At 44.4% G+C, this 72,089-nt stretch overlaps 1 long non-coding RNA gene and 1 pseudogene across 2 annotated transcripts; one reads left to right on the forward strand and one right to left on the reverse strand.

Annotated features, from left to right (window-relative positions):
• Positions 1-16,994: 16,994 nt before the first annotated feature.
• Positions 16,995-56,527, reverse strand: LOC141573176 (uncharacterized). 2 transcript variants are annotated; one of them, XR_012498836.1, is made up of 5 exons: positions 56,264-56,527; positions 31,506-31,586; positions 22,954-23,058; positions 21,818-21,865; positions 16,995-18,351 (listed from the first exon to the last, which is right to left on the reverse strand). It is a non-coding gene; the product is annotated as an uncharacterized LOC141573176 (long non-coding RNA). The 2 variants fall into 2 exon arrangements; XR_012498837.1 differs by lacking the exon at positions 56,264-56,527 and adding an exon at positions 55,090-55,279.
• On the forward strand, positions 18,643-19,823 carry LOC109438610 (glyceraldehyde-3-phosphate dehydrogenase; annotated as a pseudogene).
• Positions 56,528-72,089: the final 15,562 nt, after the last annotated feature.

Raw genomic sequence — 72,089 nt, forward strand, 5'->3', positions numbered from 1 at the left:
GCATCCCCACATGGATGTGGCCCCCTATGACCCAAGTGAACTGTTAGCCCGCCTTCCACAGAACTCCCTCATTGTGTGAGAAGCTGGAATAGTGCAGGAAAAACATAACACTACCGTGTGAAAAGGGAAAAAATGCTGCAGTCAGAGAGAAAATAAAACATTCTACCAAAAAGTAATGGAAAACAAAAGAAAGACCTCTTCCTATCAACCTGTTGCAGAAGCAACTCCTGTAGATGTCCAGGAAGATAAATAATAAATCACTCATTGCCATGAATAACCAAGGCAACAAGACAGTTCAGAAAGAAACTGAAAAGTCTACAGAAAAGGAAATAAAAGATATGCAAATATGTGACTTAAATGACAGAGACTTCAAGATTGTAGTTCTGAAAAAACTCAATGAGATGAAAGAAAACAAGAAAGGCAGTTTAACGAACTCAGACACACAATCAAAGAACAGCATGAGCATTTTACGAAAGAGATTGACATTTTTAAAAAGAACCAAATAAAATTCCTGGAGATTAAGAACTCAATAGAAGAAATTAAGAATGAAATAGCAGGCTAAGGTAGTAGAATTGACCAAATGGAGGAAAGAATCCGTGACATTGAATATAGGAACCTGGAAATTACACAGATGGAAGAAGAAAGAGACTTGAGACTTAAAAGAAATGAAAGAACTCTACAAGAACTTTCTGACTCCATCAGAAAGAGCAATATAAGAATAATGGGCATACCAGAAGGAGAAGAAAGAGAGAAGGGAACAGAGAATATATTCAAACAAATTGTCGATGAGAACTTCCCAAATTTGTGGACAGAACTGGATCCTCGAATCCAAGAAGCAAATAGAACACCTAATTACCTCAATCCCAACAGGCCTTCTCCAAGGCACATTGTATTGAAGCTGTCTAAAATCAACGACAAAGAAAGAATCCTCAAGGCAGCCAGGGAAAAGAAGACGGGAACTTACAAAGGAAAGCCCATTAGATTATCATCAGATTTTTCAGCAGAAACTCTACAACCGAGGAGGGAGTGGAACCAATTATTCAAACTATTGAAAGACAGAACTCATGAGCCAAGAATAATATATCCAGCAAAGATATCCTTTAGATATGAAGGAGGAATAGAGACCTTTCCAGACATACAGAAGCTGAGGGAATTTTCTAATACACGACCTGCACTACAAGAAATACTAAAGGAGGCTATTCGACCACCATCAACAGGGACAATTTGTGGCAACCAAAACTCAAAAAGGGGGAGAGTAAAGGCCTGAACCGGAATATGCAAATGGAGAAAGTAAGCGTGCTGAAGAAAATGGAATACTCTAAATATCAAACTTCCTTTTACATAAACTTAAGGGTAACCATCAAAAAAATCCAGAACTGAAATATATACTATAATAAAAGAAGAAACAGAGGGAAACACCATAGAATACCACCACACAGAAATAATAGACAACAACAAAAAGGCAAAAAAACAATGGAGACACAGGTTTAACAGAAAACTAAAGATAGAATGACAGGAAATCCTCACATATCAATAATCACCCTAAATGTAAATGGACTGAACTCACCAATAAAAAGGCACAGAGTAGCAGATTGGACCAAAAAATTAAACCCAACCATATGCTGTCTCCAAGAGACACATCTCAGCTACAAGGACAAGCATAGACTCAAAGTGAAAGGGTGGAAATTGACACTCTAAGCAAATGGTACCCAGAGAAAATCAGGTGTAGCCATACTGATATCAGAAGAGACAGACTTCAGGGTGTAAAAGATAACAAGAGACAAAGATGGACATTTCATAATGGTAAAGGGGACTATACAACAAGAAGACATAACAGTCATCAATATTTGTGCCCCCAATCAGGGAGCACCGAAATACACCAAGCAACTACTAACAGAACTAAAGGGACAAATTGACCAAAACACAAATATACTAGGGGACTTAAGTACATCATTGACAGCTATGGATAAATCATCCAAACAGAAAATAAATAATGAAATAGCAGCCCAAAATGACACATTAGATGAAATTGACATAATTGACATATATAGAGCACTTCATCCTAAAACATCAGACTATACAGTCTTTTCTAGTGTACATGGAACATTCTCAAGGACAGACCATATATTGGGACATAAAATCAGCCTCAGCAAATTTAAGAAGATTGAAATCATACCAAGCGTATTCTCTGATCACAAGGCTTTGAAATTGGACATCAACTGCAAAAAGAAAGCGGGAAAAAACACAAATACATAGAGATTAAACAACATACTTCTAAAGAACGACTGGGTAAAAGAAGAAATTACAGGAGAGATAAAAAGATACATAGAAAGAAATGACAATGAAAATACATCCTACCAAAATTTGGGGGATACAGCGAAAACAGTTTTAAGAGGGAAGTTTATATCATTACAGGCCTATCTCAAGAAACAAGAAAAATCCCAAATAAATAACCTCACGTTACACCTTAAAGAACCAGAAAAAGAAGAACAAGTGAAACCCAAGGTCAGCAGAAGAAAGGGAATAACAAAAATCAGAGCAGAACTAAATGAAATAGAGAACAAAAAGACAATAGAAAACATTAATGTGACAAAGAGCTGATTCTTTCAAAAGATTAACAAAATTGACAAACCCTTGCCTAGACTCACTAAAATGAAAAGAGAGAAGACGCTGATTGATAAAATCAGAAATGAACAGGAGAAGTTATCACGGGCGCCACAGAAATACAAAGGATTATCCAAGAATACTATGAAGGACTATATTCCACCAAATTCAATAACCTAGAAGAAATGGACAAATTCTTAGAAACATATAGCCTTCCAAGCCTGGCCCATGAAGAACTGGAAAATCTAAACAGATCGATCACCAGTAAGGAAATTGAATTAGTCATCCAAAACCTTCCCAAAAGCAAATTTTGGGTCCAGATGGCTTCACTAGTGAATTCTACCAAACCTTCAAAGAGGATCTAATACCAATCCTGCTCAAACTCTTCCAAAAAATTGAAGAAGAGACAGTACTCGCTAATTCATTTTATGAGGCCAACATTACCCTGAACCCAAAACCTGGTAAGGACAACACAAAAAAAGAAAACTACAGACCAATATCTCTGATAAATACAGATGCAAACATCCTAAACAAAATTCTAGCAAATCGAATACAACAATGCAATAAAGAGATTATTCATCACAACCAAGTAGGGTTCATCCCGGGGCACAAGGATGCTTCAACATCCACAAATCCATCAATGTGATACACACATAAACAAAATAAAGGACAAAAATCATATGATTATATCAATTGATGCAGAAAAAGCATTTGACAAGAGACAACATCCATTTATGATTAAAACACTTAATAAAATAGGTATAGAAGGAAAATACCTTAACATAATAAAGGCCATATATGACAAGCCCTCAGCTAATCGCATAATTAATTGTGAAAAACTGAAGCCCTTGCTCTACGTTCAAGAACACGACAGGGCTGTCCTCTATCACCTCGGCTGTTCAACATAGTGGTGGAAGTCCTTGCCAGAGCAATCAGGCAAGAGAAAGAAATAAAAGGCATCCAAATTGGGAATGAAGAAGTTAAATTATCACTCTTTGCAGATGACATGATGCTATATATAGAAAACCCTAAAGATGCTATTAAAAAGCTATTAGAAACAATCAACGAATACAGCAAAGTTGCTGGCTACAAAATCAATGTACAAAAGTCCTTTGCATTCCTATATACTAACAATGAAATCTCAGAAAAAGAAATACAAAAACAACTCCTTTTGCAGTTGCAACAAAAAGAATAAAATACCCAGGAATAAACTTAACGAAGGATGTGAAAGACCTATATGCTGAAAACTATAAGACATTTTTGAAAGAAATTGAAGAAGACACAAAGAAATGGAAAGGCATTCCATGCTCATGGATTGGAAGAATCAACATAGTTAAAATGGTCATATTACCCAAAGCAATATACAGATTCAATGCAATCCCCATCAAAATCCCAAAGGCAGTTTTTGAAAGAAATAGAACAAAAAATCATCAGATTTGTTTGGAACCTCAAAAGACCCGAATAGCCAATGCAATCTTAAGAAAAAAGAACAATAATGGAGATATCACATTTCCTGACTTTAACTTGTACTACAGGGCTACAATAATCAAAACAGCATGGTATTGGCAGAAAAGCAGACACATAGACCAATGGAATAGAATTGAGAACCCAGAAATAAAACCACATAAATATGGACAGAAAATTTTTGACAAAGAAGCTAAAAACATATAATGGAGGAAAGACAGCATCTTCAATAAACGGTGCTGGGAGAATAGGATAGCCACATGCAAAAGAATGAACCCGGACTGCTATCTGTCACCATGTATCAAAATTAACTCAAAATGGATCAAAGACCAAGCATAAGACTTGAAACAATAAACTGCATAGAAGAAAACATAGGTACTAAACTTATGGTTCTTGGGTTCAAAGAGCATTTTATGAATTTGACTCCAAAGGCAAGGGAAGTAAAAGCTAAAATAAACCAATGGGACTATATGAAACTTAAAAGCTTCTGCACAGGAAAAGAAACCATCGACAAAATAAAGAGGCCACCAACTGAATGGGAGAAGATTTGCAAACATTGCCTCTGATAAGGGGCTAATATCCAAAATATACAAGGAAGTAATGAAACTCAACAACAAAAAAAACAAACAACCCAATTGAAAAATGGGCAGAGGACCTGAAGAGACATTTCTCTAAAGAGAACATACAAATGGCAAATAGACATATGAAAAAATGCTCAACATCACTAATCATCAGAGAAATGCAAAGAAAAACCACAATGAGATATCACCTCACCCCAGTTAGAATGGCTATCATCAACAAGACAAATAGTAACAAGTGTTGGAGAGGCTGTGGAGAAAAAGGAACCCTCATACACTGTTGGTGGGAATGCAGACTGGTGCAGCCGTTATGGAAGGCAGTGTGGAGGTTCCTCAAAAAATTATGAATAGAATTACCATATGACCCAGCAATCCCTCTCCTGGGTATCTACCCAAAAACTCTGAAAACATTTATACATAAAAACACGTGTGCTCCAATGTTCTTTGCAGCTTTGTTTACATTGCACCTTCCAAGACATGGAAACAACCAAAATGTCCTTCGATAGATGAATGGATAAAGAAGTTGTGGTATATATACACAATGGAATATTATTCGGCGGTAAGAAACGATGATATAGGAACATTTGTGACAACATGGATGGATCTTGAGAGTGTAATGCTGAGCGAAACAAGTCAGACAGAAAAAGCAGAGAACCATGTGATTTCACTGATATGTGGTATATAAACCAAAAACAACAATAGAACAAGACAAACAAATGAGAAATAAAAACTCATAGACACAGACAATAGTTTAGTGGTTACCAGAGGGTAAGGGGGGTGTGGGGTGGGTGGTAGGAGATGAGGGTAAGGGGGATCGAATATATGGTGATGGAAGGAGAACTGACTCTGGGTAGTAAACACACAATGGGATTTATAGATGATGTAATACAGAATTGTACTCCTGAAATCTATGTAATATCACTAAAATTGTCACACCAATAAATTTAAAAAAAAAAGAAAGTTGGAGGACTTGCACTACTTTTTTCAATACTTATGATAAAGCTACCATCATCAAAGAAGTGTGCTATTGGAGAAAGGAAAGACACATAGATCAATGGATCAGAACAGAAAATCCAGAAATACACCCACATATTTATAGTTAATTGGTATTGGACAAAGGTGCTAAAGCAATTCTATGAAGAAAAGATACTCTTTTCAGCAAATGGGGCTGAAACAATTATATATCACATACAAAAAGAAAAAAAGAAGAATGACAACTTCAATCCATATCTTGAACCATATAAAAAAATTAACTCAAAATGGAACATACACCAACATGCAAACTGTTAAACAATAAAACTTCTAAAAGAAAACATAGAAGGCATACAATATTATTCTACTTCAGCTTCAGTTGTACAGCTCATCTTTCAGGCATCTACACAGTCTATGATTGATGTGATCCCCCTGATAAGTCCAGTGCCCATCTGGCACCTTACATAATCTTTACAACATTGTTGATTATCGTCCCCATACTGTATTTCATATCCCCATGACTATATTGTGTCCACTAATTTGCTCTTTCTAATCCCTTCACCTTCTCCATACACACACACACACACACACACACACACGCACGCACGCACGCACGCACACACACACACACACACACATTCATGGAAGGTGGAGTATAGCATAAGGAAGATAGTCAATGGTATTATAACAGTCATGTTACAGTTGTAATAATGGTATTGTAAGATGTCAGAGGGGTAGTACCTTGGTGGGGGAGACAGATTATCACTTTGTGAGGGGTGTAAATGTCTAACTATTATCTTGTTTTGTGCACCCGAAGCTACAAAAGAAAGAAAACATAGAAGACAACTTTGTGACCTTCAGTTAAGCAGAGTCCTTAGATTAAATAACAAAATCACAATTCATTTCACAAAAGATAAACTGATAGATTGGATTTGATCAAAATTAAGACCATATACTCTTTAAAAGATACTATTAAGAGAAGGCAAAGACTGAAAGAAAATATGTGCAAATCATGTATCTGATAAAGAGCCTATGCCCAGAATATGTAAAGAACTCTCAAAACTCAATAATTAGGGGAAAAACAATTTCAAAATGGGCACAAGATTTGAACAGATAGTTGATCAAAAAACAGATAGATGGCAAATAAAAGATGTTCAGGATCATTTGTCATTACAGAAATGTAAATTAAAATCACAATGATAAGCCACTATCCGGCTATTTCTAGTAGGCTAAAAAAAAGAAGAAAAGAAAAGAAAAGAAAGGAAAGGAAAAGAAAAGAAGAAAATAAAAAGAAACTCACAATACCAAGTGCTCACAAGGATGTGGAGCAACTGAACTCTGTACATTGCTGGGGACATGCAAACTAGAACAGCCACTTTGGAAAACAGTTTGGCAGCTTTTTATAAAATTAAGCATACACTTACCATATGACCCAGGAATCCCACTCCCAGGTATTTACCTGAGTTGACTGGAACATATGTCCACACAAACTCTACAGGAATATTTATGGAAGTTTTATTCCTAATCACCAAAAACTGGTGACAACCAAATGTCCCTTAACTAGGAAATGAATGACAAGCTCTGGTACATCCATACAATGGTATACCATTTGGCAATAGAAAGGAAGAACTACTGATATATAGAGCAATGTGGCTGAATCTCAAATTCCAAGTGAAAGAAGCCAGACTCACAAAGCTACATACTGTCAGATTTCATTTATACATCTTTCAGAAAAAAGGCAAAAATCTATAGGGAAAGAAGTCAGCTCAGTGGCTGCTAGGTGCAGACAGGAATAGTGAGGATGGAGGGCACAGGGAAGTCTGGTGATGGCTGGTCCATAGCTGAACTGCAATGGTGGTTCATGGTTGGGTGAACTTGCCAGTACGCACTGACCTATCCACTAGAAATGGTGATTTTCCTTTGTGTAAGTTATACAGTAGTAAATGAGAGAAAGAAAAATAAGAACAATACAACCTTCCCAAGAGCAGCCTTTCATCTCCTTGACTGGGCTTGGGTCTCCTTCAGGTTCTAAAGCAATCAGTGGGAGGGAATAGGATCATGGGGATTGGTTTAGACCCATCAGGACTTACTGAGAGTGGGAGCATGCAAGAAGATGGGCACTTGTTAGGAAAAAAGGAGATGGGAAAACCCATGTTAAGCAAGCTACTACATGGAAGGAAACAGACAACAGAGGATTGGTAAAGAGAACTGCTCAGGGCAGGGTGTGCACTGCAGAAGGAAACGAGTGCACAGAGAGATGGGGATTGGCTGGTGGCAGGAGAGGGGAGGTAGGGCCTCTCTGAGGAGGTAACCTTGGAGCCCAGACCCACATGAAAGAATGAGTCAAAGCACAGCAAATGCTGAAGAGAAGTGCTTCAGGCAGAATGAGTAGCAAAGCAGAGGCGGGAGTAAGGAGAAAGGACCCACTGCAATGGAAGAACCGAGGGCCAAAGAGGCAAGTGCCAGAAACGCGGCGGAGGAGCAAGCAGCAGGAAATGCCGGCCTAGATTTTGCCCTAAGTGCCACAAAAGCCATTAAAGGCTTTGTGCTCAGGATGATATGATCCCAGTTATATTTTAAGAGGATCACAGCTGTGTAGAAAATGGACTGGAGGACAGCAAAATGAAACTTGAGATGACTATGGTGTCCCAGGCATGAGGTGTCATGAAAAGAAAGATACTGGGTACTGCAGGCCGGGTCTTGGACTTGGGGGCTGGCTGGATGTGGGAGAAGGTGAGAGGAAAAGAGGAGTCCCAGAACGACCCCTGGGGCTCCAGTCTGCTAATCTGGTGCGGGGACAGCTGTTTAGTGCCATCCACAGCAGCGATCACCTTGATGTGGTAGGACCAGGGCTGTACATCAGGAAGTCTGCTCAGGGAGGCCTTGAGACTTCCACCTGGAGGTGTCAGGTAGGCAGTTCACTAATCTGTAGAAAGGGAAAGGGAGCAGTTGACTTATGGGCAAATGGTAAAAGCACTCTCTAGATGGCTTGGACATGCAAATGAGGAATACTAACCTCCTTTCATGACTACCTGCTTCGCGCCTTGCAACTTTGAGAGCCTCACATGAATGACTTTCATAGCCTCCATACAAGGTTATTGGTTTCATTTTATAGATGTGGAAACTGAGTCTCAGAGAGGTTGCATCATTTTCCCAAGGTCACTTGGAGGGTAAATGATGGCACCTGCACCAGAATGAAACCTATGTCTGCAGACCTGAAGAGTTGGGCCCTTCTCTGGGCTGGCCCGGTGGCTCAGGTGGTTAGAGCTCCACGCTCCTAACGCCGAAGGCTGCTGGTTCGATTCCCACATGGGCCAGGGGCTCTCAACCACAAGGTTGCCCGTTCGATTCCTCGACTCCCGCAAGGGATGGTGGGCAGCGTCCCCTGCAACTAAAATTGAACACGGCACCTTGAGCTGAGCTGCCACTGAGCTCCCGGATGGCTCAGTTGGTTGGAGCGTGGGCTCTCAACCACAAGGTTGCCAGTTCGATTCCTCTACTCCCGCAAGGGGTGGTGGGCTGTACCCCTGCAACTAGCAACAGCAACTGGACCTGGAGCTGAGCTGCGCCCTCCACAACTAAGACTGAAAGGACAACAAGTTGACTTGGAAAAAAGTCCTGGAAGTATACACTCTTCCCTAATAAAGTCCTGTTCCCCTTCCCCAATAAAATCTTAAATAAATAAATAAATAAATAAATGAAAGTTGGGTCCTTCTCGCCTTGCCTCCCAAAGGCAAAGGGTTCTTTTTTTTTTCAGTCTGTAAAGGAGCTATGTGGGAAACACAGGCCTCCAGCACCACTCCAAGTGGCCAGCCCAGCAGCCTGCTTCCATTCCAGCCTAGAAGTCCAATCTGAGGAAAGAGGCTGCCTAGTTCCACCCTCTAGACAGAGGGAGCAGAAACATTTCTGCAGCTGGGAGTAGTATTTCCAGGAGGCAGAATTAATAGAGGAATTCCCTATGCAGAACTCAGCTGGCTCCTGTGCTAAATTAGCATAGATAAATATTTTTGAGAGACAAAGAAAATAATGTATTTTGTAATAAAGCCAGAGCACAGCCCTCTGCAGCCATCTTGTGAATTTGGATGAAATGAATTTGCACCTGGAGTAATGGAAGGGACCACAGTAATGGTGGCCGGAAGCAGGGCCAGCCAAGTAGATAAATCCCCTCCACTCAAGCAGAGCTAACAGTTATCAAGAGGCTAATCCCTGTGGTGGGCTGGCGTAGGGGTAGGGGGAGTTCCAGGCCTGGAAAGGCAAGGGCCAGTGTTTGGAGGATGGGTAAAGAATAAAGAGAAAGACTGCTCCAAGGTCTAAGAGGGCCGCCCATCAAGGACCCCCAACCTTCCTCTCTCTAGAGGCAGGTGAAGCACCTAGATGGCGCAGTGTGGATGGGTTATTCCCCAGCTAGCTGTCAGAAGGTCTGATGCCCATACCCTACTCCTAGCACCATGGAAAGTGAATTGTGAGGAATTCCTCAGTGAATGACCCAGGAACCCCACTTAATGATCTGGGCCTCCCCTACAAACCTTTGCCCACGTCCTCCAAAAGCAAGGTGTAATCAACCCCCTAAATCACTCTCTGGCCCGAACCCTCCTCTCCATCCCTACTGCCTCCCCCACTTTCACGTTTCATCATCTGTCACATGGATGCCATAATGATCCTCTCAATGGCCTCTCTGCCTACAAGGTCTCCCCCAGAGTGGCCCCCAGCTAGGGGCTCAGAGGACAGAGCTGGTCTTCAGCAATGCATACTAGTATGACTATATCAGCTCTGGAAAATAAGGAAACACTTCACTACTGATCAGCAAATGACCACTGCTCTTTGCCCCTTGACCACCCTGGCTGCCCCTGAAAGCCTGGGATCTCTGGCCCCTCCAGGAGGCACCAGTGGGCCTACGCAGCACTGAAGGGTCCTGCTCTGGGATGTGGCCCACAAGCTGGGCCCTGGTCCACCAGTTATAAATATTTTTTATATCTCCCCTGGAATGGGAGCTTAGACCATTCTGTGATCTCCATCAATCCCCCAAGCATCCTAGGTAAACATAACACCTAAGGTAGAAGACAGGGGCTACCATCATGTGCCAAGACAAGCCCCTAGCCTCCCTCTAATAACCAAGCTGCCTTCTCCATGCTGCCACCTACATTCCTCTCCCCACACCCACTGGGAGGGGAATTTCCCTAAATCTGGTGGTGTACTATCTGCTCCCCAGATTCAAGTCGGTCACCATCTGGTCCCTGCTGACCTCTCTGGGTGACAGGCAGAATCATCTGGATTTAGGTCTTGCCTAGGAGACAAATAAGGGAACCTGGCAGAAAACTAAAGAGAGAGGAGCTCAACCAAGAGTGGCCACTGGAAACCCCCAAGCCCTAGGACTGAGGTGCAGCAAAGGGGTTGTCACCTAAGTCCTGTTGTTGAGGCCTGTGGCTAGACCCGACGTCTGACGCAGAGCCCAGGAGATAGGTGGGCAAGGAGCTGGGCATCCACCTGCCTTTGCTAGAACAGGTGCAGCCAAAGCTGCTCAGCGTGGCTCAGGAAGCAGGCGCCCTGCTGAGGCTGCCCCACATCTCCACTCCCACCCTCACCCGTCCTTTCTCTAGGGCATGAGGCTCTTCGCAGGCCTAAGAATTCAGGCGTGTTTGCATCAAAAGTCTTTGCAAATGCTTTTTCTCTAACATCAGTTTTTTTCCATGTCAGTAGCTCTCAATAAGGGAGGAAATATATCAGAATTCCTTGAGGTGCTCTTTTTTTCCAACTACACACTCCAGGCCACTTCCTCAGGATCCTGGAAAGTACTCCCTAGGGAAAATACCAGAATCCCCTGGGTGGAGAAGTGGGGAGAGGATTACAGCCAGTGTAAAAGCTATGTATAAATGTCCTGAAATCCTGATAGCACTCGCCACTCCCTACTACCTCCCTGCTGGGGCTGGGCTAGGGCCGGGGAAGAGCAAGAAGTAGAGGAGCAGGGTTCTTTGCCCTCTGCCTCTGTGAATCACCATCCATCCAATAGCGTGTCCACTCGATGGCCTCCTAACCTCGGGGGCCATTCGGAGGTTGTGGGTATAGTCCACACTTGGGGCTTCCTGCCTGCCCTGTCCAGCTGTAGCTGCTGATCGATTTTGTTGTATCAATCCTCCACAGTGCCAGGCACAGTTCTAAAAGCTCTGTGTATATTAACTCGTGTATTATTTCCCCCCACTTAACAGGTGTGGAAGCTGAGGCACAGAAAGGTGCATAGCCACATAGCTCCCAAGCGACAGAGTCACAGTTGGAAGTCACAGTTGGCTTTGGGGAAGCCCTCACTGCCCATGCGGTGTGAGCCCAGGGACAGGCCCTGGAGCAGCTAGGATTGGAAAGCAGGCTTTAATTGTCCCCGGGGCAGTGCAGGACAGCAAGACTTCCTGTCCTTCCCATCCTAAACAGGAGCAGCTGTGCGGGAACTGAACATAGGCCTCTCAGGTCCCTCTGCTCCCAATTTATAGGTACTTCATGGAAATTAGTTGAATATTAAGGAAAAATCCATGTCTTGGCCAGGACATAGCTCATTAATGCACATTTATACAAGTCATGACAATTTTTTCAGAGACTTAAAACGCTTTCTCTGCAGAAGCTGGTCACAAAAATCATCAAAAATAGCAGCCTGCAAAGTAGCTTTGACAACCTGGAGTTTACTTCTCTTCCAGAGCCGCCCCGGTGCTCACAGTGGTTTCCAGGGAGCTGTGAGCTAATGGTCAAGATGCAGAAGGACATCGCTACCAGGCCCTGTACACCCCCAGCACCACTGCACCCTGTTTTTTATGGACTGACTTGGGTTTTTGGAGTGGTTTCATCTAAAAAACAAGCACCTTGACGCACATCCCAGCTCTGCCAGCTGTGAAGTCTTGATCTCTCTGAGCCTCCATTTCACCACCTGCACACTGGGCTCATATTCTCCTCCCTGGTTTGCTGTGGAAGTTATAGGTGGTGTATGAGATGCACATGGCACACAGCAGGAGTATGAAAATCTCATCTACTGTTTTGTTATTTCAAGGAGCAGACAGAAAAGGATACGGTGTGCTGGGGGCTCCAGGAAGGGAAGGGGCTAGGCAAGGTAGGAGATGATGAGTACAATTGAAGATGGGGGCAGACAATGACCGCCATTGCCCACCAAGCATGGCACAAGATTTCCCTTGACCTACCAGGGGGCGTCCCAGAGGGAAAAGGAAAGCACCCTAAGCAGAGAGAGCCAGCAACTCTCTGATGCGAGGGATCCCAGCTGGGATAGATCTACCTGTGACAAGTAGATGGGTGCTGGGTCTGAGAAGCCAAGAGATCCAGCCAGTCCACAGGACTGAGTGGAGGAGGCTGGCCAGCAGGGACAATGCTCAGGTAGGCTCAGGACTGGGCAGGAAATACAGGTAGGTAGAGCCCAGGCAGCTCTCATAAACCAAGGCGCCGAAGGCCCCCCAACCATGCACACATGGTGAAGCTAAACCCCAGAGGAAGGTCTTGTAGCTGGAAACGTAGGGAGCAGGGAGCACAAAGGGCCAGTGTGGGGCCTCCTCTGGTGCCCTTTGAGTCCCAGGAGCTGGGAACAGTTCCTCCTCCCAGCCTGGGTTTCCTAGACAACTGGACAGAACACCTGACCACAAGTGGCCCTTCCCCTATACACCACCATCTGAGGTGAACCTTGATTTCTTCTCCAGGGGTGGGGGCAGAAGGTGGGAGAGCCCCAGGGAATGAGGATTCGGGGGCTGGAAGGCACCCTGCTTACTCGAAGGCACAGCCATTTATTCAGCCGGCCTTGAATGTGGTTGGTTCATTTTAGATCTCAAAATCTCTCTCTCTCTCTCTCTCTCTCTCTCTCTCTCTCTCTCTCTCTCTCTCTCTCTCTCTCTCTCTCTCTTTCCCCCATCTTTTCTCCTTCCCCTCCCCCTCTTTCTACTTTTGAGTATTTCCCAATGTTCTGTAATGAGGAGGTCAGTTTTTAATAGAAACAAAAGAGAATAATCCTGTTTTTTTTTCCTTAGAGAAGCCCCCTTCAACATGTGGAAACAGAGATCACGTATGACCACAGCTCACCCCAATGCAGAAGTCAAGGCTTCCTAGTTATTCTTGATCAGCTCATCACAGTACAGTGGGTCTTGAGGAAGCCAATGACACACAGTATCTTTAATTGCATCTTCTTGACCTTTTCAGTGAAACTGTGGATCTGAGCTCTCCAGCTCAACATAAAACTCTGGGCCCCCAGTGGCCTGACCTTCTAGAAGCGATGAGGAAGTAGATGTCTTTGGACCGTCAGGGCCATTGCTGGGTGCGTGTCTTTTGGACCGCACTCTAGAGCTCTGCTGCCACACACCTCGATCTTAGACTTCTGTCCTCCAAACCTGTGAGAAAATAAACCTGTTGTTTAAGCCACCCACTCTGATATTTTGCTTTGGCAGCCCTGGCAGACTAATACACACACTGTTGTATGTTTACTGCATGATAATGATTATTTACATTGCACTTTGTTTACTTTCCAGATCCCCCCAAACATTTCCTGAGCCTCTACCATGCATCAGGACTTAACCAGGTGCTGGGGACTCTGAGAAAAAAACAGACCACCCCTTCCCTTAAGGAGCTCAAAGCCTAGAGAAGAAAATGGACAAGGGCATGACTGAACGCAATACAGCAGGTAAATGCTTGAGCTGCAAAGGCTGGGGAGTCAAGGGGGGCTTCCTGGAGACAAATCCTCAGCTGCTTCCTGGAGGGGCTACAGCCGTCCAGAGGCCTGTTTGAGCCTCACCGCCCTCTGCCCCTTCCCTCTCACCACACTCACGTGGTCTCTACACCCCCAAACTCATGGCCTCTGCCCACCTGTCTCTTCTGCCTGGCATGGTCCCTTATCGCTGCTGTCCCTGCAGAGCCAGGTCTTACTCATTCTTCAGATGTTACAGTGTTACTTTGTCTGTGGAGCTTTGCTGACCACAGGCCATTCCAAGGCCCCTAATGGATACTCTCCCAGCACCTTTTCTCTTCCTAGAACCTTTGAAAGTTTGTAATCCTATCATTATGTGAACCAGCCTGTAAATGCTGAGAAGGTAAGGACAGGTCTCCGAAGCTCCTGGATGGGCCCCTGGGCCCGTTGCAGATTGCTAGCATAGTAGGTGCTCAGGGATTATTTGCTGAAGGTAGAAAGAAGGAAGGCACAGAGGAAGAAGGCAGGATGGCAGAAGAGGAGGAGGGAGAAGCCAGGTCCTGAGAGAGGAGGGGGGAGAGGCCTGAGAGTTTGGGGAACACTGGCCTGCCTAGGGGGCTTCCTGTGCCAGGCTGGCTGGGAAGTCATGGGTAGACTTGAGACAACTGAGTGACACATTGGTCTTTGTTTCAGGGAGTTCATGCTGGTATCCAGTGCAGGCAATGGTCTTCGGAGCATCAATCCCCATGGAAAGACACGTGGCCTAAGTCTGCCCACTTTCCTCTGGTAACAACACCTTCCACCTCTGGGGAAATTCTCCCCACTGCCTGTGGCACTGGGGGAGCTGTCCAGATGTGTGCACACATGTGTACACATATGTACACACACACACACCAGACCTGGTGTATGTGTGCAACCTGAGATGGGCCATCCATAAATCACTATCCCACTGGAAACAATGACTGGTCTAAGAGGAGCAAGCTGGGGGTACAGGACCCATTGGGATGCTCGAGCCCTCTCTGGGATTGACCTATGCATACTGAGGTAGAGAAGTTTACTTTCTGCTAAACTGGCAGGAAGTAAATCGGCAACAGCCAACGGCCACATTACTGCTCTTGAGAGTCACAGAAGGAAGATGCCAGCTAGAGATAGATAAAACGAGATACACAGAAGAGTAGCTGCAATCAACTTCCCTGGATCTAGCTGTGCCTAAAGGACTTGCCCTGGCCTTGCCTGGCTGTGCCACTCACAACTGAAAGAGGCTTCGTGAAAACTGACAGTGCTGCCTGGAAATGGGATGTCATGAGACACAGACCCCAAGATATGGAGTTGGCTGAGTGGAGTGAGGAGGCCAGGCAATCACCCAGTCCCTGACTTGTCATGCAGCAGTGAAGCAACGGGCAGTGCTGTCACAGATGTATCTTGAGATCCAGACTGCATACTTCCACAGCTGGGCTGGGGGAGAAAATTCAAAGTGTTGACCACTCCTGCCATCTTCATATGGCACACTGTGGGTAGAGACAGGTCCACCTGAGATACAGAAGGAAGAGCCTGCAACTTTGTTGACAGGTGCCCTTTCTGAGTGCCATATTGAAAACTTCTCAACTCACCTGTGAGGAGGAGGTTGTTAGCGTCTCCATTTCACAGATGAGGAAACTGTGGCTCAGACAGGTGAAAGAATCAGAGCCACTGGGAGCCTTGGTGCTGTTAGGGTTTGAAGTCACAGAACAGAGTGTGGCAAAGGCTGGCTTCAGGGAGCATGGTCCAACCAAGGGAGGCAGGTGCTCAAAGCCCCCAGGAGGTCTGAAGAAGCAGACAGGGCAGCTGAGGCAGGGAGCCATTCCTAAGGGCAGGCAGAGCACCATGATAGGAGAGAGGTATATTGTGCTAGCTGGGCGCAGAGTCTAAGGCGTGGGATTATGGAATCCTACCTGCAGAGGCCATGCAAGCTCAGGGACTGGAAGGGCTGCAATGTGGGGCAGACAGGTGGCAGCTCCAGGCCTCTGCTGAGCAGGTGCAGAGGCAGGGCCAACCCAAGGCCACTTCCTGAATGTTAGCTATCATTGGTTCCTGCTGGGGCCCACAGGCTGGGGTGGGGACAGCGAGGGGCCAGGGGTGGGCTATTCAAGACACCTGGTAGGCTCTAGCTGCATTTGCAGCTTCTACAAGAACCTATCCTGTATCATTATGCTTTACCCCAGCCTGGCCCCGTCTCTGTCATTGCAGCTGCCACTGCCTCTGTCACCACAGGGGACAGGTGGAGCCAGGAGGAGAAATAACAAACAGACCCAATTTCCCCAAATCAACTTGTCACCACAAAGGGAGGAAAATTAAGAGACCTAGCAAAGTTGACCTTCTGTTTACATTTTCCTTGGTAACGAAGAAATACTTGCTGTTCCTATACAGAGCCATCTTCAGAGGGTCCCCTCCCCCTCCCCTATTTCCAGTCCTATTCAAGAGCAGTCAGAGAAGACACTGACATCTTGAATCAAACTATGTAGTTACTATGGTCTCAGACTGAAATTATGAAACTCCAAGCTGGCCAGCACAGAGGCACAGAGCCAGGAGCACACAATTAAAGCAGAGACCAAGGAGAGAGAAGGCACGTTGAATTTCAATAGCAGCAAAATTGCACTTCCAAGCATGGGAATTAGGAAAAAAAGATGTGCTTAGAAATGCAGTTAGAGGCTGATCAAGGGCCAGGAAAATTCCCAGTTCTGCCACCCATTCATCACCTCCCCGCCAACAATGTCTCCTTCTGCCCTGTGGCCACGGCAAGCTGTGTGGAGCAGGCCTGCCTTGCTCCTCACTCCCAAACATGCTCACTTGTTCTGGCCTGGGGAAACCCTTTCCCACAACAGTGTGGGGACCTGGAACACATCTCTCTTGAGTACCATCCTTGACTCCTCTTTCTCTCGATCCCCATGTGAAACCCCTCCACAACTACTGTCAGCCCTACCTTTAAACATCTGGTATGAGACCTGTTCTCATACCACTACAACTACCACCCTGGTCCCAGCCCCTCATCTGGACTATAGCACCACAAAGAAAAAAAGACAGCTTGAGTGGCCTCCTGCACTTGTTCAGGTCTGCTCTCATTCCTTTATGACTCATCTTCCCCCTCCTCCCCTCTTGGCTCCAGTCACCCTGATCTCCATGTTCCTGGAACATGAAGGACATGCTCCTGCCTCAGGACCTTTGCATTGGCCGTTCCCTCTGCCAGAGGAGCTTCCCCTAGATATCTGTGGCTACAGAAGTCTGTTTTCCTCACTGCTATATTTCCGTACCTAAAATAGCACAAACACGTGGGATTGCTCAGTGAATGAACCAGTGAACCACTCCCCATCTTCTGAGCCCCATTTTCTCCATCTTACCATGAGGGTCTGCACCACATCAGAGGGGCAAACCAGAGCCTCCCATAAGCAAAATGTATTCTGGAATCTTGTTTTGTTCAGCCTATAAGACACGTTGGCCTACAAGACATATATAAACTTGAATTTATTTATGACATAAAAATTGGGAGATTGAACATACAAATCAGGATTTCCAACATAGAAGTTATCTGTTCTTTAAAGGTCTAGTAGAAATTTCCCATAAAAATATTTAGATTTGATGCTTTCTTTTTTGTTTTCTTCTCCTCCCCCTGCCCCCCTTACCTCTTCTTGAATCAATTTTGGTGTGTTAGTCAGAGTTCCTGGTTATAAACCATAATTGGCTAAGTAAGACAGAAAACTGTATACCACAAGGTTTAGAGAGCTTCTTGAACTTCTGTGAGAGTGAGAGACATAGACAAGAGTGAGGAGAAATTCCCAACCCCCCTAAGAAATTATCCTAGTAGAACCCCTACTGCTTCTGCCACCCACCTCTACCTCTACCACAGCTGCACAGCGGAATGGAAACCTTTGCCACAATATCTGTTCTCTCTGCAGACTCCTCCCCACCTGTCATTCTCATCTCTGGAGTCCTGCCTTGGTGCATCTGCTTGGCTGGGTCCAGGTCACATGCTCAATTCTAGCTGGAAGGGAATGTGGGAAATGTAGTTTTTAGCTTTCTCATCTCTGGAGTGGAGAGAGGCATCTAGAAAGGAATGAGATAGAGGTGAGGTGAGGTGAGCCAAGTTGCAGCATCTGCCATTTTGTACATATGTTTGGTGTTTTCTTTTTCCTAAAAACTGTTCATTTTACTTTGGATTATTAAATTTGTTGGCAAAATTTGTATTTTTTTATAATTTAACATATCTGTGTATCTGTAATGTCCCTTCTTCATTTTTATGGTTACTGATATGTTTTCTTGGTCAGACTTGCTAGTTTTGTCTAGTTTATCAATTTTTCCAATGAACTATTTTTCATTTTCAGAGCACCAGTCTACTATTGCTACATTCTATTTCATTAATTTCTGTTTCTTTTCTTCATTAATTTCTTCTTTCTTTAGATTTATTTTGATGTTCATCTTGGAACTTATTGAGGTAAATGCTGTCGACTAAAAAATAATATTGGCTCTCTGCTCCTCCTGTTCAACATGCAGCCACGTCTGCCTGCACAGTGCCAACACAACCCTGAGACACGCTGGTGAAGGTCAGAGTGAACGGATTTGGCCATATTGGGTGCCTGGTCACCAGGGCTGCTTTCAACGCCAGCAAAGTAGATATTGCCACCATCAATGACCCCTTCATTAACCTCAACTACATGGTCTACATGTTCCACTATGATTCCACCCACGGCAAGTTCAAAGGCACAGTCAAAGCTGAGAATGGGAAGCTTGTCATCAATGGAAAGCCCATTACCATCTTCCAGCAGCGAGATCCTGCCAACATCAAATGGGGTGATGCTGGTGCTGAATATGTTGTGGAGTCCACTGATGTCTTCACTATCTTGGAGAAGATAGGGGCTCACTTGAAGGGTGAAGCCAAGAGGGTCATCATCTCTGCCCTCTCTCTGGATGCCCCCATGTGTGTGATGGATGTAAACCATGAGAAGTATGACAAGTCCTTCAGCAATGTCTCCTGTACCACCAACTGCTTGGCCCCCCAGCCAAGGTCATCCATGACAATTTTGGTATCGTGGAGGACTCATGACCACAGTCCATGCCATCACTGCTACCCAGAAGACTGTGGATAGCCCCTCTGGAAATCTGTGGCATAATGCCCAAGGGGCTCATCATCCCTACTTCTACTGGCACTGCTAAGGCTATGGGCAAAGTCATCCCTGAGCTGAATGCGAAGCTCACTGGCATGGCCTTCCAAGTCCCTACTTCCAACGTGTCAATTGTGGAACTGACCTGCTGCCTAGAAAAAAACTGCCAAATACGATGACATCAAGAAAGTGGTGAAGCAGGCATTGGAGGACCCCCTCAAGGGCATCCTGGGCTGTACTGAGGACCAGGTTATTTCCTGTAACTTTAACAGTGATACCAACTCTTCCACCTTTGGTGCTGGGGCTGGCATTTCCCTCAACGACCACTTTGTCAAGCTCATTTCCTGGTATGACAATGAATTTGGCTACAGCAACAAGGTAGTGGGCCTCATGGTCTACATGGCCTCTAAGGAGTAAAAGCCCCCAGGGAAAGGAAGAGAGGCCCTCAGCTACTGGAGATTCTTTCCCCAAATTGATCCCCCAACACATTGAGAATCTCCTGACCTCCAGTTTCCATCCCAAATCACCTGAAGAAGGGGAAAGGCTAAGGGTGCCCTACTTTGTCATGCACCGTCAATAAAATTCACTGTACCTAGCCAAAAAAGAAAGCAAGAAAGAGAAAGGAAGGAAGGAAGGACGGAAGGAAGGAAGGAAGGAAGGAAGGAAGGAAGGAAGGAAGGAAGGAAGGAAGGAGAGAAGGAAGGAGAGAAGGAAGGAAGGAAAGAAAGAAAAAAATATTGACTAGGTGTTTCATCACCAAAAAAGGATTTATTTGGGAAAAAGAAAGGGTTGCAACCCACTGCAGGCAGACATGGCAAGCCATGTTCATACTCTGGCCTGCCTGCCAGGACGGAGGGGTATTTATATAAGGGAAAAGGAAGAAAAGGGCAGGGGAAGTTAGAACCATGGAGCTTTATTATAAACATAGACTTCTCCCATAAGGTTCTCACATGTAGGGTTCTTGCGATTACCTAGAGCTCAAGAACTTCCAGAAGCCCCAGCTTCTCGTATAGACCCTCCTGACTGATTGTTTGCATAAAATTCAAGTTCATCTTTATCAATACTGAGTTCCCTTATCTTTTCAATTTTTCCTCTAATGACTGTATTTAGAGCTATTCATTTTCCTGTAAGTACAAGTCTTGGGTGTTATCCTGTGGGTTTTATATACAGTGCCTTTATTACTGTTCATTTCTAGATAGTCGGTAACTCAGTTCGGATTTATTGTTTAATTCACATTGTTTAGATTTGTTTTCAAATTTCCAAGAAGATAGATTTTGGGATGCTATCCTCTTATTAATTTTCAGCTTTATTTGCATTGTCTTGGGAAAATGTGGATGGCACGATCTTTTTAATTTTTAAAAAATTGGTTTTAAAAAGCAAAGGCAATATAAAAACATATTCTACCTTTTAAAAGAGTCAATACAGAAGTTTATAGAATCAAACATAAAATAAAGCTTTCCCTTTGTAATTATTCTCATTCTCTCCAACTTCATTCTCCTACTTATAGCTAACCTTTATGAATAGTTTGGAGTGTAGTTTTCAGTTCTGTTTTTTAAAATTTATATGTATATTTATGTATTCATCTCTAGAGTTTTTTTAAAAAATTACTTCTACTTTAAAGTGTGGCTTGGAGAACTCTCAGCTAACTCTTAGTTATTTTCGATCATTTTTATTTCCAAATATATGAATTTTTGTTTTCAAATAAATGTCTGCTTTGATTTAGCAACAGCCCGTAAATTCTGATACATTATGCTCTCATTGTTGTTCATTTTTAAGTATTTTTCAGTTTTTTATTTACTTTTTCATTCAAAAATTGTTTATAAAAGAAAGTTTAAAAAATTTTCCAGTTGTATACGTAGGTTTGAAAGCATCAAGGAAAATGGTAAACTCCGGTTCTTTCTAAGAGAACTAAGCAAGGATGTTTTAAAAATATAAATATATAAACCCATATCACACTTTAAAATTTCCTAAAAATCGAAATAAAACATTAATAAATTATAGCCATACTATAATCAAAAGGTTAATAGTTCATGATCAAATAGGTTGTAATCCATGAGTTGAAGGACAACTCAACATTATGAATGTAATATTATCCACTATGTTAATGGATTAAATAGAAAATTCATATGATCAGTTATATGGATACCCCCAAAGAAGCACTGGATAAAATTTGACATTCATTTCTTACCTGTAAAACCATTCATAAGCTAGGTCCAGAAGGGAAATTTCTTATTAATAAAGATTGTCTAGTAGAATCTTTTAGCAAACTTGATACTTAACAGCAGAACTTGAGAAGGGTTCTCCTCAGAATCAGGACCAAAACAAGGATACCCACTTCCACCCCACTCCCCAACCTCAGAGATCCCGCGCATGCAGTGCCCAGAGAGCACACCAGGTCTCATCCCATTCACCTTGGGGCTGTGCTGGCTGCGATGCCTCAAGCTGGATCCTCAGATGCCCTGCAACAAGAGCAAGAAAGAAGAGTCTCTGAAAAGAAAAAAATTAAACTGTCATTGTTTGCAAATCATATAGTTGCCCACCTAATAGGAAAACTATGAAACCAGGTAAGAGAGTTCAGCAGGTGGCTGAACACAACATAATTCCAAGTCAATAGCCATGACCAATTAGAAACTATTTTGGGGAGACGGGGGCAAATTATCCCATTCACAAAATAACAAAAACTAGAAAATCATTAGTAATAATTGCAACAGGACCCACATGAAAAGAATGATCAAACTTTAAAGGAAAACTTAAATAAGTAGAGGAACATACTAGGTTCTTGGACACAGAGATCAGTTCTGCCCACAAGGAATCTATAAATTCAGTGCAAACAAGACACCAAGCACAAACTGCTGGCTCCCTGCCTGAAACCCAACACTGGTGATGCCACAAAACAGAAAGGGAGGCATGAGAAAGTGGTTGAGCTCTGTGGTGTGCGTATCTGAGTGTGTGTGGTGTGTGTTTGTGTGAGAGTGTATGAGGGGTGTCGTATGTGAGTGTGTGGGGGGGGGGGAGAGGGAAGGATGGCAATCCATAGTGGAAAAGAGACAGCCATTATGGGAGCAGATGAGGTGAGTGGGATGCTCTTTTCTCTCCCTGGCATACTCGGGGCTGTTGTCAATCCCATCATTTCTATAAAGCAGGAAAAAACAGCAGCACCAGGCCCAGGTAAAACAACACAGGAGAGGTTCTCGTCTTGGCCGCTGTGTAGAGCAAATAAAAAGAGGGGTCAGTCCTGGACATTCCTCCTGCCCATCCCTCTCTTCATACATGAGCACAAGGTCATTGTAAAAGGGTTGATTTTTTTTTTTTCATTAAGGATAAAAAGGGTTGATTTTTGATAGTACTTGTACTGTTATCTAATGCTGTGTACTAAACCATCCTAAAACTCAGTGCCTTAAAATAACAATTTACTGATAGTTATCATGGTTCCATTGGCTGATTGAGCTCAGCTGAGTGGTTCTCACTGGGTTCCTCATGCAATTGGACACACATGGTGGCTGGGACCACAGAAGACTGAACTGGACATCCAAAGTGACTTGCTTACATGCTGACAGTTAACACTGGCTGTAAGATGGCAGATCAGCTGCGCAGGTAGTCACAGTGCCTGAACATGGCCTCTCCATGTGTGGCTTGGCTTCTTACTACAGTACTGCAGGACAATTAGGACATGTCAATGAACAAGTTACTTTAAAACAGCAATGTACCTAATAGGACTTATATAGGGAACAAAAGGATGGTTTTGTTACCAGGAGAGGCGGTGTTCCTCAGCTCTTGTCTTCTTGAAGGAAATAATTCAGTCAAGAGACAGAGTCAGGTAGGCAAAAGTGGCAAAAAGTTTTATTAGCAAGGCAAGTACACTCTGAGACATGGAGCAGGCTGACCGAGGGTGGGTAGCAGCCTCTCCTTACATTGGGTGATGGCTTTCATTCTTGTGGGTAGGATATTTCTCCTCCCTCTCTGACACCTCCCCTTTTTCTAACCAACACATCTCCTGTTTCTAGGGTGCAAACACAAGCCCGCCAATGCCCCACAATCCATTTGAAAGCCTACTAAGTGGCCAAACCGCAATGCAGATGTACTCGCAGGCTTGGCCTCTATGCCCGTGCACATGCTCTGAGGTGTAGAAATGGGCGGTCTCCAACGGCAGTGTCAGTGGGGGCTAGTTCCTCCTCCTCCTGTTCATCTTTACCTTCCTGCCTACTCTATCAGTTTAATATTTGAAAATCTATCAGTGAAATCCACCCATTAATAGCCTAAGGGGAAGGTCACGCAATTATCTCACTAGACTTAGAAACGGCATCTATTAATGTCCAATATCTATTTTTGCATAATAACAACTCCAAGAAAAGCAATAACAGATGGGAACTTTCTCAGCCTGATAAAGGCTGTACACTCAAACCCACAGACCATCATCCTTCCTACACAAACATGTTAGATATATTCTCTTCAAGATCAGAAATCAGTCAAGTATGTACATGTGAAGTCTAAAACTCAAACAAACAAATAAAACCAAAAAACAAACTCATAGAAAAAAAGATCAGACTTGTGACCAGAGGCAGAGGGTAGGATGAGGAGAAACTGGAGGAAGGTGGTTAAAAGTACAAACCTCCAGTTATGAGATGAATAAGTACTAGGGAAGTAATGTACTAGGGAAGAATGACTGCAGCTAATACTGCTGTATGGTACATGGGAAAGTTGTTAACAGAGTAAATCCTTAGAGTTCTCATCACAAGAAAAAACATTTTGCCTTCTTTTCTTTCTTTTTTCTTTATAATTTCTGTATGAGAAGACGGATGTTAGCTGAACCTATTTTGGTAATCATTTCGCAATATGTGTAAATCAAATCATCATGCTGTATGCCTTAAACTTATATGGTGATGAATGTCAATTATTTCTCAATAAAGTTGGGGGGGAAAATTGAAAAAAGGAAAGAAAAGAAATCAGTCAATGATACCTGCCCAAGCACTTCTGTTCAATATGCTACTGGAGACAGTAGTGGGGAAATGGGCTCATTATATGCAGCAAAACAAAGTTGACTCTTTACCTTTGGCTATATACTAAAGGGCACTTCAACTTCACAGTATACATTGATCATCTTAAGGTGAGCCTGAATACGAAAGAGAAAGCTACAAAGCTAACAGAAAACAAAACCAAAAAAAACCAACGTAAGAGAATATATTTGTGACCTAAGGATGAAGTAAGAGTTCTTAAACAAGACATAAAAGCATAAATCATGATAAAGTAGAAAATAAGTGGATTGGACTCTATCAAAATGAAGCATTTTGTTCAATAAAGTCATTTAGTCTAAGATACAGCCAAGTGATAGACTGAGGAATATCTAAGATCCAAGAATATTAACAACAAATTAACAACAAAATAACAAATTAATCAACCTAACAGCAAAAGGATAAGTGATATGATTAGGCAACTATTAGCAGGGAAAACCCAAAGAGTTCTTAAGTACGTGGAGAGATGCTTAACTTCGTTAGTAATCAGAAAATGCACATTCAAACAATTATCCCATCACAGGCAAAAATTAGGAAGTCAGAAAATATCCTGCACTGGCAAAGGAATCAGGAAGACCCAGGCACTGGGTGGGAATGAAAATGGGCACAGCCAGTATGAAGAGCAATCAGACAGCGTTTAATAAAAATTAAGTGATGCAGCAAGCACATTCCTGGTGCAGGCCCTTGAGAAACATGAACAGCCGCAATCCACAGGAGAACCGTGCAAGGAGGTTCAAGTGTTGTTTATGGAATCACATGGCTGGAGGCATCCTTGATACCTGTCACCAGGGGACTGTGTAAGAAAACTGATAGATGCTGCCAAAGAGATGCTATGCACCTGCTAGAAGCAGCAAATTAGATACTCATATAGCTACATGGGTGTATTTTAAAACATCATGATGATTGGAAAATACTTTGTATATAGACAGAAAACAATACTAAATACTAAATATTTTATAAGAGTTAATGACTGCCCAAAGACACTTATGAAATAAATTAGTACGTACCTACATAGGACTGGAGATCAGGGAGAAAAGGGAAAAAATAATTAATATAAAATAAGAAAAAGACATTGCATGGATGATGATAGTGAGCCAGGAAACAAGGAGAAATAATTAATTCAATGTTTTACTTCTAGTGTCCAATAAGTAAATACAGTCATTAAATTAATGCAGTGTAACAGTAGTCAAAAACCCCATGGAATTTTTCTGAAGAACTTGAAAAACTGGAAGGCACAAGAATAGAATACAAACATTAATAACAATAACAACAACATCAGTAGTAATGAAACAGCACAGAAATTTCAAAAACAGTTAGTGAATATATAGGAATCTTGAACACCATAAAATTGGCATTCTACTTCAGCATATATAACCATAAATTTCAGACAGATCAAAATCTGAACATAAAGAATATATAAAAGCATGAGGGGAAAAATGTGGCACAAATTGTCTGATCTTGGGGCAGGAAAAGCCTTTCTAAGCAGAACCAGAGACTGAGACACCATAAAGGAAGCCTTTTTGAGTACATCTGATGTAAACTCTGTGATGCAGGGAACACCGTAAACAGATTTCAAACACAAATGACAGGCTGAGAGACAGTGCTTACAGCATTTATTAGAGGAAGTGCACTGCTATCAACAAGAGATAAAGAACTCTTAACACAATAAGCAAAAGACAAACAACCCCGCAGAAACAATGGCAAAGAACATAAACAGGAAATTCACACAGAGAAAAACAAACAATCCATAAACATATGAAAAGAAGCTCAGTCTCACTCATCAGGAAACTACAAATTAAATTTTTAAAAAATCTAGAGAAAAAAATGTAATTCCAGGTTTTGCCCATTAGATTGGTAAAAATTAAAAGAATTCATTATATCTCTTATTGGAAAGGCTGTGAGACGAGCACTCCCATTAACTTCTGAGAGTACTGATTATATTTTGTTTGACATTTTTTACAATTTTTTTACAATTGTTCACATATATTACATTTCCAATTAATTTTAAACAATAAAATGATGAATATATTTTTTCAATTTGCAAACATAATGCATACTTATTTCAGGTAATTTGGGAAGATATTCAGCAAGCAAAAGTCACACCACCCAGAAAAATCACTCACTGTCATTTTTCTGAGCATGGCCCCCAGACCTCTCCCTAGAGATACATGAACAGATGGATGCATAGGGGATGTATGTGTTTGTGTGTACACTCGCAGGCAGTGCACTCACATACCCCTGTGTGTTATATTTCATTTCACTGTTGAGGTCTCTGGGCAGCTGGACCCCTCCCTCAACTCAATTCAGGGCTCAATGCCAAAGTGAGCTCCAGCTCTTCCAATAGCTCCAGGATGTGGTGATAGGCAGCTGGAAGAATCAGCTACCAAGAGGCTGAGCCATTTCAGGAGACAGGTCAGAGCAAGGGGCAGATAAAGCAGGAAGCTGGATCTGAGATAGTTGACTGGAAGATTCTTTTTAATTGTGTTCCACCTCTTAGTAGCTGGAGCTAGAGTTGAAATTGGAATGTGTTAAGCTATCAAAATGGCTTATGCAAGAAGGTAAGGTAGAGGGAGAAGGATGAGGAGGGAGGGGGGAAGGAGGAAGGGGAGAAAAGGAGCGGGGAGGAGGGGGAGGGGGAGAAAAGGAAGAAAAAGAGTTTAATAATTTACAGGTAAATAACTTAAAAGTTCAAGGGAGGTCTTCTTCAGGCATGGTTGAATTGAGTTTCCTCACTTCCTCCCACGCATTCTCCATCCCTTGGCTCTGTTTCCCCAAAGTGCTGGCTTCACTCTCCATATGATGGCCTCTGTCAGTCAACTAGAAAGAGATTTTTCCCAACTCTTGAAACTGAAGTCCCAGAATTAAACCTCAGGGGCAGGCTCATGTCACATGCCCATCCCTGATCTAATCACTATGCTGGAGGGATGAAGTAGACTCTAAAGGGTCAAGGCTGGGTCAGCTCAACCAGAATTGCACTGAGTGAGGAGAGGTGGTTTCCTAAAGGACAATCAAAATATTGTTACCAGAATACAGGAGTGAATGCTGGTGATGTAGGTGATGTAGGTGATGCTGGATCTGCCGGCAGTTTCTGATTGTGGGCCGGGATCTTGTCTCGTGAAGCGAAGAATGGAAACACGGACCAGGAGAGGCAAAAAGATTTTTAAAAAGGATAGTTTATTAGAGGCAGGAAAAGAGGTTGCAGCTCCTGAGCAGGAGGGGGTCCTGAATGCGGGGTGCCCCATGACTGAGGCAAAAGCTCTTACTTTTATACCTTCCCTTGCCTGCTTGGGGAAGGGCAGCTTTTTGAAGAAGGGAACTGGAGCCTTCTAATGAAATTCGTCTACCAGGTTTGTTCTGCTTGCCCATCTTAAAGGAATTAGCAAAGTAACCCACTCTTTATCTATCAGATCTGCTCCATTTGTCAGGCCAAAATGAATTTTATGATTAACCTCAAGGCCTTGTTACATTATGTCCTGGAGCAAAGGGGTGATTTCAAAACCTGAACTTTTAGGATAGGACTGTCTTTTCTTTATTTTACCAGGGACTTACCTATCTACCTAGCGACATGCTAGCTCTCCTATATCACTGGGTGGGCCCAAACTGCAGATGTCACCACCATGACCACTGAGGTCAGTTATATCCTGACCCCACACTTAGCATCTATATGGCCCTCAACACACATCTTAATTTTCTGATTTGGTTTTATAGCTCTAACACAGGGATTTAAAATTCCATTTTGTGTTATTAAATTAAACGTGTGGGAAGCCCCAAGTTAAATGTCCAGCACATAGTATGTCCTCAATTCCTCTGTGCTTCGTCCCACTTCTCTCTAGCCTGTTTCCCCTGCTCTCAGGGTGGAGAGCAGAGGCAGAACCCCAATGGAAGGCAGCTCTTCCCAATGGCCTTGTCTCAGAGGAATGTAAACTCTGTGATCAAGGGACATGCTCAGAAATGGTAATATTTCTGAGCAGAAATGGTAATATTTCTGAGCTTTAACTAAAATTAATAGTATGCCTTATCTAAGCAGAAAGCTCCATCCTGCACTTGTAGAAGAATCCATTTAACCAATCAACTGAGTCAAACTTGACTGTCTAGCCTTCAGCAAAGCCTTCCACACTCCCTCTTGGCCCAGAGTTGCTGCTACTGCCATGTGCAATAGACTGGTGACCCGACTAAACAGGTGACCAATAATATGACAAGGTGGAATTTCAGGCGAGAGTTAGGAGGAGAGGATGGGCTGCTGTGCCGCTACTAGACCACCTTGGTACGAATGCTCCATGAGCATGGGTGGAATACTGAAGACTTGTTCCACCACTCACCACCTGTGCAACCTTGGGCAGATTGCTTACCCTCTCTGGACTGGATGTTTCACTTCACACAACTATAGAGAAGTTTGGAGTGAGAGGCATACAGTGAACACAGGAAAATTTGTTTGCCATAGGCTGAATCTGGCCAATTTTCCTTGTTTGCATTTCCCACCTGAATTTGCTCAGTGTTTTAAAATTTTCCTATTCTCATTTCCCAACAATCAAAATGGCAAAAATTCCAAAATATGGTAATACACTCTGTTGGCAAAGCTGTGAGAAAATAAACACTTTCATGCATTGCTCGTGGGAGTATAAATTGATGCAATCCTGATGGAAGGAAATTTGGCATTATCAAAACTACAAATTTTGATCGTTGACCTAATAATGCCACTTTAAAGAATTTATCCTATAGATATACTTGCACATGAACAAAATGAGATATACAATAACATTCACTGTTACACTGTTTGTAATAGCCAAAGGCAAGAAACAAACTATGTCTCCATCAGTTGGGGATAGATTTAGGGTTGCCAGATAAACTACAGGATACTCATTTAAATTTGAATTTCAGGTAAACTATAAATGCATTTTTAGTGTAAGTACACATTCAGGCAGTATTGTCACGTAGGCAGAAAGAACGGAGCGAGAGGGGGGAGAAAAAGGGGGGGAGAGGAAGGGACCGTTTGAGACTGCCAGGCTCCTGCTTGGTCTGAGGTCTTGCCTCAACGAAATCCCTAGAATGGCCTCAGCCACTACCAGAGGGGCCACTTGAATCTGTACACCTCAGGAATACCCCAGCCACCCTTGGAGAGGGAAGCCATGGCCCCGCAGGCAATTGAGATTATGCTCTTTAATTCCTTTATGGTTGCCAGAGAAGATTTACAGAAAAAGAGGGTTCTTGTCTTCATGTAGGAAAGAATTCAAATGTGAGCCAATACAGAGTTTAAAGTAAAAGTAAGTTTATTTAACAGAGAGTAAGAAAACAAAGGCCGTGGCTATCTCTAATCCCTAGTGGAAGAGAGACTCTCTCCATCCCCTGGGCTAGGGTTTATATGTGTTTTCTGGGTTCATGGATAATTCATTAGTATGGGGGGAAGGAGGATAAAAGAACAATGGTAAGATTATCTCTAACTTCAGTAAAATACAAAAATAGGGGCAGGTTTGTCTTTAACTCTTGTAAAAAGTATAACCTGTGTTTTCTTTCTGTGGGGTTAATTACAGGGACGGTCATAATGGAATCTCTAGTTTGTTCTGTATTAACGTCTGCCTGAGTTCTATGTCTTGGAGCTTGTAGGCAGCGGGATTGGAATCCAACCTCCTACCGTGTGTCTGCGAAAATAAATCTAGCCAGACCATGAGCTCTAATGCATCTTTTGGAGCAAAAATTAATGAACAACTGGGTATTAAATTATATTATATTATATAAGACCCAGTCTTATATTAAATAAGACCAAGTATTATATTACATTATATTATATTATATTATATTATATTATATTATATTATATTATATTATATTATATTATATTTATAATAAGACTGGGTCTTATATTAATTTTTGCTCCAAAAGACGCATTAGAACTGATGGTCCGGCTAGGTCTTATTTTCAGGGAAACACGCTAGTTCCTTCTTCTGCAAAAATAGTTCTCATGCCCCTTCCCTATATTAGTATGTCCTATAATCTCATTTGCTAAATACGGCAACTCTAAATGAGTTAAATCAGTGTTTCTCAACCTCAGCATTATGCACACTTTGGACAGGATAATGCTTTGTTGTGGGTACTGTCCTGAGCACTGCAGGATGTTCAGCAGCATCCCTGACTTCTAGTCGCTAGGTGACAGTAACACTCACAGACATACACAAACACCACATACACATGCATATATACATACGTACACACACACACACACACACACACACACACACACACACACACCCCTGCTGACAATTAAAACTGTCCTGGATGAGAACCACTGAGTTAAATCAACTGTGGTGCATCCACATGATAGGATACTATGCAGGCATCTGGGAAAAAAGAAAAGCAGCAGCTCTCCCTGTACGGACAGAACACGGGCACCAGCCTGTTCCTGGATAAGGTAAGTAAGCTCACAGCAGCACACATAACTCCAATTTTGTGTCATAAAAGAGGACTAGAAACCTATGTCTGTGCACTTACGCTAACAACATTCTGAAAGGAGACGTAGAAGCTAATGACCAAGGTTGCCCTGGGCTGGGGAGGTGGACACTGGGCCCGTAGGCCAGGGCCAGGTGGGGACTCTTCCCTGGGAAGGTTTACAAGAGTCAACAAATTAAGAGTTAAATTGACTTAGTAGTTGTTAATGTTCAACAATTGGGAGATTTCACATGAAACATTCAGACTTCTAGTTTTTTTTAAAAGTCCAAGTCTGAAACACTGGAACTGTCTAGTTCTTGCCTGGAATCAGTTGGCAGAAGCTGAGAAGCGGTGCCCCCTGCAGACAGGGCACCCATGTCACCTTGCCAGAGAAGAGAGAGGTTTGTCTTCCTAGCCCTGCAGTGTTGGAATTCACAGCCCCAGGTAATTCATTTAAGGGGCCCTGCAAAGAGAATGGCCTGCCTAGCAGCAACCCAGCTGAGGGCTATGGTCCCAATCCCCCTTGTCCCCTCCCCTGGAGGGCCACTGTCCTAGACCTGGGCACAGACCCATGTAAGAAGAGGCCAAAATGCCTGCTCTCATGGAGGGAGAAATAATAAAACATAAACATTAAAATGCACAGTATGACAATGGAAATTGTAGAGCATACCCAGCAAGTCCAGGCCACGTCCTGACTGATTCAGCCAGTAAAGGCACACCAGGCCACTTTCAGATTCAGGAAATCAGTGACCTACACAGACAAAGAAAGGAAAAGATGCTGCAAATGCCAGGTCCCCAGGAACTTGCCCTGTGCACCAAGAGTGACGTCACCAAAACCAAAGACCCAACAGCAGCAGTGTGAGCTGTGGGACACCAGTGGCTGAGGAGCCTTCACTGCAGCTGAGAGCTTTCGCATTCTGCAGATCTGTTCTGATGATAGCACCATGTGTCCTAGGAACCAGGAGGTGATGCAAAGCTGCCCCATCACTGCCTCCCAGAGGAGTGGGCCTCACAGAAGCTCTCCTGGCCTCATCCTGTCAGGTTCCAGGAGAACCACAAAGGGATTCTTCCCACACACAGAGAAGGTGTGGTGGGGGCCTGGGCCCGCATGGCCTCTATGGACACACACTATGGCAGAGCCAATCCCCTGTGCTGGGGCCACATAGGAAGGGTATCATTTTACATAGGATAATCAGCAAAGGCCTCACTGACAGGGTGACATCTGAGTAAAGGCCTGCATGAGGTGAAAAAGCAAGTTATACAACTATCTGGAGGTAGAGGATCCCACCTCAGGCAAAGGTCTAAAGTGGGCGTGAACTAGGGTATTTGTGGAAAAGGAAGAAGCCAAAGTGGCTGAGGTGGGTCAGGAGGGAGAGACAGGTGTGAGCACACCAGGTAATAACAGGGCTCAGGCATGTTGGGTTTTGGGAGCCAGTATCAAGACTGGCCTTTACTCTCAGCGAGTGAAGATTCATTGTGGAGTTTGGAACAGAGGAGGGAAGTGTGATGAATAGAGTAAGCAAAAAGAAGACTTCTCAGGAGGCTGTCACCACAGTCCAGGCAAAGCACAATGTTGCCTGCTCCAGAGCAGAGGTCCAGAAGTGTCACATTCTTTCAGTATTATTTAAGTGGAGGTGGTAGATTTTAGTGTGGGATTGCCAAAATGAAGCATAAAGGACACCAAGTGTTTGGCCTCAGCTGCAGTGGACAGGGAAGGCTGCAGAAGGAGCAGGGTGAGGCAAGGTCGGAGCTGGGTTTGAGCCTGGTGAGTCTGAAGCTCCCAACAGACCTCCAAGTGGAACTGTCTGAGGAGCAGAGGCAGGACTACTGAAAAATGGGGACACAGACTCAGCTCTACTGGGGGCCAGCACATAGTAAGCACTCAGCAAGCTGAGTTAGTTCTCTTGTTGACCTCTGCTTTCTTACGTACTAGCTCTGTCTTCACTTTTCTCTCTTCCCTGCTTACACTCCAGGATCAATCATTTCAGCCCCTGTCTTGCCCTGCCTGTCATCGAGCCATTGTTCCCCTAGCTGGTAAACCCTCGTTACACTAGATTCATCTGTCTGCCTTCTCTATGCCAGTATCCAGGCTGCTGGAAACTGCTGGAAAACATCGGACAACGGGCAGACTGGTGCCGCCATGCGTGCCCTGGGAAACACTAGGCTATCCCTAACCACCCACATCCAAGCTCCCATTGAGTCCTGGCCACTCCTTGATGTCTCTCTGATCCACTGTTGCTCTCCATCCCCACTCCCCCCTTGGTGATTGAATAAGAGCCCCCAAGATGTCCATGTCTTCATCTCCAGAACCTGGCTATGTGTCACCATACATTGCAGATGTGATTAGGTTAAGGATCTTTTTTTTTGGTTAACATTCAGTATTCTTTTATATTAATTTCGTTTGTACAGCATTATGTTTAGACATTTACATAATTTATGAAGTGATTCCCCTGACTAGTACCCACCTGGCACTGTACATAATTATTATTATTATTATTATTATTATTATTTTTAGGAAAACTACTTATTCTTTTAGGCCACTGAAAAAGTACAGTAGTAATTGAATTCACCACCATGGTAATTTGGAAAGCATAACCTGAATGACCTTAAAGAGTTATACACCCCATGGGAATAAGTTAGTCAACAGAAACATTTGGCAACATTTAAAAACATTAAAAGTATTAGTAATACTGGCGCTTGCTGTATAATGAAGGATACACTTTCCAAGCTCAGGCTCTTACACTACATTACTCACTTGTAACACCTTCATTTCCATCTGCTTTTTTTTCATGTACTCTGTTGTATTTATTTTAATGTTTATAATTTTTTATTAGTTTCCGATGCACTAAACAATGTAATAGTTGGATATTTATCATTTATATCCCTCACACTGTGTCAACCAGCCTCCCCCCACCACTATCACTCTGACATCCCACACAGCAATTACATTTCCACTGTCTCTATTCCTAATGCTATACTCCGCTTCTTGTAGGTATATATTTGTAGTTGACATTCATTATTGTTCAGCTTCAGCACAGTGTACAGCACAGGTGTACAGCACAGTGATCAGGCATCTACATCTTCCCTGAGGTGGTCTCCCTAATGAGACAAGTGTCCATCAGATACCCTACAAAATCTTTACAACATTATTGATCACATTCCCCAAATTGACTTTCATTTCCCCATGGCAATCTTGTGGTTACTGATTGTGCTTTCTAATCCCCTCACCTTCCCCCTTATCCTCACCCGCCCTCTCATCTAGCAACCCTCAGTTTTTCCTCTATGTTTCTGAGACTGTTTCTGATTAGTTCAGTCATTTATTCTTTTCTTTAGATTCCACATATAAGTGAGATCATATGGAATTTGTCTTTCTCTGCCAGACTTATTTCACTTAACATAATTTTCTCTAGATCCATCCATGTTGTTGCAAATGGTAATATTTCTTTCTTCTTTATGGTTGCATAATACTCCATTGTATAAATGTACCACCGTTTCTTAATCCAGTCGTCTACCTATGGGCATTTCGGTTGTTTCCATGTCTTAGCTATTGTATGTAGTGCTGCAATAAACATAGGGGGGCATATATTTTTTGGATTAGAGTTTTGGATTTCTCCGGATAGATACCTAGGAGTGGAATTGCTGGGTCATAAGGTAGTTCCATTTTCAGATTTTTGAGATACCCCTTACTCTTTTCCATAGTGGCTGCACCAATCTGCAATCCCAACAGTGCACAAGGGTTCCCTTTTCTCCACATCCTCACTAGGACTTGTTGTTTGTTGATTTATTGATGATAGCCATTTTGACTGGGGTGAGGTGGTATCTCATTGTGGTTTTTATTTGTATTTCTCTGACAGTTAGTGAGATTGAGCATTTTTTCATATGTCTGTTTGCCATCTAAATGTCCTTTTTAGAAAAATGTCTCTTCATGTCCTCTGCTCATTTTTTAATTGGGTTGTTTGTTTTTTTGGAGTTAAATTGAGTGAGTTTTTTAAATAAATTTGTTATATTAACCCCTTATCGGATATATCATTAGCAAATATCTTTTCCCATTCAGAAGGATCCCTTTTTGTTTTATTGATGGTTTCCTTTGCTGTGAAAAAATTGTTTAGTTTGATGTAATCCCACATGTTTATGTTTTCTCTTACTTCCCTTGCCCAGGGGGATATATCAATAAAAATCTTACTCCAGGTAATGTCTGTGAAGTTTCTTCCTATATTTTCTTCTAGGAATTTTATGGTTTCAGATCATACACTTAAGTCTTTAAACCATTTTGAATTTATTCTTGTATATGATGTAAGGAGGTAGTCCAGATTCATTTTTTTGCATGTGTCTGTCCAAGTTTCCCAGTACCATTTATTGAATAGACTGTCTTTACCCCACTGTACATTCTTGCTTACATTATCGTAGATTAAATGACCATATAGGCATGGATTTATTTCTGGACTCTCTATTCTGTCCCACTGATTTATGCGTCTATTTTTATGCCAGTACCATGCTGTTTTGATTACTGTAGCCTTGTAGTATAATTTGATGTCAGGTATTGTTGTACCTCCCACTTTGTTCTTATTTCTCAAGATTGCTGAGGCTATCTGGGGTCTTTTATGGTCCCGTATAAATTTTAGGATTATATGTTCTATTTCTGTGAAAAACGTTGTTGGTAATTTGATAGGAATTGGGTTGAATATGTATACTGCCTTAGGCAGTATGGACATTTTAACTATATTAATTCTTCCTATCCATGAACATGGTATGTGTTTCCATCTATTTGTATCTTCTTTTATTTCTTTCTTCAGTGTCTTATAATTTTCTGAGTACAGATCTTTTACTTCTTTAGTTAAATTTATTCCCAGGTATTTTATAGTCTTTGAAGCAATTGTAAATGGATAGTTGTCTTAATTTCTCCTTCTGATGTTTTATTATTGGTATATACAAATGCAACTGATTTCTGAATATTAATTTTGTATCCTGCTACTTTACTAAATAAATTTATCAGCTCTAATAGTTTTTTGGTGGAGTCTTTAGGTTTCTCTGTATAGGTTTCTCTGTACCATGTCATCTGCATATGATGAAAATTTTACTTCCTCCTTACTAATTTGGATGCATTTTGTTTCTTTTTCTTGTCTGATTGCTGTGGCTAGAACTTTCAGTGCTATGTTGAATAGAAGTGGAGAAAGAGGACAACCTTGCCTTGTTCCTGATCTTAGGGGGAATGGTTTTAGCTTTTCTCCATTGAGTATGATGTCAGCTGTGGGTTTATCATATACGGCCTTTATTATATTGAGATACGATCCCTCTATTACCACTTTCTTAAAGGTTTTTATCATAAATCGCTGCTGGATTTTGTCAAATGCTTTTTCTGCATCTATTGATATGATCATATAATTTTTATTTTTCATTTTGTTAATGTGGTGTATCACATTAATTGATTTGTGGATGTTGAACCACCCTTGCACACCAGAGATGAATCTCACTTGATCATGCTATATGATCTTTTTAATGTGTTGCTGAATTCTATTCGCTAATATTTTGTTGAGAGTTTTTGCATCTATGTTCATTAGAGATATCGGCCTGTAGTTTTCTTTTTTTGTAGTGTCTTTATTTGATTTTGGGATCAGGGTGATAGTGGCCTCATAAAAAGTGTTTCGAAGCCTTCCCTCCTTCTGGATTTTTTGGAAGAGTTTGAGGAGAATAGGTGATAATTCTTTTTTGAATGTTTTGTAAAATTCACCTGTAAAGCCATCTGGTCCAGGGCTTTTGTTTGTTGGGAGATTGTTGATTACTGATTCAATTTCCCTGGTGCTAATCAGTCTATTCAGGTTTTCTGTTTCTTCTTGAGTTAGCCTTGGAAGGCTGTATGCTTCTAGAAAATTGTCCATTTCTTCCAGATTATCTAATTTGTTGGCATATAGTTGCTCAAAGTAATTTCTTAAAATTTTTTGTATTTCTGTAGTATCTCTTGTCACTCTCCTCTTTGATTTCTGTTTTATTAATTTGGGTCTTCGCTATCTTTTTTTTAGTGAGTCTGGTTAAAGGTTTGTCTATTTTGTTTATCTTCTCTAAAAACCAACTCTTGGATTCATTGATCTTTCATATTGTTTTTCTGGTTTCTATATCATTTATTTCCAATCTGATCTTTATTATCTCCTTCCTTGTACTCCCTTTGGGCTTGTATTGCTGTTCTTTTTCCAGATCCCATAAGTGTGAAGATAAACTGTCGATTAGTGACGTTTCTTGTCTCTTCAGGTAGGCCTGCAATGCTATGAATTTCCCTCTTACAACTGCTTTCGCTGTATCCCATAGATTTCGGGTCATCATGTTTTCATTTTCGTTTGTCTCAAGATATCTTTTGATTTCTTCCTTGATCTCATGGTTGATCCATTCATTATTTAGTAATATCTTATTCAATCTCTATGAATTGGTGTGTCTTCCAGTTTTTTTCCTGTAGTTCATTTCTAATTTCATAGCACTGTGGTCAGAGAAGACAATTGGTATGATTTCAATTTTCTTAAATTTATCAAGACTTGTTTTGTGGCCTAACATGTGGTCTATGTTGGAAAATGTTCCATGTGCGCTTGAGAAGAACGTGTATTATGCAGCTTTGGGGTGAAATGCACTAAAAATATCGATTAAATCGAAGTGGCCCAATGTGTCATTTAAGGCCGTTGTTTCTATATTTATTTTCTGTCTGGAAGACCTGTCGTTTGTTGTCAGAGGTGTGTTGAAATCCTCTACTATGATAGTGTTACTGTTGATCTCTGTCTTTATTTGTTCAATCAATATTCAGTCAATATTTGTTTTATATATTTAGGTGTTCCTATGTTGGGTGCATAGATGTTTACTAGGGTTATGTCCTTTTGTTGGATCGATCCCTTTATTATTATATAGTGCCCATCTTTGACTTTTAATATATTCTTCATTTTAAAGCCTATTTTGTCAGATATAAGTATTGCAACTCCAAAATTTTTCTTGTTTCCATTTGCATGAAATATCTTACACCAACCCTTCACTTTCAACCTGTGTGTGTCTTTTGATCTGAGGTGAGTCTCTTGTATACAGCATATACAAGGGTCTTGCTTTCTTATCCACTCAGCCAGTCTATGTGTTTTGATTGGAGCATTTAATCCATTTACATTTAAAGTGATTATTGATAGGTACATAGTTATTGCCATTTTAAAATTTGCAGTTAGATTGTTTTTATCTTTCTTCTATTTACAGAAACGCTTTTAATATTTCCTGCAATGCTGGCTTGGTGGTAATAAATTCCTTTAGCTTATTCTTTTCTGGGAAGCTCTTTAGCTCTCCTTCAATTTTAAATGAGAACCTTGCTGGATAAAGCAGTGTAGGTTGTAGGCCTTTGTTTTCCATCACTTTGAGTATCTCCTGCCACTCCCTCCTGGCCTGCAATGTTTCTGTAGAAAAGTAATTTGATAGTCTTATAGGAGTTCCCTAGTATGTAACCCTCTGTGTTTCTCTTGCTGCTTTTAGGATTCTCTCTTTGTCTTTAACCTTTGCCATTTTAACTATAATGTGTCTTGGTGTGGACCTGTTTGGGTTTATATTGGTTGGAACTCTCTGCACTTCCTGCGCTTGTATGTTGGTTTCCTGCACCAGGTTAGGGAAGTTTCGGACATTATTACTTCCAATATGTTCTCAATCCCTTGCTCCCTCTCTTGACCTTCTGGTATTCCTATGATGCACATGTTGTTGTGCTTGATGTAATCCCAGAGGTCTCTTAAACCATCTTCATTGTTTTTTATTCTTTTATCTTTCTGTTATTCCACTTGGGTGATCTCTGCTAACTAGTCTCCTAAATCACTGATTCGATCCTCTGCTTCATCTAACTTTCTGGTAATTCCTTCAAGTGTGTTCTTTATTTCAGTTATTGTATTCTTTAGTTCTAACTTCCTGTTCATTATGATATCTCTCTCCTTCTTTATGTCATCCCTAATCTCCTTAAACATTCTTATCATCAGTGTTCTGAACTCTGTCTCTGATGGGTTGGTTACCTCTATTTCTTTTGGTTCCAATTCAGGAGGTTACTTCTGTTTGTTTTATTTGGGATATGTTTCTTTGTTTCCCCATTCTGGCTGACTCTCTGTGTTTGCTTCGATGTATTAGGTAGATCCCCTAGGGTTCTTAGTTCTTGCTGGGTTATCTTATGTAGTATGTGTCCTTTATATTTGACTTGCACCACTTCCTTCTTCTCCTCTGAGTGTGCTCCAAAGGTGACTCTTTTGTTGTGTGTATTGTCCTGTTAAAGTTGATCTTTAATTACTTTTAGCTTATGAGTAGGTGGGATTCACTCCTAACCTGACTAGTTGTGAGATTTGGCTCTGCTCACAGCAGGATATTCTGCTTTGTGAGGGTTGACCGCTTAAATGTGATTTGGCCTCTATGGGCTCTTGTGCCTGTAGAGAATTCCCTCTGGGTGTGTCACTTGTAGATCAGACCCAGTAATACTCTGGTTTGTTCTGGAGTTGGCCCCTGGGTGTGTTGAATCTTGTGCCTCTTAAGCTGGGCCCAGGTGTAGGGAAATTTCAGAACAAAGCAAATCACCAAGCATTACAACAACAACAAAGAAAAAATCAAATACGTTCACATGTAAAAACAATCGATAATCCACACTCGACACAAGCAAAGATATCAAAGATATAAAGACAAAACAAAACAAAACAAAAAAGCAGCGCCAGTCTTGGCTCAAGCCCACCAAGTAATCTCCAGGTTGTCCTCTGCTGTACCAAAGAGTCCTCTGCATCTTGTGCAGGCAGAGCCAGTCACCTGGTGCCCAGAGTGACCCTGGAACTGCAGTTCTAGATTAGTGGGGCTATGGGGTCTGGATGGTAGTTTCTACAAAGTCAGTGCAGTTTCTGCCCTTGCCTCCTGCACATATGCACACTGAGAGTAACACCACCAGCCCTGTGCCCAGGTCGCCTGAGTCTTAGGGCACTTCCTCCGTGTGTGTGTGTGTGTGTGTGTGTGTGTGTGTGTGTGGAGGGCGGGAGATTTCTGAGCTGCTGAAAGCCCAGAGCTGCATCTGCCACTTACTGCTGATCCCTGGGAGTGCCTCCGCAGTTGTAATTGCCCTGCCCTAGGCAGGCCAGAAAGGGTGGGGGCTGGGGATGGTGGGGTCTTCTCTCTCCCAGTCCAGCCGTGTCACACTCTTCCTGAACGCCAGAAAAGGTGGTGGCTATGGTTGGAGGGGTTCATCTCTCCCAAACCAGCAATGTCACACTTTTCCCAGTCTCTTCCCTCGGTCAGAACTGCATGCTGGTCTTCCCAGATCCTGAGCACTACAGCTCCTCTGTAATCTGACATGACTCCTCAGTTCAGAGGCCAGCTTAAGTCTCTGGAAGGGCAGGAGTTAGGATTGGGAGAGTGGGGGGAGGGGCCCAGGTATGGAGTTTATGTCCTTTGTCTGACTTAGGGCCCAGCTGGAGGTCTCAGCTTAGGTTACTGCCTCAAATGCTGGATATGCTGCCCTCTCGGTGGGAGAGATCAGCTGTGGGACACAGGGAAAGAGCCCACCTCCTGGCTTTTGTGGTGTCTGTTCTGTCCTGGATGCAGCCGCGTCTCCACTCCGCTCCCTACCCTCTTCCCCTGCTCGCCCAATTTGCCCACCTTCAAGTAATCCTCTTAGGAGTCTCTTAGCTTGTCTGTGTGATGAGCACAGAGTCCTTTGATGGGTTATAGAAGTTCGGTTTGTGGTATAAGATCTGGAGAACTCAAGAAGTCTGCCTCACTGCCGCCATTCCTATGACGTTACTCCCTCCATCTGCTTTTATTTCTACTTTTCTTTTCACAGCTGATAGGAATTCTGAAGTTCAGATGCCCTCCTCAGAAAGTTCAAGGTTCAAACTCCAACTATGGTATCACAGACAACATCCAATGGAAGATGGCGCAGAGATCAATTCTGTAGCAGCCAACTTCACAGCCTGAAGGAGCAGACCTATACATAATTATTAACCATATTATTGATTACATTCCCTATGCTTCACTTTATATCCCCATGACTATTTTATAACTACCAATTTGTACTTCTTAATCCCTTCTCCTTTTTCAACTACCCCAAAACCTCCTCCCATTTGGCAACCATCAAAATGGTTTGTATCTATGAGTTTGTTTCTGTTTCATTTGTTTATTTATTTTGTTCTTTAGATTCCACTTACAAGTTAAATCATATGACATTCGTCTTTCACAGTCTGACTTACTACACTCAGCACAATATCCTCTAGGTCCATTCATGTTGTCACAGATGGCAAGATTTCATTCTTTTTTATGGCCGAGTAATATGCCATTGTATGTATGTACCAACTCTTCTTTATCCATTCACCCATGCAGGGAAACCCAGCTTGCCTTCATATCTTGGCTATTGTAAATAATGCTGCAATGAACATATAGATGAACATGTCCCCTCGAAGTAGTGATTTGGGATTCTTCAGATAAGTACCCAAAAGTGGGATTACTAGGTTGTTCTTTGTCTCTTGTTTAGCCTTTTTTGCCTGGTGTAAGTAATGCTACTTCAGTTTTTATATTTTATATACTCATTTTCATGAAATATCTTTTTTCCATCCCTTTACTTAGAGTCTGTGCATGTCTTTCAATGTGAAGTGAGTCTCTGGTTGGCAGAATATACATGGGTCTTGTTTTCTTATCTAGTCAGCCACTCTATCTTTTTATTGGAGCATTTAATCCATTTACATTGAAAACAATTATTGATAGAATGATGTCATAAAAATGGCGGCATAAGGTGAGCCTCTGGAAATCTCTCCTGGAATTTACAACAATTTGAACAACTATAACTCCACAAAGGACTTCCGGTACAGCAGAAAGGCAAAAATAAGAGGAGCACCTAAAGGTGGGCAAATTGCGCAAGCAGGGGAGGAGGGATGGGAGAAGTGTGGTGACGCAGACCTAGCTAGGTGCTCCGAGTTCGCTGCATTCCAGAACTACCTCATCTGCAGGAGAGGGAAGAACTCAGACTGCTATGGCTCCGCTTATGGCCCACAGGGCTGAGGGGAGAGCATAAAATATGGCTGAAGTCAACACTCACGGCAGAGACCGTGTAATAAAGACTGAGGGAAGAAGGCTGAAAACGGTGGTTCAAGCCCTCACTGCCTCAGAGAATGGAAGCCTTAGGCACTGAGACTAGCCGCCTCCTCCCTACCCTCCCAGAGTTCGACCGGCCCCCACCTGCCCAGTGCAAGAAGCGGAACAGTAGCAGTGTCAAATCAAAAGAACAGAATATTTGCAGTTCTGAGATGTGTGGTCCAAAGACACAGATTTGCAGCCCAACTAGTTCCAGCAAAGGGGAGGGAGCTGTGGAAGCAGGACTAGCTATGGTGGTGGTAGCTGCCACTGCTCTGGGCCACCTCTCACAACCCACCATGCCCCTGTCCCAACCTATCTTGGTGGATCCCTGCAGGAGTAAACAGAACTGCTGAAACACACAGGATCTGAATCTGGTGCAGGAAGAGCTTTGGAACTTCAGAAGCTCTCCACATCCCCGCACAGAGGCAGCGCCCTATGACCCACACGAACTGTTCACAGAGGAGACGCCTGCCTTTCAGGGACTCACCCCATTGTGTGATAAGCCGGAATAGTGCAGAGAAAACATAACACTACAGTGTGAGAGAGAATAAAAGACTGCAGTCGGAGAGAAAATAAAATATTCAACCAACACCTACTGGAAAAAAAAAAAGAGACCTCTTTCTATCAACCTGTTGCAGAAGCCACTCCTGTACATGTCTAGGAAGAGAAATAATAAATCATTAATTGCCATGAATAACCAAGGCAACAAGGCAGCTCAGAAGAAAATGAAAAGTGTCCAGAAAATGAAGTTAAAGATATGGAAATACGTGACTTAAATGACAGAGAATTCAAGATTGCAGTTCTGAAAAAACTCAATGAGATGCAAGAAAACACAGACAGGCACTTTAATGAACTCAGAAACACAATCAAAGAACAAGATGAACATTTTACCACAGATTTGAAATTTTTAAAAATAACAAAACAAAATAGAATTTCCAGAGATTAAGAACTCAATAAAAGAAATGAAGAATGAAATAGCCAGCTTAGGTAGTGGAGTTGACCAGATGGAGGAAAGAATCAGTGACATCAAAGATAGAAAACTGCAAATGACATGCATGGAAGAAGAAAGAGACTTGAGACTTAAAAGAAATGGAAGAACTCTACAAGGACTTTCTGACTCCATCTGAAACAGCAATATAAGAATAATGGGCATACCAGAAGGAGAAGAAAGAGAGAAGCGAACAGAGAATATAGTCAAACAAATTGTTGATGAGAACTTCCCAAACTTGTGGACAGAACTGGATCCTCGAATCCAAGAAGCAAATAGAACACCTAATTACCTCAATCCCAATAGGCCTTCTCCAAGGCACATTGTATTGAAGCTGTGTAAAATCAACGACAAAATCAAAGAAAGAATCCTCAAGGCAGTCAGGGGAAAGAAGACGGTAACCTACAATGGAAAGTCCATTAGATTATCATCAGATTTTTCAGCAGAGATTCTATAAGCCAGAAGGGAGTAAAACCAAATATTCAAACAATTGAAAGAGAGAAATTATGAGCCAAGAATAATATATCCAGCAAAGATATCCTTTAGATATGAAGGACGAATAAAGACTTTTCCAGACATACAGAAGCTGAGGGAATTTTCTAACACATGACCTGCACTACAAGAAATACTGAAGGAGGCTATTCAACCAGTATCGATAGGGATAATCTGTTGCAACCAAAACATAAAAGGGGGGAGAGTAAAGTCCTCAAGCAGAATATGGGAATGGAGAAAGTAAGCATGCTGAATAAAATGGAATACTCTAAATATGAAATTTTCTTTTACATAAACTTAATGGTAACCACTCAAAAACAACCCAGAACTGAAATATATAATGTAATAAGAGAAGAAACAGAGGGGAAAATCATAGAATACCACCACACAGAAATAATAGACAACAAGAAAAAAAGCAAAGAAACAAAGGACACAGTCTTAAAAGAAAACCAAAGATAGAATGATAGGAAATCCTCATATATCAACAATCACCCTAAATGTAAAGGACTGAACTCACCAATAAAAAGGTACAGAGTAGCAGATTGAATGAAAAAACTAAACCCAACCATATGCTGTCTCCAAGAGACACATCTCAGCTACAAGGACAAGCATAGACTCAAAGTGAAAGGGTGGAAATTGACATTCCAAGCAAATGGTACCCAGAGAAAATCAGGTGTAGCCATAATGATATCAGATGAAACAGACTTCAGGATATAAAAGGTAATAAGAGGCAAAGATGGACATTTCATAATGATAAAGGGGACTATACAACAAGAAGACATAACAGTCATCAATATTTATGCCCCCAATCAGGGAGCACCGAAATATAGCAAGCAACTACTAACAGAACTAAAGGGAGAAATTGACCAAAACACAATTTTAGCAGAAGATATAAATACATTATTGACAGCTATGGATAGATCATCCGAACAGAAAATAAATAAAGAAATGGCAGCACTAAATGACACATTAGATGAAATGGACATAAGTGATATTTATAGAGCACTTCATCCTAGAACATCAGATTATACATTTTTTTCTAGTGTCCATGGAACATTCTTAAGGCTAGACCACATATTGGGACATAGTCTCAGCAAATTTAAGAAGATTGAAATCATACCAAGCATATTATCTCAGGGGCTGACCCCATGGAGCAGGATTTGCTTTAGTAGGGCTTTGGTGCCTGCTCAATCTGCTCTTTAGGTGTATCATCCTTGGAGGCAGCAGGGCGATGCTCTAGTTCAGTTTGAAGTGGGCCACTGGGTGTGTCAGCCCTAGGGATACCTGTGAACGGAACTGCTGCAGGCCAAGTTCAGCCACACCCTGAGCCCTGCCCAATACCACCTTGCATGAACCACAAAACAACCCACAGATGGCCACCATCCATGCTGTGTTTGAGGTGCTTTAAGAGGCCAAGCCATGAACCAAGGCCAGCCACTATGAGTGCTGAGCTTAGGGAGGCTCAGCCAGAGGTATAGGACATGCTGAAGCCAGGTGTTGCTTATTTGGGTTTTGTGAACCTTTGAGAGACCTTAGGAAATTCTGCAGCATGAACCAAGGCAGGGGGTTTGTACAAAAAAAAAAAAAAAAAGCCACTGAAAGTGGCTTGGATGTGCCTGAAAGTTGGGTGTGGCAGGGTCTCAGAATCATCAAGATGGAGGAAATGAATGGCATTATCCAGATTGATGGAGACTCAGATATGGGGGCTGCCTGCATCTGCATTCTGGGAATGGAGAGGGCTCAACAAATGAAAAATGGCTTTGGCCAACCCCTCCATCCAGGGGAAAGCTGACCCTGCAGCCCTCACTTTGAAGCCAGACAACTCAGTTTTTCCCTGTACCAGGTCTGACAAATAAATTCATGAACTTGTTGCAAAGATGTTGCTAAACTTTTTTATATCAGAGGGATTATTCACTATGAATTTGTACCAGCTGGGCAAACAGTCAACCAAGTTTACTATTTGGAAGTGCTGAAAAGGCTGCATGAAAAAGTTAGGCGACCTGGACTTTTCACCAACAATTCATGGCTCTTGCATCATGACAATGCACTAGCTCACACAGCACTGTCTGTGAGGAAGTTTTTAGCCAGAAAATAAATAACTATATTGGAATACTCTCCTGTCTCACCTGATCTGGCCCCCAATGACTTCTTTCTTTACCCAAAGATAAAGAAAATATTGAAAGGAAGACATGTTGGTGACGTTCAGGACATCAAGGGTAATACGATGACAGCTCTGATGGTCATTCCAGAAAAAGAGTTCCAAAATTGCTTTGAAGGGTGGACTAGGCACTGGCATGAGTGCATAGCTTCCCAAGGGGAGTACTTCAAAGGTGACCATAGTGATATTCAGCAGTGAGGTATGTAGCACTTTTCCTAGCATGAGTTCTTGAACTTAATTGTCTGACCTCACATGTCCTTGTCACCTTTCCAGCTGCTGCCCCAGTGCTGAAGCTCAGAGTCAGTGAGTCTGTAAGCAAGTAAGTCCATGTGCAGGCTCTTTAAGAGGATCACCTGGGACTGCAGCTGTCCTCCATCTCATTCAGCCACAATCTACGCAGGTTTTCACAACCAGAAATTATGGGGACTTCTCTCCCTGGCACTGGAACCCTGGGCTGGGGAACCTGGTGTGGCCCTGGGACCTCTTGCTCCTTCAGGGGAGACATCCACAGCTGAGATATCCATCCTGATTTTTAATGGTCATATGCGGGGGCTGGACCAGCCCATTCCACATCTCTGCCCCTACTACCAGTCTTAAAGTGGCTTCTTCTGTATGTCCTTAGTTGTACTACTTTGGTTCAGCAAGGCGTCAAGCCATTCTTGATGATGGTTGTTTTTATAGTTTAGTTATAATTTTCATGTGCTCATGAGAGAAGGTAAGCACAGCATTGACCTACTTTGCCATCTTGACCAGAGATCCTAAATTAAGTATCTTGAGGTGGAAGATTATCCTGCATTATCTAGATAGGCTCAATGTAATCACAAGGGTCCTTTAAGAGAGAGGCAAGAGGGTCAGAGTCAGATGAGAAGGTTATGTGGTGACTGAAGCAGAGGTTGGAGTGATGAGCTGTGAAGGTGGAGGGGCCACAATCCAAGGAATATAAGCAGCTCTAGTAGCTGGGAAAGGAAACCGATTCTCCCTCAGAGCCTCCAGAAGGAACACTACCCAGCTGACACCTTGATTTGGGCCTGTGAAACCCGTTTCAGACTTCTGACCTCAAGACCTGTGAGAGAATAAATGTGTATTATTTTAAGCTGCTGAACGTGTGGTGATTTGTTACAGCAAAAGTAAGAAACTAACACATCCTGCCTAGGGCAGACCCATGTCCTCCCCATGGCCTACCACACCAGCCCCTCATTTGTCTCAGGTAAGTCACTTTGGTACACTCCTGGCAGAGGGTCTTTCAAAAGTCCAGACTGTCATATCAACACTTTACCTGTGATCAAGGGTTCTAATCACTTTCAAGTTTCAGTTCTTTTTTTTTTTTCTTGTTCTTTTTTTAATTAAATTTATTGGGGTGACAATTCTTAGTAAAATTACATAGATTTCAGGTGTACAATTCTGTATTACATCATCTATAAATCCCATTGTGTGTTCACCACCCAGAGTCAGTTCTCCTTCCATCACCATATATTCGATCCCCCTTACCCTCATCTCCCACCCCCCACCCCCCGCCCCCGTTTCAGTTCTTAAGTATGGCATTTAGGACCTTGTGACCTGGTACCTGCTATCCTCTCAGCCCACGGCTTGTCACTCCTTTTATATTAAAAAGGGATCATGTAATTGTAAAAGGCACAGTCCCATTTCATACAGGCATAATTAAATAAGGAGATCTATTGGTTCACATGCCAGGAAAGCATTGGGACTCCAGGCACAGGTAGATCTGGGAACACTGCCAGGAATCCATCTTTTGCTATTTCTAAACTCCACTTTCCTCTGTGTTGGCTTCATTCTCAAGCAGGCTCTCTCCTCTTGGTTGCAAACAGCCCCCAGCCTGTTCAGGCTTTCATTCTACCAGCTTCACTATTCCTGGTAGGTGAAAGTAGTCTTTTTCCTCATTGCTCCAGCAAAAATCTCAGGACTGACATGTATTGACTGTGACTGGCTCTGCTTGAACCATGTGCCCACCTTCCAACAAATTACTATAGCTATAGAGCTGCAGGTCTCTCATTAGCTAGGACTAAGTCATGTGCCCATAAATGGCAGAGTCAGCCCCTGAAGAACTGCACAGATGGAGAATGGAAGAACAATGAGCTTCAAAAGGAAAACTGGAAAGAGGAATAGATACTGAGTGGGCAGGAACAAGTGCCCACTAGTCTCTTCCCAATGTACCACATACCCTCCTTCCACCCTGCCAACCTCTCTGCCTCAAATGTCCATACACTCCCCTCAGCATGCCTCCTCCCAGAAGCCCCTCTAACCCTGAGTCCTGGTCAGCTGCAACCTTTGCGCTCCCACAGCCCCTGGCTTTTTCCCATCTCTCCAGTGAACACTGACACCATGTGCCAATGCTGAATCTCACTCGTCTGTCTTCCTCCCCCATGGCAAATCTGACAGTTACTGATATTGAGAACTGACCATGTGCCAGGTACTACCCCAAGTGCTTCACAGGTTTTTATCTCATTTAATCCATTCAACATTCCACCCAAGAGGTAGACACTATGTGTAATCCCTTGTTCAGGGCTGAAGACCAAGGCACAGATGAGATGGGAAAGGGCACCCAGTCTGTTGGCTGCAGACCTGTGCTCTCAATCTCAATGCCACAGCCCTGTCTATAGACCACGGGAGAGTTTGGTTCACCTCTGGGTCCCTAGTGTGAGCTGTGAGTGCCAATCTCCCATTGCAGAATGCTGAAGACCACAGCTCCAGGGATCAAGCAAATGTACGCTCCATTCTAGGGACTCTGACTCTTTGAGCCATTGAGCAAGGTTTATAGTATCCCCATGGCTCAATTTCCTCATCTGTAAAGTGGGATGACAGTAGTACCTACCTATAGAATTGAAGCCAAGATGAAAAGAAAGGATGCTCTACCACTTAGCACAAAGCTTGGCACATAGTAGAGTTTAAAAAAATGTTAGCCATGGTGATGCTGAGGGCAAGGGAGCAAGTGATTTGTATCTCTGATATACTGGAAAAGAGGAGGGCTTCTCTCCCTTCCCTCAAATAAAACACCACTAGAGAAATGAGGGGTCAGGGGCACTCGAGCCCTTTCTAGTTCTGTTTAAAACCTTTGCCACATTCTTAAAGAGCTGAGGTTTTGATACCTTGCTCTTCTCAGAAGATTGTGCCCCAAGAGCAGGAGAAGCTGGTCCAGCACAGTGGTTGCCATGGAAACCATTGAATGTAAATTTCATTTTCTGCCTTGCCCAGCTAAGCTATTGATTCAGCAAGAGGGAGAGAAATTGGGAGCAGTTTCCTTTCCAAAATGAAACAGAAAGTGCAGACCCAAAGAGAAAATGCAAGGAAATGTGGTCAGGTGAAGCAAAACCTAGATGTGAAGAAGATTGAACAGGGACAGACTGTGCTCACATTCCAGGGGATGGCAGTGTGGGGGGTGGGAGGTGTGGGGTACACTGGAGGATCTCTCTACTCCCATTAATCTACTGGCACAGGTAAGCAGCACTCGAGGCATCAGACCCTAGCTCCCAAGACAGGTTCTAGACTACAAGCTGTGTGATCCACGGCAAGTGGCTGAATGTCTCCGAGGCTGTTTCTTCATATGTAAAACAAAGTGGATAAAAATATATCTCTGAGCCTGTTTCTTCATGTGTAAAATAAAGTGGATAAAATCCACAACCTGATAAATTTGTCCTGCGGATGTCATCATCCCTGCAATCCCACAATGTCTTCTGGGATGCTCTTTTCCTCTCTAGCCTGAAATTCCCTCCATTGTTGTCACCGATGACATCAGAATCCAAGGAGTTGTTCCAGAAGTTGCTGTGGAAAAGTTTGAGGTCACCCATGATAAAGGTGACTGAAGAGAAGAAAGATTGAGAAGCAGGAGGAAGACTGAGGAGAAGGGACACAGGGTAGGTAAGTTTTGATGGAGCAATCTGAAGTAGAAATCTGGAGCCAAGAATGCCACAGGTGAAATGGACTATGCATAGAAGGGCCAGGATAGGGGGACAGACTCTGCAGACCAAACAAGGGTCCACTGCAGGTGCCTGGAGCAGCTGTCCCTCCCTCACACCAGGCATTGGGGCCTGCATGGTCCTGGTTCTCTTAGAGACTAACCATGCAGGCTGCTGCAGTGAGGCAGGGAGGTACACTGCCTTCTCAAGTCCTGGGGCTGCCAATACTGCTCCCTTGAGCTGATCGGGGCTGCCCAGGCCTCACAACATGCCAGGGGCACCCTGTCACACGTAGTCCTGGTGGCTGCACCAGCACAAACTCTAATTGGGAAGCGAGATATGCAGAGTACCTCTAATGAGCTACCTTGTTGTAACTCTTAACTGGTTGGTGTTATTTACAGAGATTCCACTAATGAGGTGACTGTCAGGGGGCTCCCACGATGGGGGCAGGAGAAAGGAGAGCAGACCAGCCTCCCCCAGCAAGGAAGAGGCAAGATTCAAAGGGAAGAGGGAAAGAAGCTCACCTTTTCTGAGCTCCCAGTGGGCCTGAGGCCCTTCTTCCATATGATCTCACACATCATTCACAGCCCTGGGAAATATGGGTGAGGTGTAGGGGCAAAGAAACCTGCCAAAGTCACACAGGGAGTCCAGTCCGAGCTGCTCAGACAACTAACCCCTCAGGGACCTGCCGCAGGAAGTCAGCAGGTCTGCCCAGAACCACCCTGGCAGGAGCATGTGTTTGTGGGGGAAAGCACCAACTGAGAAGGAGGCCACCTCTACCCTGTACTCTGTGTGCACCCAGAAACACGGGATCCACTCAAGAGGGTGATCCCCTCAGCACTTCTACAACCCCCACTCACTGGGTGGATTCTGGATGGGCCAGGGTTCTCCCAGTCACCCCTCAGAGCCCTCCTCCCCTAAGGCCCATGGCCCAGAACCTTGAGCTCTGCCACCAGCAGGAGAGGGGTGTGCTCTGGTTCATCCACACTCTCACAGTTCACCCACTTTAGATCCAGGGGAATGGATTTAGCTGGAGCTTAACTGGGCTCAGCCTGGTCAGGGGCGGGGCTCAGGCTAGGCGGGAGCCAGGCTTAACCTGGGCTAAGGGTGGAGCTTAGCCTGGGCTAGGGGTGGAGCCAAGTAAGGGCTCTGACCATTGGTCTTAGTTTTTCCACTTGCAAAATGGAACAGGGATTTCTATCTGACTTTCTACCTGCCTTTCTGGAATATCGTGGGTTCCTGAGAGAGATCATTAAAGTGCCTTGCAAACTGTAAGGTGCCCAACCCTGTCTTTATTATTATCAGTGGTTGTCTGGGCGCAGACGCTGAAATCAAGCTCTCCACCCTGATGGGAACACTTCGCTGGCTTATCCTCTCATCCCACCAAGCCCTGAGCTCCCTTCTCCCCTCTCCATTCTCATTGTCACATATCCTTTCCTCTCCTGCTCCCTGTTAAGATTGGCATCTCTTTAATTATAATGTTTGTGTGTTTCTTTAGGAGCTATGTAATTCCTCCTGACAGTAACCTATTTAAAATGAAAGTCAAATACTCAGAACTTTGTCTAAGAGTTGAGTCTTGGGGGGAAACGCATTAATTGCTAAATGTTGCTAATTTCACTGTGATGTGGTAGCAAAAAGAATGAAAAAAAATACACACACACACACACACACACACACACACACACACACACCAGGGTGCCAAAAAAATGTATATACATGACTTGTATTCATCTTCGGTTATTGGTATATATTGAGCATCACAATTTTAATACAGAGTTTTCCTTTCTTAATATGTGTATACTTTTTTTGGCACCGTGTGTGTGTATTTTTTCACCCTAGAGAATCAGTGAAAGCAGCGTGAATGCAAGGTTGGCATCAGAATGTCAGAGCCAAAAGCTCTCAGAGCTTATGCAGCCAAGCTCCTCCCTCATTTCAGAGACAAAGACACTGAGGCTCAGAGAGGGTAAGTAACTTAGTGAAGGCCACCCTGGGCAGAAGATCCCAGGCTAACTAATGCCCACAGGCTCATGTGGCCTCCAGGCAGCAGCTGGTTGATCCGGGGAACAAACGCCTTGCATTTCTTCCCCCTATCCGCATTCAGGCCATCTGGGGTGCCGCCTGCCCCACAGGGCTGCTGTATTTGCAAATGCTGCCTGCCAGGAGGCCTTGTCCTGGACAAGGGGCCTGCAGAGACCCTCATCTGAGGCTGGAAATCTATTCCTCAGTAACCAGGACGGTGGGCACAGTCCCACTGAGCAGCCATCTGCGGCAGCTGAGCTATGAGGCGCAGGCGCCAAGTGCTGGTGGCATCCAAGACTGCTGTCCAAGGGCCAGAGCGGGAAGAGCGCCAGGTGGGGCAGGCAGGGAAGCTTGCAGATGGACATGTTTCCACAGCCTCTCAGTGAGAAAAGGCAGGTTGGAGGGAAGCCACTGTAAGTGGATGAAGCATTGTTTCTGAATTCAAGACAGCCATCAGCTCAAATCCCAGCCCGAGCCCTCCTTTGCCAGGCAACGTTGGTGAACTGTTGAACCTCTCTGTTTCCAATTCTTCATCTGGCCATGTTATCAATAGTATTGATCACACAGAGTTGGTCAACAGTTTAATGAGTGAACATATGCCATGTGCCAGCCCAAGGCTGGTCTGTACACCAAAAAGGCAACAGAAGCCTAGACCAACAAGCACAACACAGGAGCTCAAGAGTAAAAGATGTGTTTGCAGGCCTGCTTGTGCTGTTATAAAAATGTAACTTGAAGGCCCTCTGGACAGGACCTGAGCTCCTAGCATGTCTCATACCATGGCTCTCTGTGGGCTCATCCTGGCCATTTGATTTGTGTTCCTCTCCTGACTTTGCAACCTAGGGGGGACCCCTTGCACAGCTCCAAAAGGTGAAAGACTGCTTGCCCCACCCCTCCCACTCCTGGCCCAAATCCCATGTGCCTCCTTCTTTGCCCCAACTCTGATGACATAGCTAATACACATCTCGTTCCCTACTCAACTGGGAGCACCTGGAGGATGCGGCCCTCTCATATCCCTACATGAGAAGAGGAAGGCTCTTGGCAGACACATTTAATCATTCAGCAAACAGGGGTTGAGTCGAGGCTCTGAGGACACAGTTGTGAACAATTTTGACAAGGGCCAAATTTTCTTGGACCTTACCTTCTAGTGGCAGAGATGGACAATTAACACTTCAATCAACAAGAAAGCTTAAGATGGAGAAGATAAAACAAAGTGATGTGCTAGACCAGTGAGTGAGTAGCAAATGAATGAATCAATCAGCAAATAGTAAGACTGTAAGTTTCAGTTCAACAACACAGGAAAATTATACAGCTTCAAACAAGAACAAAGTGAGCAAAACTCAACGAGAAGCCGAATCTTCAAGCTCAATGGTTCAACTAATTCATTTTATCTAGAACTCGGCTCCTTCCTCCCACCCCAACTTCCACAATCATAGACCAAGCCCTAATCATCTCTCACCTGCATTATTGTAATAGCCTCCTGGCTGTGTTCCCCAATTCTGCCCTTGATTCCCCTCTACAGTCAATTCTCAACACAGTAGCCACAATGATGCTTGTAAAATGTAATTTCGAACACACCATTTCTCTCCTCAAAACCCTAATGACCTTCATGCCACTCTGAATAAAAACCAAGGTCTTCCTAGGACTTAGAAGGCCCTGGATGACCTGATGCTCATCACCCACCTCTGTCGTCATCTCCTAGTCCTCTCTCCCTCACTCATTCTGTTCTAGTCACAGTGGTCTCCTTGCTGTTCTTGGAAGATGCCAGGCACATTCTTGCCCCAGGATATTTGCAAATACTGTGGCTTTGCCTGGAGTACGTTTCCCCAGATATCCATAGGACTTGCATCTTCACTCCTTCAAATGTCTACTCAAGTGTCATCTTCTCAGTGACACCTGCCCTGGCTTCCCTATCTGAAATGCCAGCACCCCCAACACTTCTTAACCCTCCCTCTGCTTTATATTTCCTTCTTAGTATTTATCACCTTCTAACATATATTTTTCTTTCTTATCTTGTTTATTTTTTGGCTCCACCACTAGGCCAGGGATTTCTATCTGAATCATTCATCCCAACACCTAATACAGTGCCTGGCCCACAGAAGTTCCATAAATATGTGTTGAAAAAATAACTAATCTGAATGATGTGGAAACTGAGGAGCCCAGTAGGGGAGGGAACTGCACCAGGTCATAGCACCAGCTTTTGGCCAAGCTGGGACTGGAACTCTCAGGGAGTCAGGTGAAGAACTGCAGCATTTCATCTTCCTCCTTCTCCATTTCCAACTTAGTGTCTGGAGCTGGATTTCTCCATGCGCGTGGTCCGACCCAGCATGGAGAAGGAGGCCGTCAGGGAACAGGCTGGCTCCGGTATGGGCATAAGGGCATCTTCCTGAGGAAAGGACACAACCACCTGCTCCGTCTGCCAGGCGCACTGAACCCTCAGCTCCAGCTGCCCAACTTTTCCTCCTCTCTATGCAGCAACCCTGATGCGATGGTGGGAGGAGGGTTACTTCAGTAGTTCCAGTTCTACCTCCTGCTGCTGGGCCCCTCCTGACCTGGAGCCCAATTCTGCAGTCAGCAGTCCTGTCACCTGTCCCAAGCTCATACCCAGTCTGACAACTTGGGACCCTTCCATGGCTGCCCAATGCCCACAAGATCAAGTCCTCAGCCTTCAGGGCTCCTGGCCCTGGCCCTGCTCTCTCTTGGGTCCCAGTGCTCCTGGGCAAGCCTGGAGCTCTAGTCACATCTTGCAGGCCCTGAGACAGAGCCTGTGGCTCCCTACCCCTGAGCTTTTTGCATATGCTGTGCCTCAGCCAGAATGCTGTGCCCATCCTAGTTAATGGCTCATCCCTTTGAATCCCGCACAACAATAACATTAACAGCATTGGATACTAGATTTCATTGGATAGTGCCAAGAACCTGACAGCTCAGGACCAAATCCCAGTTCTGCCATCTTCCAGCTGACAACCTTGGGAAAGTCACCCAATCTCTCTGTGCTCAGTCTCCCCATCTGCAAATGTTGCAAATACAAAATGAGCTAATGGCTGGCCTGGCTTGTACCTGGTCATGGTAAGCAACCAAATGCTAAAAGACATAAATAAGAGAAGGAAGGAGAGGAATCACCATTGGTTATGCGTTGTCAGTACTGAGGGCTCAGCATACACCATCCATTGTAATTCACTCAGGAGCCCAGTGAAGAATATACTATTATTGGTCCCATTTTACAGATAAGGAAACAAAGGTACAGGGCCATTCATGGAGTCTTATTAGTCCCTGTAGAGGGAAGGGTGGGAGATATACTAATTCTTCAAATGAAAAGATTTTATATATACATGTATATATATATTATATACATATATATATATATATATATATATATATATATATATATATATATATATAAACGCAGCCACCTTTTTAATGTGTCTATTGCCAAGTTTCTGCCAGACACTTTACCTTCAGGACCTCAAATCCTCAAGACAATGTCTGGTAATTTATCGATGAGGCCACTGAGGTGCAGACACTTGCCCAAGATCACCCAACTAGGAAGCAGCAGGTCTGGCTGGCTTCTGATCTGTGCACTTTTCTCCCAGAGAGAACCTACCTGGAGGGCAGCAGTTAGCCACCAACTTCCAGCTGTTGTGCCTTCAGAGCCCACCATTGCTGCAGGCCAAGGCGCATTCTTCACTAGTCAAAAACTGAGCATGGCAGTGGTACCAGGGCCTAGCAATTCCTGCTCAATGTAGGGCACCTCCATGCAGCACCAGCTTTGCCTTCAGCCACCAGGAGCTCCCAAATCTTCATCTTAAAACCTGGCAAAGAGTGAACTATGTGGGTCTGGCGCCCAGCCTCTCACACTGTCCCTGAGCAATTCAAGGAGTTGGTGGGGAAGAGAGGGGGAACCCAATTAAGAACGAGTGCTTTCATGAAGACCAGTCTGCAGGAAGACAGGGCGGCTCAGAGACTGTTTCCAGAAGGTACCTGTGACAGGCAGTGGGAGATGGAGGCCCATGCTGTGCTCTTGCATCCCCTCCCCCAATCTCAACCCTTACTAAAGAGATCTCAGAGCCACCGCTCCAGAAGAGAAGACCACCAGAGACACAAAGAGGGTACCACCGCAGATCCCTGGGGCACAAAGAGACAGGACCACCCCGATTTGAGTCAGAGACACAGACAAGGCAGGAGACATAGTAAGACACAGAGAGATCCAGGGGTAAAGAAGAGAGGTGCAAAACAGATGGAGTGGAAGAGACTGAGACACAGAGAAATGAGGGAAGGGGAGAAATGCAAAGGAAAGGCAAAGAGAAACGAGAGGGATGAAAACGAAGGAAGGACTGCAGACAGCGCGGAGGGCCACGCGCGGCAGGGGGTGGGCATGGGCCTGGTTCCTACTCCTACCGTAGCTGAGTACACCCGGGTCACGGATGTCACAGCCCCAGCACTGCAGCCCGCTGCACCTCTAGCCTTTGTCCTGAGGCTGGAGCACGTTGCCATGGGCCGAAAGCGCCCCCTGCCGCCCCAGTAGGGTCTGACTGCAGAGCACACAGCGTGGCGCCCAGCATCGCGCCCGGCAGCTCCCGGGCGGGCACATGCTGTGCAGGGGAGAAACTGAGGCCCAGAAACAGATCAGGAGGAGCAGGGGAGACCCTAAGCCAGCCAGTGCCGGCACCAGGACCAAAAACCAAGCCTATGGATGCAGGCTGCCCTCCTAGGGCGCAGTCCGAGTCCGAGGGGTGAACCAGGGACCCCCTACCCCAGGAGGATGCTGTTAGCCCTACCTCCATTCTCCGTGTCCCTCTCTCCCAGCCCGCACTGTCTCCTGGGACCTAGGTGGAAGGCAAGTAGCGCAGTCCGTGAAAAAAGCTGGGGAGGACTGAGACAGGAGATGGCGTTTGGCCCTGGCAAGAGGAGGCTGCTTTCAGCCAGCGAACCCCTCTCTGGAGGAGCCCGTGCCTGACTTTGCCGAGTTTTCAGATTTTTCAAAAGGAGCCAGAAAATTCAGGTTTTTCTATGGGAATGCTCTACGATTCCATAGCTTTGCAAAACAGTGTGTGTGTGTGTGTGTGTGTGTGTGTGTGTGTGTGTGTGTGTGTTTTGGGGGGGGGGGGTTGAGGGGGTAGATGGGATTGTCCCACAAGCCACCCGCTGGCATTTCCCAGCTAAGAGTGTTGCAATTTCACTCACCCATCCCGACTAGTGCCTTAAGTGGGTATTTCCTTAATATATTTCTTTGCTTAAATACATTTATTGAAAAAGGAAACTCTATATCCCTATTGTAATTAGAAAGCCAGCATTCTGTGCCATAAAAGCCAAGTAACCTTAGCAGTAAAATGGGACCATTAAAACAAAAAGTTTGGCCCTATCCCACCTCACATTAGTGTATTTGGCGGGCACCCTCACCTGTGAACTGCTGATGTGTCACCTCTGATGAGGGTGGGGGGCGGGGGTGAAACTGATCTTTCTAGAACCCTAGCAGTGGCCTCTGGAGTCTCAGAACCTAGGGAGGCCACCCAACCTAACCCCGTCCACTCTCAGCGCCAAGGGAATAGAAGCCCAGGTGGGGTAGGGCTGCCTCCCCCGGAAATCAAGGTGTAGAATAATGCATCAGAGTTTACCAGAGAGGAAGTAGGGAGACAGAGCCCAGAGACAGTACCTCAGCAGTGGGTGAACCAGAACCTTCCCAGTGAGTCCCACTGTGGTGGCTGGTGACTTTGTTACTCCCTCGCTGCTTCCTGTAGGGGGCAGCTGTGGAGTCCAGTCATCTGAGAAGCAGGGGACCTCAGTAGGGTGAGGGCCCATCCTGACAGCAGTAGAGGAACAGAAGATGGATGGTCTGTGCCCAAAGAGAAAGGGGGTAGAATGGGGGCCTGGGGGAGAGAGGAGGGCTCTAGGGGTCCTAGGAAGATCTCCACAAGCTCCCTATGCCTAGCCAGGGACTTCTTAACACAAAGGGGCTTCTTAACACAAGTCATTCTCCTGCTTCAAACCTTCCAGGAGCCACTCCCACTCTGGGATCAAGACCAAATTCTACCTAGCTTCAGAGGCCCCACATAAATTGTCTATCCACCTGCCCCATGACCGCTTTGCCCCCTACACATACACACACACACACTCCCCTCAGCTCCACTGGCCTGCACTTCTGGAAAACAGACTGCAGACGAATCTTGAGAATATGAGTAGGAGTTAGCCATGTGAATCAGGCTGGGCAAACGGAACAAGCTGCACCCAGCCATGGACCTGTGGAATGTCATGTTGTGTTCCAGGGCTTGGTGAGGCCAGAGGAACTGCAGCGAAAACCGGTAGGTGGACATGATGGGGATAAGAGGGGAGGTATAGTTATGCCACGGAATATTAGGCAACCTATAAAAAATTTAATTAACTCTCCACTCAAAGAGATTTCTGTAAGGTACTGTTCAGTAAGAAAAACAATTTGAAGGTAAGTATGTGTAATATGATCCCATTTTTATAAAACAATGGCCAAAATACTCTGTAAGTGAATATGTATAGCTATGTATGTCAGTATAGGATTTTATTAATGCAAAGGAAAAAAAACAGAAGGATACATGCTAGGTTCTTTTTTTTTTTTTTAGTTTTACAGCAAATTTCTCTTTTTTTTTTAAATTTTATTTTATTAAATTTATTGGGGTGACAATTGTTAGTAAAATTACATAGATTTCAGGTGTACAATTCTGAATTACATCATCTATAAATCCCATTGTGTGTTCACCACCCAGAGTCAGTTCTCCTTCTATCACATGCTAGGTTCTTAATGTGGGATTTCTTCACAGAAACCTATGTGGGGGGAAGGAGAACCACGAAAAAAAGGACATGAAAAACAAAGACTGCCTTTTAAAAGATGTATGACCACAGTTATGCATGTCCCCTACATCCACTTGTCACCAAAGCTAGAGATGTGGGAGTGGTCTCAGCCAGTCCCTGCTCCTCAACCCATATATCTGCTCCTGGCTGGATGACATCTCCCTAACTGCCCACCATCCACAACACACCCCCACACACACGCACACACACACACAATTTACTTTTGGGGTCTCCCACTCAGCCCAGTCTCCACACAGCCAATCCTCTGATGATCCCAACTGCCCTAAGAGTGAAATCCAGCTCCCATATGGCCCCCAAGTTCCTGTACTTCTGGCGTTGGTCCCTGTGCAGACTCAGGCCTCACTGCTGCCCACCTCCCAAACCACTGCCAAGTAGTCCATGGTCCCTAGCAACTGTGTTCCCCTCAATTCTGAGCCTTTGTACCAGTCAGAGCAACCTTCATTAACATTTTCTATATTCCAGTCCCAATTCTAAGCACTAGCATTTATTAAAAGCATTTCATCCTCACAACAACCCTAAGTGTATATTTTTACTTGTATTATATTTTGCAGGTGGGAAAACTGAAACACAGAAAGATAAGTACATTGCCTAAGTCACATAACTAGTTAGTGGTGCAAATGGTCCCAGAGCCTGTATTCTTTAACCACTGCACTGTTCCCTCCATCTGGAACTCTCTTTAGTTTGTCTTCACTGAGCTAAATCCTGATCACTAGATTTCAATTGAGATATTGCCTCAATTGAGTAAATCATCTCTGATCCACAAATCTGGGCTAGACATTCTTGCAATGCCTTCTCCCATGGCTCAGCCATCCCTCAACCATAACACTTCTCATGCTTTATGGGGTTGCTGTACGTTCTCACTAGCCTGTGAGCTCCTTGCAGGCAGACACTTATTTCACTATTTTGAAGATGGGTCCCAAGTACCTAGCACAAAGGTAGCCTGTGTTAGGAGCTCAGTCAATATCTGCTGGATAAAAGTACATCAGATAATTTAGGATTCACTTGCTCCAAGAATGGTAGGGGCAGGGAGGGGAATCCTAGAAGAGCCCCTTTCAGCACCACGGAGAGCACCTCAACTGCTAATTGCCACTGCATCAGTGGTCTCTGGATTTGCTCCTTTGTTCCTGGGCAGCTCTGAGCTCTGGCCTGGATATGACTTTCCAGGAATGAAACTTTAGCTGGTTTGCCTGAATGGTGAACAACTCAGGGTGTGGATGTGTGGCGGAGAGCAGTCTGGGAGCTGGAATAAGCTAGCCCTCTGGACAGAGCAGCACCCCCACTTCAGGATCCCACTGTCACTCACACCCCACACCTCATATATACTTTTTAACCAATACAAAGTTTTTAAAAGTAGTTAGCCTTTGGAACTAGCACCAAATCTGTTTTCTCGAATTATTGAACTAGAAAGAAATGAAAACATCAAAATACTCTTTGTACCAGGCTCGAATTGAGCAGCTGCCTCATTCAGTCTATGTCTCAGCCTGACTAGAATGATGAAGCAATGGAAGGGAGAGTGGACTGAAAAGGAATGAAGCTCAGTGGGGAATCTCAGATTGCCATTCACAGACCACAGGCGAGCTCAAAAGGAGGAGAGAAGAGGAAATGGAACAGGGGGAGGGAGCATGATTGGAGGAGTCTGAGACACAAAGCAACTCTCTCCTTTTCTGTCAGTTCTGCCCACATATGCTGGACCCTGCCTGGGTACCAGCCCTGGACCTCTAAAGATAGGTGCCTGCCCCCTGCAGCTAGCAGAGCAGGAAGAGCCTGGCAGAGAAGTAGACAGACGAGCCAGAGACATCAGTGCTCTGAGCAGGATGTGCAGGCCACCGAGAGCGGACATACAAGAGCTCAACAGGCAACCGTGGGGGCCCAGGAGAGAACGGACAGAGCGTGTGAAGGAGAAGGAGTGAATAGCATATTGGCAGGGACCAAATCCTGTAACTAGAGTTACCCAGTTGTGCCAACAGACTGCAACATGGCTAAGCCCCCACCACAAGAGACGTGCCCACATTCATTGGGGCGTGGAGGTGCTGGGTCCAGAAAGAGATAAAAACTGGGTTTCTGGAGTCCACTCCACAGCCAGACTTTGCCAGCTCTGGTCCTGTGGGGCTGGGGGCAGCTCCTACCTCATGCCCAATAATGTGGGTATCCCAGCCAGTCTCACCTAGAACCTGCAGAAGAGACCCTTCAAGGAGGAGAGGAAATGTGAGAGGCTGATGAATCAGATCTCAAAGCTATGGAGGGAGAAGAAGCCTGGATCATTGTGTTTTTAAAGGGCATTGGCTGAACGCCTCTGTGTGCACATTACATATGTTAGCAGCCTGCATGATCTCAACAGCCTTCATAGGCGGGCACAGCTATTTTCCCCCAGAGCTCAGAGAAGCAAAGCTATTTGCCAAAGGCCACCAGTGAAATTAACAATGGAAATGGGATGCTGACATTGGTGTGCCAGACTGGCAAACAAGAGTGGGATGTATGAGCCCTGTTCCAGATTCTCCTTTGTTACTTCCCTTCTCCTCCAGCTCCTCACCCTTGGCCTTCATCAACTCTGTCTGGCTTCATGCTTGGAAGAGATGCCACCACTGAGAATCGAGCTCTGCCTATCTCCTCAGTGGGGCTGAATTCCAGGTATATGGGGATTCTCTTTGAATGAGCCAGGCATCCACTTGGAATAGGTGACAGGTCAGCCCCAAGCATGAACCCCACCTCCAGCATATCCAGCCTCCAGTCATCCTCTTGTAAGAGTTAAATTTGATAAATCAATAACAGAATTAGACTTAGCTAGTTTGCAGTTAGATCTACCCTAATATTCAGCAGTTTTCTCTTTGTTTCTCCCCTCACTAATTGACTTAAAAATTCTGTTTTGTTCCCTTTCCTAAGTCTACATATTAATCTATTTAATCAGCAGAATCCTAACCTGGAAAGGGCAATTTGTTAATCTTCAGGCACCCAGACTGAAATCTGATTTGCAACTCCCTTGCAGTTTTTACTGGTGACACATGAAGCCCCAGGCCACGATGGCTGACTCTGAGTCCAAGTCCAGAGATAACATTATCTTAAAACAGACCAGACCCATAATAGCTGCACCAGTCTGCATTCCCACCACCAGTGTATGAGGGTTCCTTTTTCTCCACAGCCTCTCCAACACTTGTTACTATTTGCCTTGTTGATGATAGCCATTCTAACTGGGGTGAGGTGATATCTCATTGTGGTTTTTATTTGCATTTCTCTGATGATTAGTGATGCTGAGCATTTTTTTATATGTCTATTTGCCATTTTGTATGTCCTCTTTGGAGAAATCTCTCTTTAGGTCCTCGGCCCATTTTTCAATTGGGTTGTTTGTTTATTTTTGTTGTTGAGTTGCATAAGTTCCTTGTATATTTTGGATATTAGCCCCTTATGGAAGGCAGTGTGGAGGTTCCTCAAAAAATTACAAGTAGAATTGACATATGACCCAGCAATCCATCTCCCAGGTATCTATCAAAAAAATCTGAAAACATTTATCCATAAAGACAAGTGTGCTCCAATGTTCATTGCACCTTTGTTTACGGTGGCCAAGACATGGAAACAACCAAAATGTCCTTCGATAGATGAGTGGATAAAGAAGTTGTGGTATACATACACAATGGAATACTATTCGGCGGTAAGAAAAGATGATACAGGAACATTTGTGACCACATGGATGTATCTTGAGAGTATGATGCTAAGCAAAATAAGTCAGACAGAAAAAGTAGAGAACCATATGATTTCACTGATATGTGGTGTATAAACCAAAAACAACAAAAGAACAAGACAAACAAATGAGACACAAAATCTCATAGACACAGACAATAGTTTAGTGGTTACCAGAGGGTAAGGGGGGAGGGTGATGGTAGATGAGGGTAAAGGGGATCAAATATATGGTGATGGAAGGAGAACTGACTCTGGGTGGTGAACACACAATGTGATTTATAGATGATGTAATACAGAATTGTACACCTGAAATCTATGTAACTTTACTAACAATTGTCACCCAATAAACTTTAATTAAAAAAAAAAAAAGCTATAAAAAAAAAAAACACAGACCAGACCCCAGGAAGCAATATCAGCCCTCTGACCTGCCTGAACAACTACCCCTTTTTTTTGTTTTTCTTCCTGTGTACCTATAAGTCCGTCATCCTCCCAGAATGTCGGCATTCTGAATAAACCTGCTTTTCTTTCCACCAACCTTGTCTCTCAATTTTTAACTTTTTCAAGTGGCAGCCAGCCAGCTGGACCTTAACACAGTATCACTCTTGACCCATCTGTCACCTCTCTCTGGGCACCACCACTCCTGGTTGATTGACAACCTGCTCTGGACCCACTTCTATCCTTCTAGCTGATCATTTCAGAGATCCAGCCTCTGGCCCTAAATACCATCATCTTAGAAATAAGCCCTTCCTCAAAATCACTCTGTGCAAATCCCTCATGTCTATTAGTTCATTCAATACTGACGACAACCTCATATTACATATGGGTAGGGTTTCCAAGCAGGAATTCCCGTCCGTTCTCAGGAATTTTTTCTGCTTTCCCATTCCCGAATCCCAAGATATAACCTGTTTTCTGTTCTCCACGATGAATCGTTTCCACAAAGTGACAGCCGACACTATCAACCACCTGAGTTCAAGGAGCCGATTTTCCTGATTTCCAGACCAACTTTTCTAGGGATTCGGGAACAGGAAAGCGAAAAAAATTCATGAGATCGGGAGAGAATCCCACCCGGAAACCCTACATGGGGAATCTGACACAGCAACTGTCACGCAGGGCGGCCCGCAGGGTCTCTAGTCCCGCTCCCCATATAGGAACGCAGGACATGGTGAGGCCAAAAAGGAACACCCACAGAACCATAGATAGGGGAGTCATATCACTATACTCTCACTAGTGGCTGGGTTGGAGACACAGAAAGCAGGAGCCACGCTATCCGCAACCTGCCCTCCGCTTCTGCCAACCAACCAACCCCATTTGCTAACTGCAATCCACGCTTGCTAGCTCAGCCACCATCTTCTTGCTAGGCCCCAATTGCTGCTAGCGAAGCCACGGCAGTTATATCAGTGGCTAATTGTCTGTCGTGCGGGGCGGCCTGCGGGGTCTCTGGTCCTGCTCCCCACATAAGAACGCAGGATATGGTGAGGCCAAAAAGGAACACCCACAGAGCCATAGGTAGGGGAGTCATACCACTATGGTCTCACTGGAGGCTGGGTTCACCAGACGTATGACCTGCCGTCCGCCTTTCCGCCAACCGACCGACGACTCTCCTCCACTCTCCTCCACTCTCCTCAACTCTCTTCCGCTCTCTTCGGCTCTGCTCGGCTCTGCTCAGCTCCTCAGCAATCCTCGGCAATCCTTCGTAGCCACAGCAGTTATACCAGCGGCCAATCGGCTAACCGGCCACAGCCGACGGCCAATCAGCCACAGCCGATGGCCATCCACCACCCGAGCCAGCACCCCTCCACGTGAGGCCGAGAGCCTGAAAACTACTCTCTGGGGCTCTGTCCCGACACTCCACTCCTACAGGGTCTCGCCTCACAATCTATGGGACAAGCGTCTTCCACGAGGGTCCCTGTGCCATATTAGCCTACTGACACCTACGGACGAAAAGAAACGGTAGTCTTAGGAACCAACAACGGCAAATCCCTTCCATCTGGGAGGATACGTGCTAGCTTTTTGTCCTGGGAAAGGAGGGTCACTGCCACTGGCACCTTTCCCAGTTTGTGGTACCAGACCTTTATGGCAGTACTTGGGGTCCCTTGCATAGTTTCAACATGCAACAGAACAGGGGACCCCATAATAGGCCATAGTGAGAGCACATAGTTTCCTCACAAAATCATCCCGGTATCGGGACCTCTGTATACTACAGTCACTTGCGGTGGCCACTCAGCCACCACCCCTGGCATCACTTGCAAATCATGAGTCAAACCGGTCCCCCATGGGGCTATCAAACCCAACCACCGACAGTGGGGGCTTTTGACCTGCCAGGGCCAAGTCCACTACATAGTGATATGTCCCCAAGCGGATAGTCAGACGATCCATTAAATCATGAATTGAAGGCACTGCAGCGTGCAAGGGTGGCGTCACCTTATTTAACTCCCTATAGTCCACAGTCATTCACCAGGTCCCATCTGGCTTCTTGACAGGCCATACTGGGGAGTTAAAGGGACTGTGCGTTGGCCTCACTATATGTGCTTTTTCCAATTCCAATACTGTACAACCAATCTCCTCCTGTCCTCCTGGCAGGTGGTGCTGTCGCACTGTAACCAAGCGCCAGGGCTGTGGCAACGCTTGAGGAGGGTGGTGAGCATGCCCGCATGTCACCGCTTTCACCACCCAGATCCGGAGACAGAACTCTCCTACTGACGTCTGTAAGCTGAGGCCATGTAGCACATTCACCCCTAGAATATACTCCGGAACGGGGGAGACATACACCTTGTAGGTACGAGGAGGAAGCCTTCCTATACCCAGTGGTAAGGAAATGGCTTTCACAGTCACAGTTTTTCCCCCATAGCCATCAATGCAGATTGCTGGTCCAGAGAACAGTTCTGGATTCCCATAAACGAGACTGCAGTCAGCACCAGTGTCAACTAGAGCCAAAACCCTCTGTACATTCGAAGGGGACCAATGTATGGACAGTTCCACGTGGGGCCTCCGGTCCCTGCTTGTCCCCTCTGACCGGGTACCTTGGCCCCACCCCTAATCAAGCTGCAAGGGGTCAGCCTCAAGTGGCCGCATGAAGTCCTGGAGGGACATGGGTCGCGCTTTCCCAAACTTCTCCCTTAGGCTTCTCCGGAATTGCTGTTCTGGACGCAACTGTTTCCAAAGTTTCAACAAGAGTGCATTGGGTTGTCGGTCAATTTTTTCCCGATCGACCCCTGATGCCACGAGATCACGCCACATCTGTGTGCGTGCTACTCTCTGAGGCCCGCGACCTCGCCCCTTTACTTTTGATTTGGGGTTCCAGGTCTCAACTGCGCGGACCTCCTGTTTTAACTTCCTTTGCAGCTGGCTTTAAACATCCCCTAGGGTGGCCATGGCAGTTGTAACTTCATGGATCCGTCGTCCCACATAGGGTGTAAGAATCGTAACCAAGGATCCAAAAGCCCTCACAGGTGCAGTATCCAAAACCAGATCTCTAATGCTGGCAGTAAAAAGCTCGTCATCTGGGCCCTGCATGTTGAGGTTAAAAATAGCATGTCTCATACCCATTTCACGGATTATTTGTGTAAGTTCCATATATGACTGCCATTGACTCACAGTGTCTGGCAGCTCGCCAGCCTGTCCCCATACGGTGCGTACCGCAGCCGTGAGCCACGCCATTAGAGAGTGGTTGCCCTGGTCGTGGGCCAACCTATGGCAGTTCTGTAACCTTTGTCGCAGGGACAGATGCACTGTCACGAAGGCTAGCTTTTCCATCTTGCCTGAGGTGCAGAGAATGTTTTCTGCTCCCTCATCCCATAAATGTAGTAGCCAAGCCGAGACTGGCTCTCCAGGGCGCTGTAGGTACCACCTCCCCAGCTTTTGCAACTCAGTGGGAGTGTAAAGGGTGTGGGTTGTGAACTCAGTCACAGCTGGGTTGCCTGCAGCAACGCCCCCAGGGCCCAAAGGTTGCTCACGTTTTACCCTTTGCTTGAAGATTGGTCGGACTTGGGGATTGGGAGCTACATTGTCTCCACTCGCTTTCTCCGCTTCTGCCTCAGAGTCTCCACTGTGGGGCCCCTCTTCTAACAGTTGGACTCGAGCTTCCAGCGCTTCCCACCAGGACACCTGGTCTGGCTCCTGGGCCATTTCATTAAGCACATTTTTCATGTTGAGACTCAAGGCCGTGAGGAACATCCAGCCCATGCGGCTGGCTGTAGCCTTCTCCTCCTCCGGCAACCGCTCAGCCAGAGCCTGCAGGGCCCTCTCCACGCTGGCTGGAGAGCCGTCCATGTCCTCCCACCCGTCCTTGGGGGTCCAACTCCTGAGAACAGTGGCCACCGGATACCACACACTATGTGGGGCCACCTGTCCTCCTGCCCAGAGTCAGACGCCATTCCTACCTGGTCGGGATCCTGCTCGCCGTGCCACGTGTCTGAGTGGGTGGAAGCCTCGGTGTAAGATGTCCACAACCCTCAGAGCCTACAGCAGCAGCCCACCAAAAAGCCAGTAATGCCTGCTATGCCCAACAGGGCGGCATGACCAAGAGGGCCACCATTTCACCGAGGGGTCACGTCTCTCCCAGGTAGGCTGCACTCCCCGTCTCTGGCGCTGCTCCTCATGAGCTTCCCCAGACTGAGCTTTTACATGCACAAACTGCTCCACCATCCTTCGGTAAGTTTTGGTCGGCACCATACCCTGCTCACTGTGCCATTTGTCATGTGAGGTGACCTGTGGGGTCTCTGGTCCCGCTCCCCACATAAGAATGCAGGATGTGGCTAGGCCAAAAAGAAACACCCACGGGGCCATAGGTAGGGGAGTCATACCACTATAGTCTCACTGGAGGCTAGAGTCACAGGACCTGCAACCTGCCATCTGCTTCTCTGCCGGCCAACCAACTCAACTCAACTCTCTCTCAACTCTCTCACCAACCAGCGCAGCCGTGGCAGTTATATCAGTGGCTAATTGGCTAACTGGTTACAGCTGACGGGCAACTAGCCACAGCTGACAGCCATCTACTACCCAAGCCAGCACCTTTCCACGTGAGGCTGAGAGCCTGGAAACTGCTCTCTGGGACTCTGTCCCCACAGGGAGTCATACCACTGTACTCTCACTGGTGCCTGGGTTGGAGACACAGGAAGCAGAAGCCACAGAATCCACAATCCACACTCTGCCACACTCCGCTGTGCTAACTGCAATCCACACTTGCCAGCCACCATCTTCTTGCTAGCCCCCATTTGCTACTAGCGTAGCCACAGCAGTTATATTAGTGGCCAATGGCTCACTGGTTACAGCTGACAGCCAACTAGCCACAACTGATGGCCATCCAATCACAGTTGATGGCCATTTATGACCTGAGCCAGCACCTTTCCACATAAGGCTGAGAGCCTGGAAACTGCATTCCTGGCTCTGTCCCCACAGGGTCTCTGGTCCCGCTCCCCACACAAGAATGCAGGATATGGTGAGGCGAAAAAGGAACACCAAGAGAGCCATGGATGGGGTTTCATACCACTATAGTCTCTCTGGCGGCTGGGTCGGAGATACAGGAAGCAGGAGCCACAGGATCCGCAACCTGCCATCTGCTTCTCTGCCAACTAACCAATCTGCCAGCATTGCCATGGCAGTTATATCAGTGGCTAATGGCTAACTGGTTACAGCTGATGGCCATCTACTACCCGAGCCAGCACCTTTCCACGTGAGGCTGAGAACCTGGAAACTGCTCTCTGGGACTCTGTCCCTACAAACCTGCTCTTGGGTGGGCAGGAAGTAAGGCACAGGGTGCTGCTGGCAAGTGCAGGGGAACTGCACAGCTTAGAACCACCACTGCTGCGTGGCAGATTTATACAATGAAAGGTAATTCCTGGATTGTAATGATGGGAAGAACCAGTGATTTCTGACTCCTCGCATAATTACCATGAGACCTCCATAGAATAATTCACCAGATAATTACATGGTAGCAGGTTGTGGGTGGGATTCTTCTCTGTAAGGTACAGAGGTAGCATTTAAATTCAAGGGGGCTCCCTATCCCTATAGTTACTCAGTAAAGTCCCATGTTCCTGCCAATCTGATTCCCTGCAGCCAACCTGACCTGCAGAAGGAAAGCAAGCAGGGGCCTCTTCCCCAAGATGCAAATGAGAGAAGAAGGCAAGGGGATGGTGGAGAATCCCCAGGGCATCTTCACAGGTGAATTATCCTTGTAGCCTTGAAATACAGTGGGAGAAACAGGCAGGGCAGGAAAGAGAACCTTTTTTTGTGTGCTGGAGATGACACTGACACAAAGGAAGAAACCTGAAGTATCCCCAGGCAAATCAGTAGTTCAAAGTGTGGTCATTCAGACTGGGGTCAAGCCCAGCCACGTCAGGGTGACCCAGTCTGTCTGGGATCAGCTTCCTTATCAGTATGGGTGGGGGGGAGTCTGAGCAATGTTGCATCAACTGTGTATTATCACAAAAAGGGCTGCCTAACAAACACCCCAAAATAGAAGCTTTAAAAATCAACCATTTAAATGAGTTCCTCCAATAATGTCCTTTTGTTCAACATTGTTTTGTTATAATGTTGATGAGCTACTGTAAGAACTTAACTCTTGTTTATATCAATTAGCTTCTGGTAAAATTGGTTTTCTTATATGTCGCAGAACCTACAGAGGCTGTTAAGTGAGGACTTACTGTATTGCCCATGCTTCTGCAGTCAGCTGGCAGCTTGGCTTGACCTGTGACTCACTCACATGCTTGATGACATGGCTGTCAGCTGGGGCAATGTCAGAGAGACCAGGCCACCTGTCTCTCATCCTCCAGCAGGCTAGCCCAGGCTTGTTCACATAGGCAGCTGGGCAGTTCCAGGAGCCACAGTGGAAATGAACACGGCCTCTTGAGATCTAGGCTGGAAACGAGAACACTGTCACTTCTGCCACATTTTATTGGTGAAATCAAGACCCAGGCCAGCCCAGAGTCGGGGGGCAGGGCAAGGGGTGGGGGGATGGACTCCACCCCTGGATGGAAGGGGCTGCATCACATCTCAAAGGGCATGGGTACAGGGAGGGTGAGGAACTGAAGACATTTTTGTAATCAATCTACCATGGCCTGCCTCCTGGGGTTATTGCAAGATTTATGAGATGTGGTTCACAAGGTTCTTTGCACATGTCAATGTTCAATAAAGTAGAGGCCTGCTTGTTATTAAGAATAATAAAAAAGGAAACTAGTGCCACAGATGAACATGGAGTTCTGGTGCCTACCATCCTGACCTCAGGCCTTCCCCTCTGCAGAGACAGTGGTGCAGTGGAAACACCCAGCACAGACTAGAGGTTGAGCAACATGGATCTGGGTCCCTGTCGTACCTGCCTCTTGCTGCGGCTGTGTGACCTGGGCAACTCACTGTCCCTCAATGCCTCAGCATCTGCTGTACAAAAGGGGGTGAGCCCACTCCACAGAAGAGGCTCAAGGATCACAGCGACATGCAGCATGCCAAGACAAAGCTGGCCCCTGGCCCCACATCAGAATCTCTGTCTTTTTAAATCTAAGATTCACTGCCTGGTGATTTGTTTAACTCTACTTCCTGTAGTTTCTATTACAAGAAAAATAACTAATTTCCTTTCGTTTCCAAATATTACATTATTCTATGATACAGAAGTGCTTTTTCAAACTAGATATTCTTTTACAGAGATTCTGGCACATTCCTTGCTGCACCCCACCCCAGGCAGGACTGTAATCTCATACCCCTTCTCCAATAGTCGCTACCATTTCTTTTTGTGAATTCAGTTGTCATCATGCAAGTAATTACACTCTCCTTTTGAACGCTGCAGATAAGGGAAAGTCCTCCATACCCACCATCCCCCATTTCAAATCCCTCACCTCCCACACACCATCACAAATACTGGAACATTTTATATCCTTCTAGACCATTTCCTATTAATTAACATATATATTAATATAACTTATTCTATTAATCTACATATATATTTCCATAGAAAGCATATGTTATCATTTTATGTTTTTTCATAAATTATATATTGTATGCATTAATTTGCAGCATTCTTTGTCACCCAAACTGTAACTATCCATCTCTATGGACACATTTAGATCTGGTTTATTCTTTTTGAATGTTGTATAATATTCTGTAGCATAAATGAGCCAAGTTTATTCACCCATTCTCCAGCTGATTGTAAAAGTATTTACTATAGCGCTGTTCTAAACAAGGGTTTAGAACATGTATTAACTCATTTAATCCCTGACATCAACCACCCATGAGGTAGGCACTATTATTATTTCCATTTTGCACTTTTGAGGAAAACATGGCACAGAGAGAGTAGGTGACTTACCCAAGGTCATACACCAAAGTCATTTAGCAAGTCCAGCAATAGACACATTAAAAGATGTTCAATATCACTAATCATCAGAGAAATGCAAATAAAAACCCAGTGAGATATCACCCCACACCTGTCAGAATTGCCATCATCAGTAAATCAACAAACAAGTACTGACGAGGATGTGGAGAAAAGGGAGCCCTTATGCACTGTTGGTGGGTTTGCAAATTGGAGCAGCCACTATGGAAAGCAGAATGGAAGGTCCTCAAAAAATTAAAAATAGACCTACTGTATGACCTAGCAATTCCACTTATGGGTATTTATCTGAAGAAACCCAAAACACTAATTTGAAAAGACATACGAAGTTCTGATAATTAAGTTTGTGAACTTGTTGCAATGATGTTGCTAACCTTTTTCTATATCAGAGGGATTATTCATTAAGAATTTGTAACAACTGGACAAAGAGTCAACCAAATCGACTATTTGGAAGCGTGAAAAAGTTAGATGAAAACGACCTGAACTTTTCGCCAACAATCATGGCTCTTGCATCATGACAATGCACCAGCTCACACGGAACTGTCTGTGGGGGAGCCAGTAAACAAACAACTGTATTGGAACACCCTCCCTACTCACGTGATCTGGCCCCCAATGACTTCTTTCTTTACCCAAAGATAAATGAAATATTGAAAGGAAGACATTTTGATGATATTCAGGATATCAAGAGTAATATGACGACAGCTCTGATGGCCATTTCAGAAACAGAGTTACAAAATTGCTTTGAAGGATGGACTAGGCGCTGGCATCAGTGCGTAGCTTCCCAAGAGGAGCACTTCAAAGGTGACCGTAGTGACATTCAGCAATGAGGCGTGTAGCACTTTTTCTAGGATGAGTTCATAAACTTAATTGTCAGATCTCGTATGCACCCCTATGTTCATCACAGCATTATTTACAATAGCCAAGATATGGAAGCAACCTAAGTGTCCATCAATAGATGAATGGATAAGGAAGGTGTGGTACATATATACAATGGAACATTACTCAGCCATAAAAAAGAGTGAAATCTTGCCATTTGTAACAACATGGTTGGACCTAGAGGGTATTATGATAGATTAAATAAGTCAGACAAAAACAAATAGCATAGACTTCACTTACAAGTATGTGGAATCTGAAAAAGAAAATAAATTAACAAAGAAAACAAAAGAAAGACTCATGGACACAGAGAACAAATTGTTGGTTGCCAGATGAGAAGGGGATTGAGGAGATGGGTGAAAAAGGTGAAAGGGATTAAGAAGCAGAAATAGCCAGTAATAAAAATAGTCACAGGGATGTAAAGTACAGCATAGGGAAATATGCAATAATATTGTAATAACTATGTATAGTATAAGAGGGATGCTAGACTTACCAGGTGTTCACTTTGTGTAAGTTACATAGATGTCTAATCACTATGTTGTGTACCTGAAACTAATATAATAATATAATATAATGTAATATAGTATAACATAATAAATATGCCAACTATAACTGGAAAATAATAAAACAATAATTTGTATACAAAATACATAAAGAATTATCAAAACTCTCTTTTTTTTCTCTCTCTCTCTCACACATGCATACACACACAGAGAGACAGACAGACACACACACACACACACACACACACACACACGCACAGTGTCAAAGCCAGGACTTGAGCCTGTATGGTCTGGCTCTAGAGTCCCTGCTCTCAACTACCACAATTCTGTGCTGCCTCTCATAGCATCTGTGTGGGGTTTTTTGTTGTTGTTGTTTTTTGTTGTTTTGGGGTTTTTGTTTGGTTT

The sequence above is a fragment of the Rhinolophus sinicus genome, linkage group LG09 (genome assembly GCF_036562045.2).
Source record: "Rhinolophus sinicus isolate RSC01 linkage group LG09, ASM3656204v1, whole genome shotgun sequence".
Taxonomy (NCBI): domain Eukaryota; kingdom Metazoa; phylum Chordata; class Mammalia; order Chiroptera; family Rhinolophidae; genus Rhinolophus; species Rhinolophus sinicus.